The following is a 71,815-nucleotide window of genomic DNA, read 5'->3' as shown; positions in this document are numbered from 1 at the left end:
CTTCATACGTGACAGAGGTGGCAAGTAGGGACCCGGGAAACCCTTGCCCAATGACCCAGGTCAGACAAGCTGTGACATCCTCCAGAAAAAGTGAAGAGCTGCCTGGAAAAAGAGCTGAGGACAGGATACGAGGGCGATCTTCACGCCTCCTTCATGCTCCCAGATGCTACTAGTTCTTGCCTCCAATTCAGTGATTCTAAACCAGGGGTGGTTTTGGCCCCCAGGAAACATTTGGCAACGTCTGGGGACAATTTTGGACTGGAGGTGGGTCGATTCTAAACATCCCACAATGCACAGGGCTCCCACAACAGAGAATTATCTAACCTCAATAGTGCTGAGGCCGAGGAACCCTACTCTCAGTCCAAGCCTTACGCATTGTAAATGCTTATTCTGGGTCAGTGGTTGTAACGAGAGCTGAAGGGACATTTGGCAACATCTGTAGACATTTTTGGTTGTCACAGCTTGGGAGGGAGGTGACACTGGCATCTAGTGGGTAGATTCTAAATATCCTACAATGCATAGCTCAGTCCCCACAGCAGTAAATCTTCCAGTGCTGCAGTGGAGAAACCCAGGGCTGGACAAATTAATTGTAGAGGAGAACCTCACAGTTCCCCGTCTATCTCTGGACAAGACATCCCCCCAATCCTGGAACCACTAAGGGGAACACTGGACCCTAGAGCGGCTCTGTCTCACCTTCAGGCTTTCTATCCGAGTTGAAAGTCAAGGGTGCTGTGCTGAAGTAGCCCAGCCCTGAGTCTCTGCCCTACGCTTCCTCCTCATCCTAAGTATTTAATCATTATTGACACTGGCACTTGCAGTATTTACAATGAGTGTTTGTTTTCCGTCTTGGACAACTCTGGAGGTAAGACTGGACTTGTGTTTCATCATTGCTACATCTTTCATTACCTGGATCCCAGGGATGCTGGGTAAGGGCTTGTTGACTCAGTGACCAAGTTTTACAGGATTAACTTCCACAGAAGACAGGAATTGTAATGAGAAGACAAGACGCAAACAAAACACTGGAAATAGAGACTGGTCCAGTGAACATATCTTATGATTTTTGCCCACAAACTTTTAATGCTTGTTTCATTCAACCTTTTAAGGGATACCTAACATTTACTGTTTAGGTTCTAAATGCAAATAGAAGGATCCTTTATATCTTTTTTTCCATGCATGGAAAGCTTTTACATTTCTAGATCCTAATATCATCAGTTGTTATGTTATAATCTCATTATAAATGAATATGGGGCAATTTCTCACTTGGCAAATATTAACGTCACTGTAGACACCAAATCATAGGGATAATCTGTCAAGTATTATCATGCGTTTAGCGAGACAGAGTGCCTATCGAAAATGACCGTAGAATGAGATAATCTTTCAATAAAATAGTTTCACTATTTTTAGTGACATCATCTTTGATGACTATTTTTTTCATCACCCCTCTAATTCAATCTGCAAGGGTTAGCCCAGAGGATAAAAGTGATGCATACATGAAAAATGTTGATACCCGGAAAAGAAAGTAAGCAAGAACTGGACATTTTAATTAGGATCAGTCAATCATAGTATAACATGGAAGCTTGATCTGAAAGGGATTACACACATTTAGCATATCTCTTTGGGGAAAAAAAAAAAAGAATGGTTGCTGCATAATTGGTAGATTTTGTAAGGCATACATTGCAAAGGTGAAGTTGTCCTGGGTGCTTATTTCCTGTAATTGATATGAATTTTTAGAATAGAGTGGTGGATTTCTGAACCACATACTCATTCCTCCTTTAACCCAGGTCCTTTATAAAGACGGTCTCCTTGGCCAAACACAATCTCGAACACTGGAGTAATAAACACCACATCCTAACACAAAACCAACGCAGCCTATCAGGAAACATGCGACTCCGTGGTCCCGAGGGTAAATTTAGTGGTCTATGTGCGTGCCTCTCAATTAGGTAGGTAATTTTGTTCTTTTCCATTTTTCAGGACACAAATTCAAGGGGTTTATCACAGATTTTAAATCTGTATATTTAAAATGAAAAATATGTCAAAAATAAAAGCTTTAAAAAACAGTGGAACAGCCAGTAATTCCTTCTCAAACTTACTTTTCAGAAAAGCAACGAGTAGTAAGCTTAGAATAAAACCAATCTTTCACAGAATACATTTGACAAATGTATGTAAGATGGCAAATACATCTTATTTATATTCATTGTATCTAACTCAGAAGCAGTGGTTGTAATATTTTGATATATAAGGTTAATTAATTCCATTTCTCTTTTGAGTAAGCTATAGCGCAAAATATACCTCTTTATTTACTCATTTCCTCTTAGGTTTCTTGCCTCTAAGCTCCCCACGATTCTTTTCACCAAGCTTGTGTTTTCCAACTAGCACTTTGATCCACAAAGAGAGAAAGACTATTTGGCAGTTACTTTCTTCTCCCCAAAGACCTCCTTGTTTTAGGGCAAATGAACATGGAAACATATACAATAAATTGCTGTAGGCGGTTTTACAGACTGTTTTTTTATATAATTTTATTTATTTATTTTTCCCCAAAGCCTCAGTAGATAGTTGTATGTCATAGTTGCACATCCTTCTAGTTGCTGTATGTGGGACACGGCCTCAGCATGGCCGGAGAAGCAGTGCATGGGTGCGCGCCCTAGATCCGAACCCGGGCCGCCAGTAGCGGAGCGCACGCACTTAACTGCTAAGCCACGGGGCCGGCCCTACAGATTTTTTTAAAAATGTAACCCTACAGATAAAAAATGTACTAAACTTTCATTAGTCCCACAGAAGGTAGTTTAAAACTCTATCTCTCACAGCGGACTTAGCTCTTCAGTTTATTTAATTAACTCTTACCGTGCATGCTATTTAACCATTCCAGAAAGCAAAAGAAACAGAAACCTTGAGATTTCCTTTGAAGCAGTACCACTAAAGGAGCCATTCCCAGTAGCCGTTTTCTGTCATCATTTATCTCAATATCTTAGCGGGCAGAGAAGCAAAAAAAATTAAGCCAACTTACCGGTCGTTATAGGGCTTTCAGACAGGGACAGTCCCTGGGGGACTCAGACACCGCACCTTCCCTTCAAGGATCTCACACAGCTTTGCAAATAACCACACCGGACAGCATCCCAGCCAAAAGCTCCTGGGGTGTGAATAAATCATCTGACAGCCCGGGGAAGTTATATCAACCATCACCGGCTACAAAGTCATCTATCATAAAAAAGTTATTTAACAGCACGTGTTTCTCCATCAGGGCTTCTCTCACACCCGACGTGTTTCACATGTAAATCAGAGGGAAGCTGGACTTCCTGAACCGAGTAATCACACCTCAGGAGACACGTGTATCCATTCTAAATACTTAAGTGCAATCTTTATTTACTTCGCACCCTGAAGGGGAAAAAAAAAAAAAAAAAAGGAAGTTCATTCAGTCTTTTGTGCACCGGAGTTAACACTTCACCGTGCACCCCAAGGAAATAGGTTTGTGTTTGTGAGGAAGGGGGGACTGTGAAACGGTAGGGTGACTGGCCACGTGGGGATGTGCTTTACCAACAGTAAGAACTTAGGAAGCACGCAGGGGAGGGTGGTCATGGCGAGGGTTATGTTTTGAATGCTCTGTCCACAGGCTGATGCACAGAAGCCCTGCCAGCCTGTCTGTCACATGAGGTACGCCTACATGTCCATTGCACACAGAGCCCCAAGCAATTCCTTCTCTTCCTCAACACCAAGGTTAGGCAGCGAGTAAGGCCACCACTCAGCTTTGTGCAGGAAAGCAGGCAGGTGTCTTATCAACGCTGATGAAATGAGCAGGGCACCTTTCCTCCCACATCTTGGGGCAAATCATACCCTAGGAAAAATAACTACCAGCATTTGTCTTTTAATATTTTCCCTCATATCATTCATTTTGTTTTGTTTACAAGAAAAAAAAAAAAAGTAAAGCCTAACTGCATCTTTGTTTTCATTATTCTACTTCTATAAATAAAACATTGCTTATTTTCAATTATTTTGTGTGCCTCTGGCTCTCGGTAGGCACTCGAATAATTAATGCCTAAAGTAGCGGGTGCTAACGTATTTTCCACTCTTAGTGGTAACCCAGGATGAGAGTATACTGAAACCTGAAAAATATTTTATCATGAATAAGCACGACTCGGAAGGTGACATTTGGCCTCTGGGGATCTCTATAAAACTTTTGCGTTGGAGAGAGGTTTTATACCAGCTAGTGGGCAAAGTTCTAGCACGTCCCAGGATGCTTCTGGTCATCGAATGCTTTAAAGGTCAAACTTAAAAGTCTAGTGCAATACTAAAACTCGGGGGGTTTAATTCCAGGGTAAGTCACCCCCAGCTAAGGCAGGGGGTGTGGAAGGCAGCTTCTGGTTTTCTCCTTTATCACCATCCCACCCCCAGCCGCTGTTACGGTCCCTCCATGTGCATGGAGTGTGGACAGAAAGATAAGACCAAAGGGGAGAGAAAGGTTCCCTCTTGCTGGCACTATCTGGAGATGGCTTCAGGCCGACTGTAGGCTGACCTTTCCTCTGAAGCGCATTTTCACAGGTTCTTGGGAGCCATCCTGCTCAATTCCTCCCCATCTACAACTCCAGAGATGTGGGTGGTGGTGCTTTCTCTGTAGAGTCCCCTCCACCTCCTCCCAGCAGGTGTTGCTGAGCAGAGATCCAAATGACCACAAGCCTTCCTCCCTGTTGGTCCCTATCCAGTCCTTGAAGCCAGCAGGTCACGCATCTTTGTTGGAGAGATTCTGGGGGTGCAGCCCATACCAGCACATCCCCTAGCCTATGATTTCAGGTCTCCCCAGCTTTCACAGGCTGGAGTCAGGCGCCAGCCCCTTGTGCCCCCAGAGATGCAGAATCAGACCTTATCCTCTCTAAGGAGTCTCGCTGCATCCTTCTCACGGGGCTCAGCTGAAGAGAGAAGCCCATCATACCTTAGGGTGGGGGCAGGACGCCGATGCTGAAGAAACCTCTTCACAAACCCCTCCTCTCTCCTTGTATACCTTTGGGTGGGGCCACAGGTCCCACGGGGTTCCCTACATCGAAGATTCATCTAGCACTTCATTTCTTTGCACCTCAACTGATGCTTTCAACTTAGTGCCTTGTTACAATAAACATCCCCCCAGAATCTTTCTCTCAGTCAGTGGAAGGAGGACCTTGGAGTCAGAGAGACATGAATTCAGTCCTGACTCCGGCACCCGGCTAGCTGAGGGACCTCGGAAAAGTACTTAACCCCTTGGAACACCAGCTTTCTCTTCTGCAGGGCAGGCAGTGTAACACGTTTCAGGCAAGGTTATTGATCTAGGGCACAACGCCAAGCACATAAATGGACGCTCCTTTCTGGCGAATTTTAGAGTATGGAAGTGAAAAGATTTCACTTCACAGAACAACGTAAACCCCTGTGCTTTGAGGTCATGAAAAGCAGGGGCCTTGTTTTATTAACCCAGGTAGGTGCTTAATGAAATTGTCCAGAGCTGAACCTAGCTCATGTATACCATCCCTCTAAACGTGTTGACCGTCGGAGGCATCACGTAAGAATCTTCCAGCTAAAGATGGGCATGCCTTCTCATATTGGACTCCACAGAGGAAGAGCCAGTGGCGAGACTGTTGGTGGAAAATTCCAGAGTCCCATACATCTAGGACACGATGCAGTCATTCAGGGATTAGCAAGCAAAGACTCATTCTCCAAGACTGAACCTAAAGACAAAGGCTTGGTCATTAGGGCCCTGAATCAAGGGGATAAGCATCTCAATGCAAATCAGGCATCCGGGACAAAAGCATGGTGCTCGAAGAGGGGTTCTTAGCTGCCAGGTGACAAGAGAGCTTAGAGCTCCAAAATCCACCGTGCAGCCACCCAATGATTATCTACAATTATCTTCCCACTGTATTACCCACAGCGGCACGGCATCAACTGCGTTTATAGCTCTGTGTACCTTCAGGATGGGCTCAGCTCTTCTCAAGCAAGCTGTTCGCCACCTTCACAAAGCCCAGAAATGCTAAACATCTCAAGCACCCTCACATCTCTAGTCCTGAGACCCTCCCTGGCAATTACCATGAAGGTGATTGGGGAGCAAAGGGTGAAAACACACGTGAAACGCCCTCACAAAATTCTTCCTCTGTGAGCTAGACACAACATGGACAGGGGCCGAAACAAGAAGGAAGATGGAAAATTCTGAGCGGTTTCAGGGCAGGTGTTTTTGGTTATTTGTGGTTTTTAATTATCATCCACTTCGTGTTCTTCACTAGCTGGTATGATCACAGCCTTCTCCTTGATAGACTGCATTTGGGGATTTCAAGTTATAGCTTTATTATTAAACCCAAAACTAAGCCCTAGTCAATTACCTTCCTTAAATGGCATTCCGGTCTACTCCAGGAGCAAGGCGAAATGGGAATTGATTGCCTCTGAGGTTCTTTCAGAGTAGTTTAAATGGCCCTAGGAAATTGAGTTGAAATATACACTTTTTAAATGTTATTCTTTATACATTAATATATCGGCAGCCAACAAACATATTCAATTGAAATGCGCCCACAAAAGAACAAAGTACATTTATTCTATCTGTTTCATCCATCTACTTCCTTAATCTATTATACAACACTCAGACTTGTGCCATTATATATATATACACATACACACCACATATACATTATTCATAAAGATCGTTCATCTTAAGTTTCTTAGGCCACACATATATATATTTACATATACGAGGTATGTATAAATATCAATTAAATATGCTTAAATTATGTATAATGGCCTTTCCTCTTAGGTTTCTTAAAACCACACACATATTATTTAGATATATAACATATAAATGTGTGTGGATATATGTAAGCTAGATAATATTTAAATTTTATATAAAGACATTTCCTCAAGTTTCTTAAAATCACACACACAAATATGTTACATATATAACCTACACGTGTGTGTTTATAGGTATATACATATATGTGTGTGTATATATATATCCATCCCATTCCTCTTTTTGTTTTTCTTTTTTTTTTGCTGAGGAAGACTCGCCCTGAGCTGCCATCTGTGCCAATCGTCTTCTATTTTGTATGTGGGTCGCTGCCACAGCATGGCCGCTGATGAGTGGTATAGGTCTGTGCCTGGGAACCAAACCCGGGTCACTGAAGCAGAGCATGCTGAACTTAACCACAAGGCCATGGGACCGGCCTGCACTCCTCTTAAGAGTCTTAAAATTTTCACTATTCGAGGTACTTAACAAGATTCTCATTCTGTACAATTTACTGGGTAAATTTACTCTATTTCAAGGCATTAGGTGTCACAGTGGCTTGCTCAGATCCCAAATTCATACTAAATGATTGCTTCAGGATCATGGTGGTCAGACAGAATTTGAGAGTCCCAATGGCTCCTAATCAACACAATAGGCTGGCATTTCTAAAAGCCTGCTGGGAGGGTCCGAACCTAAGAGGAAGTTAATAGGAAGTCATACACACTACTTTCTTTTTGAAGAGTGCATGTGATGTGTTTGGGAAACGCTGTGTTTAAAAAAAAAAAAAGAAAAAAAGCATTGTTGACCACAGGAATGGAGCGTTTCAAGCGAACATGTGGCTTGTAGATTTAGGAGGACGGTCCGGTGCACCCCTTTCCCCAGGCTTATGCCATCTGGGGGAAGGAGGGGGCAGTAGGTGGCTTTCCGCTCCCACTGCTGTTGGCTGAACTTCGTTTTGCTGGGTGGGTCAGGCCACATGGGGTGGTGCAGGAGCTGCACCAGGGAGCAAATCTGCCTCTCTGGGACTGACGTGGGTGACAGCCGCTGGTGCAAATAAGGTCACAGTCGCACACTGTGGCTGCCTGCCGCCCTCACGGATTCACATCCACATTGCAGAAGGAAAAAAACAAAAAAAAAAACTTTCTTCTTGTTTATTTCCTGGAACTTTCTTTTCCCTTACAGTTGTTTGCTGGTGGTCTCCAAAATATTTTTTTCGTTTTTTGTACAATCACGAATGGATTTGCTTTTCACATTAGTTATCTATTAGGGTTTACGATTTTGCTTCCTAACCCACAACATAAGCAATCTTAAAGACACCGAGAAAAATATAAAAATAGATCCGATTGTTGGTTCTCTTAGAGGAAGCAAGATCTATTTAGGTTCGACTCCACCCCACTCCTTCTCAGGTGTATGACCTGAGGTGACACAGTTGACTTCTCTCAAACTCCATTTCCTTATTTATATTGGAAGAAGAATTACATCACCTCCCTTGCGAAGCCGTGGAGAGAATGAAAGAAGAGATGGTTTACAAAGTTTATAAAGATCGTTAAAGGGCGCATGTTCTAGTCACTTGAGGGCCGGTGGCTATCGCTGCATTTGTTACCAATCAAGGAGCCGGTTTTAACCACAAACAACTCATCATTCCTCCATGTGGACTCTCAACACCTGCTTTGAATAAATATTCTGAGAACTGACTAGAGCACCACGCACCTTGTACATGACGCCACATGGAATCAAAGCCTTTCCGGGGCAGCTGGCGGTTTCATCAGAGGCAGCAGTGATGCAAGGCACCCGTCAGATGGCACCCTGCGAGGCGAGGCCCGGCCAAGTGGTGACACTCTCTCGGAGGAGAGAAGACTCGCACGAAGGGCCCTGGACACGCCTCCTTGCGAATCTGGGGAAAGAGACAGAAGGGACCCAAGATGCGAACATCCCCAGGCACGTCCACCATGGGCACAACCACCCCTAACTGGTCCTGGAGGGAGCTAACGCCGGAGGATTTAGCCAAACCCAAAACATCAGGAGGGAAATAGGAAGAGGAAGGGAGGGAGGAAGAAAGCAAGCTCTTACCCTGCTTTCTTGCTTCACTAGGCTCCTGGAATCATATATACATATATGACGTACATGTCTGTGTGTGTGTGTGTGTGTATACATATATACAGAGTCAGTGTTTCACTCAAGGTATCAGTACTTTGATGCCTGCCCCCACCCCTCATCGTAATATCTCAAGCTGCTCCAATGTGAGTTCTCCAACCAAAGCAATGTTGAACAATGGGACCCTTGCAGTTGAAGAGGGCATCATGGAATCTCCAAACTCGCCACAGAGCCTGACCCGTCCTGGCCGCTGTAGCCCCAGACATTCCTCAGGGCGTGACTCAACACGTCCCTTTCAGACCCAGCCCTGGTGGCTGGCCGCTGCAGGGCTTTGCAGGAGCAGCCTGTAGGCACGGCATCATCCATCAACCTTAGGCTCCCTGGGACTAAGTCAGAGCTCCGGACAGAAATCAGGGCTGGTCAGGGTGAGCTGCAGGGCTGGGTGGGAGTGCTTCCAAAGATAACTTGGGCTTAAGAAGCTTTCCAAATACAACACATAAAGCAAACACAGAGACGGAAGAACCAAGACAGCAGCCTGACGAAGCTGAAATAAGCTAAGACTGTAGAAAGAGCGGCGTACATTGGAATATACCTATATATACATATATAAATATATAATTTTTTTCACAATAAATGGCACGTTTAAGTATATACATTGTATGAGAAAGGATCATCTTTTTATTTGTGCCATCAGCCCTTAATAAGCTTGTGACACCATTCTACTAGTTTCTGACCACTACAGGTGCATCTTCTACGTTGCAATTAAAGTGATCACGAAAAGTAAGCTACTGTTCCCTGAGGAAAGCACAATTCTGCAAAAATAAATTGTAATTTGTAGAAGGAAATCCATCCTCCCTCTTCACAGAAGCTGTTCATCTTTGTTAGCAGAATTATGATAAGCCACAGGGCATCTAGTTACTTGCCTAGAAACCAATTCAATAGAACATTTTCACTTTTTCCAACCTAGCTTGTGACAAAGAAGCACTAGAGTACTCGGTTTTGTTTTTTAAAGTGAAAGGGTGTCTTCTATCTTATGCACGAGATGTTTCTGAAGAGTGTGGAAAATAAAAGAAACGATTTGAACCACACGTTCACGTCCACCGGGAGCAGAAGTCCACCAGGTTCCCCAAAGCATCTCTTCTGCAATTGCCATGTGGTTTTGCCAGTTCAGCCGTGGTGAAGGGGGAACTCCCTGCCAGTACCTTGCTTCCTGTACGTGAACAAACTGGATTCTCTGCCAGGAGCCAGGCCCAGAGCTGCAGTAGCCGAAACAGGGCGAGGGAGACCTTCTCCACATATCTCTGCCCAAGGAAGTCTGACGCCTTCATCACCTCCATCTATGCGTTTGCTTATTTTTGCAGCAAATCTCTAGGAGGCTTCAAAACCCAAGCAACCCCCAGAGCTCTTTCAAGGAGCCAACTTTCTGTGACACAGAGATCAACTACACCTCCTAGGCTATCCCTGCCGTTTCAAATTCTTAGTCCTGGCACTGGAGCCTTTTCTCTTTTAAAAATACTCCTTTCAGGGGCCAGCCCGGTAGCGTAGTGGTTAAGTTCGTGTGCTCCACTTCGGCGCCCCGAGGTTCACACCCCAGGACCTGTGCACCGCTCATCAAGCCACGCTGTGGCGGCATCCCATATAGAAAATAGAGGAAGATGGGCACAGATGTTAGCTCAGGGCTAATCTTCCTCAGCAAAAAGAGGAGGACTGGCAATGGATGTTAGCTCAGAGCCAGTCTTCCTCACACACACAAAAAATAAAATAGCACTCCTTTTATCTAAAGAATCAACAGAATTGTGATGTCGTACAATGGGAAAGAAAAATAACTCTCTTGTTTGCGTATCCATTTGTTTCCAGAGAATGGAAAGAAAGTGGGAAGGAGAATTCTAATGACTCAAGCAGATAAGCACTGGCATACTGCAGGTGCCCCACCAATGTTTATGGAATCAATCTATCAACGGTTGAATTGTGTCCCCCCCTAAAAAGACGTGCTGGAGTCCTAACCCCTAGCACCTCAGAACGAGACCTTATTTGAAGACAGGGTCTTTACATAGGTAATCAAGTTAAAAGTCGGTGATTAGGGTGGGTAGCAATCCGATATGACTGGTGTCCTTATAGAAAGGGGAAATTTGGACACAGAAGTAGAGGCATAGAGAGAAGATGATAAAAACAGATAGAGGGATAAGATGGCCGTGTACAAGCCAAGGGGAAAGGCCTGGAACAGATTCTTTTCCTCACAGCCCTCAGAAGCCATTAACCCTGCTGATAGCTTGATCTTGAACTTTCCGCCTCCAGAACTGAAAGAGAATACATTTCTGTTGTGGAGGTCACTCAGTCTGTGGTCTTTTATTACAGCAGCCCAGCACATTGTGGGTCACAGTCCCCTCACTAACTGGTTGATGAATTGCCTTCTCTGAGGTCCAGTGTCCTCAAAAGGAAATCGTGACTGGAGTAAACAGAGGAAAGTCTCTTACAAGCAACAGCTCTAAAAAGACACCAATTAGCTGAACACATACTATTTGCTCATATTAAGAACATGACCTGCCTCCGCTCATTTGACACCTCCATTTTTCACACGAGGAAACTGAGGCACAGCGGTTCACTGCCTGTCATGGTGAATAAGCAGTCTTGCTGAATCCAGGCGTGTCCGCAGTATACAGTTTTCGCAATTCGCCAGAAAGACACCCTCACATTTTAAACTCTCTGGAACATTCTTATTTCTGCTTCTTGAAAGGTCCCATCCTTACGTTTAAACGTGCATATGCAACATCAACTAACATTAAATAGAAACAAGGGCAAAAGGTATTTCTGAGAGTGGAAAAAAAAAAAAAAGCTATTCTGGTTGCATTCAAAAAACTTGGAAGAGGAGTAAAACTCAGAGCAACCAAAGACAGATGAAACATAGGATGGAAAAAAACGGCAAGGCATTTAAAAAATCCTTACTATTTCAGCCCTCTCCTATCAGATTTCGGCCGGGAGGAGGTGGGGGGAGGGATGCTCCGGGAAATGCAGACGCCTAGGCTGCAGACCCGCGCGCCACTGCGCACGCGCCTGGTGGGGACCGCGGGGAGGCGGGCGGGCAAAACTGAAAGAGAAACTTGCTGAGGGTCCCGGGCCGCCAGTCCCCCCACCGGGGGACTCCGTGACTAAGGCCACCTGCCTGCACGTTTACCTGGTGGCTCGCAGAGATGCCACCCTGAGCATCTTTGCACCCCTCTCCCCAACAACCCCATGCACCGTCCTTGTAGGATGTCCCACTTTCCTCAGGCGCCTTTCCAGATTCAAGCCATGCATTTGCCGCGGCCCGGGAACTCGGCTCTGCGCGGCCCTTGAATGAGCATCCCGACCCGCTTACGGGTGTGCAGCGAGCCGGGGGGAATGTGGGCTAACTCGTCGCGCCCGCCCGCGCCGAACGCAGGCCCCGCGGCGGTGGGCGTCCCGGGCGCGCGTGCGCGGGGCCGGAGCGCGCGTGCGCAGCCGGCGGGCACCGGCGCGGCCCCAGGGCCCGCGGGCGCGCTTTTCTTCTCCGGCCGCACTCGGACCAGAACACAGCAGCATGGCAGCACGCGTGTCCCCGCTCCGGCCGGTCACCCACCTGCTCTTTGACATGGACGGCCTGCTTCTGGGTGGGTAGCGGCGGCCGCCTCCGCGGGGGCTTCCCGGGGAGGGCGCGCGCGGGGCGGGGGGCGCGGGCGCGCAGGGCCGTGTCCGGGACCCCCGGCGGGACAGCAGCGGGGACGGCGGGGCCCGGGTCCGGCCGGCCGCGCGCGGGACTGCGGCCTCCTCGCCGTCCGGGACGCCCACTTCCGGTGGCCGCGCCGCGCGTGGGGACGGAGAGCGTGGGGGCGGCGCGCGAGGGCGCGGCGTCGGGGACCCCCGCGCCGGCCGCGGGAGCGCAGCCCGGCCTCAGTTTCCCCGTGTGCGCGCGAGCCTCCAGGCTCCCTGCCGGCCTGCGCAGAGCTGCAAGCGCCTCGCCTGCAGCATCCTCCAGGGCGGCGGTCCTCAAGCCGTCCACCTGGGGACACGTGGCAACGTCTGGAGGCACCTGGGGTGTCCTCCCTGGGAGCGGGGGCAGTTATACTGGCATCTTGGAGGTAGAGGCCGGGAATGCTGCTGAACCCCCCGCAATGCACAGGGCGGCCCATACCACCGCACAGTATCCAGCGGCCACTGTCTGGAGTGCGCAGGTGGAAGAGCCCTGCTAAGGGGTCCGGCTGCCCAGAGGGACCCCGCAGCACGGGCATCTCCTGGGAGCTGCCTGGCCATGCAGAACCCCAGGCCCCATCCCACACCTGCTCAAATCAGAATCTGCCTTTTAACCTTAGTGCCTGAAAGTTTGAGAAGCGCGCGTGGTATGGGTTTGAAGGATTATCACTCTTTGTACATGCACTAAACAGTCTGATAGTCGATCGGGGTAGGCACGAGTTTCACCAGCAAAGACGGATTCAAAGAAGAAAACGCTCCATTTATGAACTCAGGAGGGAACTGTCCTGAGCGCTCCCCAAAGCCTGACCTCTTAGCCTCCAGAAGGCTGCATGCTTTATGTGGACTGCTGACCTGGTGGAGGTGTACATGCGTTATTGCTGCATCTCATAAAATCCTGCAAGGTAGGAGGAAATATTTGCATTGACTAATTAAAAACAAAAATACTGACACTCAGAGAGGTAGAGTTACTTGCCTCAGGTTGCACAGCTAATAAAGTGCAAAGCTGAGAAATGATTCTAGATCCATTTGATTCAAAATATAAGTGATGTTGTGCTCATAGTACGTGGTGAGTGTGACCTTTCCTCTGCTGATGGTGGCTCTGTGGTTCAGTAGTTACGAGACTGATTTTTTAAAAGGCACACAAAAAAGTGTCTTCATTTTAGGGACCCAAAGATAGAAACGCATGAATTCCTAAGGAAAAAAAAAATCCCTATAGAAATCACTAATTGGGGAGAACAGTGTATGCAGCTAATAAGTGTGAAATGACTCAATTTGGGAAAGCTTCTGGGGTTCCTCAGTATAGTTGGTAGACATGAATTTTCCTGCTCAGATGGCCAAGAAGTGAAATTGTCAAATAAATTCCTTACCCTCTAAGGAAAGGTCCAGAGAACCTGTTGTGGGAGTCTTAGTAATTTTAATGCAAACCGGGATGTCTCATTAAAATTAAATTTATTAAACTTCTCAATGAGCTTGACACTTACTCCTGACTCTAGATTCACACATAGCCGTTCCCTGAAGCGGTGAATGCTTGACTTATGTGATGGTACCTGCAGGGGAAGTTATCAGCCAGGATCTCCTCTTTACTAGTTAGGACAAATTTAATGGTTTAGCTCCTGGCAGTGTTACCCAACTCCCTGAAGCGTCACAGAACCAAGAATTAGTGGCATTTGGGGAGATAAGACTTAGCCCTCCCCCCTCCGCCATTTTCTCCTTTCTTCCCTAACTCTTCTTTGAGGGAGTAAGGCCTTGCAGAACTTTCTCAGAAATTCACCTTTGCTTATTCCATTCTTTTACAAAATGTCTTGTATAAAACACCGCTTTCCAAAATGTACGACTTGATCTCCCTTAATCTACCCAATTATGCCTACTCTAACTCCTCAGCACCTCGCTTCGAGACATCTGTTGTCTGCATCACAATATATCATCAATTTATAATGATTCTTTTGCAGTAGGCCTGCTTTTGGGAATTTCGAATGCGTTCCCCCAGGAAGTTCTGTTTGTCAATGTAGCCACAACGCTCCAGTTCTCGGGGAAGTGCAATTGGAAACAAATAGTTTCTTGGGGAATTCCTACGTTACAGGAGAAGCTTGTTTAATCAGAAGAGAATCAAGAAGTCAATGGAGATTTTTGCAGAAATGTTGACAAGAACACCCGGGCTCTTCCCAGTGCTTTTGAAATGTATGATGCTGTTACTTGTCCTTTCAAACAGAAAAGATGCCTTTGGGTTCTGTTTTTGTTGACACAAGGTAACAGTCAGCTCTGATCTAGGTAATAATTTTGGCTCGCAAAGGCCATTTAAGAGAAAAGGGGACTGAGGTTATTTATGGACTCGGACAAGATTTTGAGGGAAGAAGATGACAAGGATTAAACAGTATCCCCGCTCCTGGCTAGGGAAGATTATCTAGTTCGTAAATAACTGAAATTAGGAGCACAAGAGGTGGGCCCGTTCTCTCTAAAAGACAAGGAAGTTTGCTGTCCAGGGCAGTGCTGTCTAACAGAAGTAGGACCATATACAATTTTCTGGACGCGACACTAAAACAAAAAGATAAATTAACTTGACTGGTACATTTTTTTCTATCCTAACATATCCAAAATATTATTACTCAACACATAATCAGTATAAAAATCATCGAGGCAGTTTGCATTCGTTTTTGATACCCAGTCTTTGAAATCTGTGTGTATGTTATACTCACAGCAGCACAGCTCAGCTTAAAATAGCCACATTTCTAGTGTTCAGTAGCCACATTTGGGGAGTGCCCGCGTGTTGGACAACCCAGGCCCAGGGCTTTAGGAAGCAACCCATGATGCCTGCTGTTGATAACCAGGTGGAGGGTGGATGTTAAGAATATTCAGAATTAGGAATTTCAGTACATGTAAAACGTATTTTCTAGGAGTCTGATACAGTAATTACTTAAAATCCTTAAAAAGTCAGCAAAGAAAAGTAAGCTTATTTTCACATTCTTAAAACATCAGCAGGAAATAATACAATAGATCTGTGAGGAGAATATTCTTGGTGGTGATTATATTTTGTCATGTCTCCATAAATGCACACAGATTGCGGGATTTCAGTGGGTGACACGTGGCTTCTACTTTACCTTCACGTAGTGCAATAGATAACCTGTTCTGTACCTGGTCCCAGTCCCAGAGCTTCCGACTGGCCACGTAACAGCACTTGAGACTGTTTGGAGGTGCCTGTGTCTCTGTCTGGGGCCCAGGAGACCCCATAAGCTCTGGGACGGGCGGGAGCTCTGTGGTGCTCACTGAGCCCAGGACATCACTGGTCGCCTGAACAGGCATGCCCAGTCTGTGGTTGGAGTCCCGTCACACATGGTCATTCTCCCGTTCACTTCACCTGGGATAATTTCTTTAGACACTGGGACATCCGTGAAGCTGATGACAAAAATAGGATTTTCTTATATAACCTTAGCACGTGCCCTGGATTAATTTTCGGAAGAACCGACATACGTTGTCAGTTGACCCCACGTAACACATAAGAGGTTTACAAGTGGAGATAGGAGCCTTTCAGTGTCCATTGGTTCTGATCACCTAATGTTACAGTACCTGTGCATTCCCAAAGAGCCATGGCACCTTCTCAGGAAGCTAGAGCAGAGGAAGGATCGTTCAGGATGCCTCCATATGTGGTGGTTGTCTACCCTCAGAACTCAGAGATCCCAGTTGAGTGAGATAAACGTCGCATGCTCTTTGTTTGAGAGACCTCTCCGCACTTTGTTGCGTGCACTGGGGTCTCTTTCTGGATGTGGGGACAGCTATGCTGTGGTACGTTCACCTTCAGTCTGCCCTGGCCCCCCGCCGGGAGCTAACAGCACGTACTTGGGTTTTATGTCACTTTGTTGGGTGAAATTTAGGTTCCGCCCATGTTTGCAAACGAGTTGGCTGAAATTTGGAGGCCGCTCTGAGGCCTTGACACAGAGCAGAGCCCACACTTAACGGGGCCCTGGCTTCAGCTCTCATTGCAGTGTAATCGATGGGTGATCATCTCTTCTTGTGGAAACTGGAAAGGTGTCTGGAATGTGGCGAGCGTAGAACAGGGTCCAGAAAGATGTGGAGTAAGATGCTGGTGGGGGTCTGGGGAAGGTAAGGGTAGACTGTATTGTAGATTAGAGGAAATTCATCTGTAATAAAAAGCAATCCAGTTATAGACTGAAGTTGGTAAACTCCACTCTCATAGGTTCTGCTTCCTAGCAGACCTGAACCACATCAGCCTTGTTTGTTCTTGTCGTTCGAGGTTAGATGTCCACCACAGCTGCTCCTGTTTCTAGCATAATTGAGAAGGGAGTGAGATGTAAATTGCAAAATTCTGCTGATAAACCAGAGTTTTGTTCAGCTGGCAATAGGACTAAGTATTCAGCGGATTCCCGTCCGTGCGGGTGTGAGATGCCCTTTCCTTGTTTTCTCGCAGCTTCCTCACCCTCACTGCCTGGTTTTGTTCAGCATCTTAGCTGTGCAAACTGGTCATCATCGTGGGAGAGCAGTCATCCTCTTTTCCTATGACCCGGCCGTGCCTTGTTCTTCCTTCTCCTTCAAAAGCTGTGTGCTGGGGAGTCTTAGGTCCCTTTGTTCTTTCTGATTATTTGCTGTTTACTCTTGATTCTTTTTTTTTTTTTTTTCATTTTTAAACTACTATAATTTAAATACCAGTTCTGCTGTGTCATTTTTCAGGGGCAGATGGAGATTTACTGTAAAAGGGGAAATGATGCCCCCAAGAAAGCGCTCGTTATGTAGATAGCCAAGCGATGGTCAGACCTTTGGATGGGATGTTTGGAAAGTGATCGATACACAGCCCGTAGCTGGAAGGGACACTAGTGTGATACCAGAGTGGATTACATTTGAAAATAATTTCCTACTGTCAGGTGCCCGTGAATACCAATGACTAATCGTTACAGCATTGGATATATTTAAATCTTCACTTAATTTTTTTAAAATGGGGGCGGGCAGTCTTTGTTTTATGGTGCAGACATCTATAGTTTAAACTTGCCTTCAGGGCGTGTAATGAGGATTTTCTTGAAAACGTAATAACTAACACATACGTTTCTGCTTATGGAACTTTTCCCCTGTGGCTTTGCAGAGGAGGAGATCATTCTCACACTTGTTAACATACTCTTCTGAGCGTTTGGCAGATGCTTAACTCCCTTACATTTTTCTCTGACTCCCTCATGTCCTTTGCTGTAATGCCTACGGTTAGTAGGTAAGCGTGTACCAAGCGGCTGTGCGGAAAGGGCCCCAGCCTGGGATGAGGGTGGTCACCTCTGCATGCCCTTACCGCCAGTTCCGTCTGTGTGGCTCGTGGCACTGGGCTGGGCAGTTGACGGCCGTTGACTCTCCTCTCCTAGGCCTAGGAGCTAAGCCAACATATATGCCCTTTTGTGATCGACAATGCTCTATTTAAAAATCTCGCAGCTCACATGGCTAGTGAGGGACAGATCCGGGAGCAAACCAAAGTTTGTGCAGCTCTCAATAGATGTGTCCAGTCTGTACGTGAGATGAGAGCACACGGTCATAGTTTGCACATCTGAGCTTGTTTGAGGCCGTGGAGACAGAAGCTAGAATCAGCACCAGGCTTCCCTCCCTCTCCTGTGCCCTGCCCCATGCACGTGTCAGAGAAGTGGAGTGTCGTTCATGAGGACTGCGCACCTGTTTACTCTCTGGACCAGCACTGTCCATCCAGCAGAACCACCTGTCATGCTGGGAACGTTCTGTATCTGCGCTGTCCTGGACAGGAGCCACGGGTGGCACCTGGACATGTCCAGTGTGGTTAATGCACCTGAGGAACTGAACGTGTCACTTTATTTAGTTGTACTTTATTTACATTTAAGTAGCCACCATGGTGGACAGCACAGCTCTAGAGGTGTGAATTTACTAATTCCTTATCTGTTAGAAAAGATTGTCAGCGGCAGTAGGGGCTTCAAAATGAGTCTCTTCCCTTAGTCGTCTTAGTAGCCCAGCTGGGACACAAAACATGATGGGTGAAATGTGTGAGTAATCGTTGGTAATAAACATGGTGAGGACATGCTATGGACAGAGCAGTGTTTTGAGTTGAAATGAGGGGGGAAGCTGTGCTGTCAAGTATAGAGAGGAGCCAAGACGAGAAACGGATATTTCAGACCAGGAGAAGACATGGCTGAGCAATAAACATGTTTTCTGAAGCAGAGAAGAGATTATTTTTGTCAAGCAGAGAGTTTGTGTTAAAAAAAGATGACTTCTTATTAATGATCATTTTAATATGATCATTAATCGTTTTAATCATTAATCGTGGAGGCAAGGATGGCCTCTTTGTGGGGCTGAGCTCACCCTAGTGTTTTCCAAACTGGGGTCCAGATGGTAGTTATGTCCCGTTAGCCTGGTTTAAACTAGAAAACCTCGTCCCATCTTCCAACCACATAACCTGTGTTTTCCCCCATGATGGTGACTTTTGGAAGACTCCAGGCCAGTTATCTTAGAGAACGTCCTACATTCTGGATTTGTCGGGTTTCCACATGGTGCCATCTTACTTGTTCCTCCATCCCCTGTATTTCCTCTGATCTGGAAGTTACGCCTAGTGCCTCCGTTGGGCTCAGCCATTCGTTTGTGGCAAGAACATCCTGCACTACCTCATCGCCTATTTGGGGAGATGTTACAGATGGTCAGTGTGTGGTCGGTGCCCTCACTCCAGTCCCAGCCCCACTGAGAAGTCTTGTCATCAGGAAAGCTGTCAAGTTGACTCTTGTCTTCCGTGCTGGTGTTTGGGACATTTTGCTGAGAAGTCAGTCCGGAGCCTGAGAGACCAGGTATAGGTGGTAGCCGTAATGCCTGTGTGTCTCAAAGGCCTGAACCATTAGGCAGAAGAATGGGCAGGGTGTGGTTGCAGGGGAAGCCGCAGCGCCCACTCTGAAGAGAGGGTGCTCCCAGGAACCTGGGGGAGGTCTGTCTGGACGGGTTCCTCTGCAGCCCTGCAGATCACACTGCTTCTACCTCTGCCTAACGCAGACCACATACCCTGATCTCTCTGAGTGGTGTTTGATGGTGAGGTCCAAGGGTGTTCAGACCTTTGCCGTCAGACTCCTTAGAAAGCATAGGTGCATTAAAAGCAAGTACAGTTGCCTGCGCTGTATCCACTTTTAAAGGGTAAGCTTAATATTTGAGACAGAGGTGCATAGTTTTCAATGTAGTTTTACATTCCACACCCCACAGAGCAATGTTCATGGGTACTTAAAGTGATTAAGTTCTTGATTTCTAAATACCATACCCAAGGAAAGGAACCAAGGCCAAGGAGAAGTGGCAGATTCCAGTCTGTGGCCCATAAAATACAAGATGAGCCTAGGGCACCTTCTTATGCCAGAATGCAAGGAAGGGCCCCACTGCCAGAATGCAGGATGGTTTGAAATCAAAAGAATAGTGACTGTAGCAGATTATAGTATTCTAAATTAAAAAAAGAAGAAATCCGTGTGTCATGATCCTCAAAAGAGAGAGAGAGAGACAGGGGTGTGGTGGGAAGGAGGACAGCTGCTTTACAGAAGAATGCCAGTTAACAAATACAGAACGAATGGTAGAATTAGTCCATTCACCATTTTGCAATCCCCAGCATAGATGGTTCAGACAAGCGTCACAAGTGGAAGCCAAGACCGTTGGGTTCAATGTGGAGGGGGGTGAGGGTGTCCAGATAGTGCCCGAGTGCCACGCCACAGGGTGCTGACAAATAGCACAGGCAGACGTACCTTCGCAATGGACAGTTCCAGGGGCCACTGCTTAACCGATGGTTCCCACTTAACTGTGCCAATGGTGGAGCGCCTTGTCACTGTGTGCCTTCCGAAGGGATGCCACAATGGTTAAGCTGAATCAGTCGAGCCTCTGGGAGTAGTTTCCGGTTCAGAGGGATACAGGAACAAGTCAGGTGACACCATGTGGAAACTACCAGACAAATCCAGAGTGTAGGACATTCTACACGGTCACTGGGCTGGACTCTTGAAAATGTCAGAGAGGCGACAGGGACGTAAGTGCAAAGCTCACTGGATATTAGATTGAGGGAAAACCTCGATGAGATACATTTTTGTGACAGTTGGAGAACAGTGATATGCACTGGATATTTACTTGATGTTCTCCCATTATTGTTAATTTGCCAGGGTTTGGTGGTACCCCAATGGCACAGCATTTTGGCTGTGTAGAAGAGGGTCCTTATTTTTTAGAGAAGCATGCAGAGGCATACAGGAATGAAGTGTCATGTTGTCTGCAGATTTTGTTTGTTGCATAAGGTGTAGGTTGTGTGGGTCTCTCCTGTACTACTTTCGACTTTTCTGTCTACTTGAAAAGTAAAACAAAAAAGGAATGGGAGGATTAAGCCTTAAGCATGAACCACTGAAAAGCAAAAATAAAAACAAATTATTAGGTAGGAATCAGTAGAGTCTATTTAAAGAGACAAGAATGTGAAACATACATCTTTAGAAGATTCACATTAGAACCCTAAAATGAACAGTTCCAGAACCTTTACCTCTCTGGAAAATTCAGTTGGCTGCGCAGTCCGTGATGTGTATGTCACTAGAGGACGTTCAGAAAGGAAGAGACCCCCTCACTGTTCTCATTCTCCAGCTCCTCGTCTTTTCCTCACAGTGCGGTTGGAGCCAGCCCTCAGGATTTGTAAAGACCATTTTGCACCGCATTTCCTGTGGGTGGTGTCTTAAAAGGAAGCTGATATTTTGTCAGGAGGTCACACTCAGGAAAGAGAGAGTAGCAGCCTCCTAAATTTCTTCCAAAAGTCGCCACCGACCCATACCTGCGTTTCACATGGTGTGGTGTGCTGATTAGACCTGATGATAGCGTTTCCTATTAACCTGACAGCTGAGTCCCTGAGCTCTCGTGACCAATCTCAGTGCACCGCTCAGCTGACTTCTGCAGCTCTAGGCATGCGTTTATTTCATCGCTTACTACCCGTGGGCTACCAAGGTTTAAGGGGACTCTGTGGAGCTAGAACTTGAGTGCAATAATGGGATGGTTCTTTTTTTTTTTTTTTTTAAGATTTTATTTATTTTATTTTTCCCCCCAAAGCCCCAGTGGATAGTTGTGTATCGTAGCTGCACATCCTTCTAGTTGCTGTATGTGGGACTCGGCCTCAGGATGAACGGAGAAGTGGTGCCTCGATGCGCACCCGGGATCCGAACCCGGGTCACCAGCATCGCAGTGCGCGCACTTAACCACCAAGCCACAGGGCCGGCCCTGGGATGGTTCTTAAAGGGATGCCCACGTGAAGGTAATACCTGCATGTCGTTTTCGTTCCGTTGGGCCCAGTGTTGTCCCTGGAGTCAGGGTCCTGGGGGTTACCTGTGCGTACGCATTCAGAGTTCTCTTTGTCTTGTTTACCTCCATTTCAATAGCTTAGAAACCCTTTAGCTCTCTCTTGCTTTTTAAAAAAATCACTTGGTTATTAAAGAAATTTTTTGCAGCAAGGCATTACTCATTTTTCTTCTGGCTACAAATAATCATAGATTTCATTAAATACTCAACGTTTTGCTGATTTCAGTATAGTCCTCTAGTGTGTTCCTATTTTCTTTCTGCATCTTGCTTCCCTCATTTATCTTATAAAGCATTTCCTTTGATTAAATTGATAACATTTTTTTTGTATGATTATTTTGGTTAAATCGATAACATTTTTTTTGTATGATGATTACATGTAATCAAGGTAAACTTTACGTCCGCCTGAGTTACTAACTTTTGCCACCTGATATTTTGACCTTTGCACGGACATTTTGGTGACTACACATTAGTATTTAGGTGACTGGCATTATAAAGTGGAATTAGAATTGAATTTGAGATTTGGAATTGAAGCATCTCATCCTCTCTACAAAGAAACTGACACAGGACCACCTGGTTAGCTAGTGGAAGAGCCCAGTGCAAGTCTGGCCCCCTGACTCCTACTTGGGCACCTCATCATGTGTCTCTGTGGGCAGTCTTGGAGCCACACATTGGAACCCATGGACGTGTCTGTTGCTGTGCCAACCCTCACTGGTACAGACGCAGGTGGAGGTCCTTCCTCAAAGATCAGCAAACTGATGTCTAGCGTTTCAGTCTTATCTCATAAAGGATCTATCGAGACGGCCGCCCAAGACCACTCTTGCTTATGAAACACTAGCTGCAGTCTCAGATGAAGCCCTGCCCATCTCAACGCCTATTTACGTGCTCTATGGGTTTGGTAAAATTACCCATCCCGGTGTTCCCACAGACCCCTGCACACTCCTCATCTTCAGCCTTTGTGCATGTCACAGGCAGCACGTGACATCTCCTAGGCCTCCAGAGGCGTATCAGGATATGAAAACAATCAGATTGAAGACCATGTTAATATCTAACCCAGGGCCCTTACTGCACTGTTGAACCTGATTTTGCAGAAGAGATTTAATCATCTGAATATATTGTGCAGCCCTTCTTTATGGCCATAGCGTCTATTATTAGATCGAGTAAAATAATGTCCCCGCTTAGTGAGGGGATGGCACTTCTGTGAAGTAGCCTAAAGGACTTTACCATCTTTATCTAATCAACTCTATAAAAATAAACGCAATGTACCTGTCTCGATAGTTACAATTAATTGTTTCTACTATTGGGTTGGGAATAGAGTTGGGGTCCTGATTTTGAGGGTGTACTTTAAAAGTGTCTCTTCATCAGTGTCCTAGATTGGGGTACGTTGACAGGAATCTGCAGGCATCATTTCCTCTTTCCCTTTGGGATGAAATGGTCCTCCTCCTGTTGAAGCTGGTGCCTCTGCCTCAGCTGGGGTCCTGGCCCTTCCTTCCTCAAGGATCTTTCTCTAAAATGCAAGCTTCTTGCTCCTTTTTTTCTGAATGTTAAGCTGATGCTCTTTCTTCTTGTTTCATGCTTATATACCTCTCATAAAGTATGTTAAGTCTGTCATTTAAACAGACGCGGAAACACTGCTTCAGCCTGGTGGTCCCGCCGTAGCCACAGCATAACTCCCTGTTTGCATCCTCGGCCAAGCTTCATGAAAAGGCAGACCACGTTCTCTGCCCCTGCTCGCTCATCGACCCAGCTTCCTGCAAACTCCTTTCCTCCCCACTGGCCACAGAAGTTGTGCTGACAAAGGGAGCAGTGATTTCCGTGCAGCCAGATCCAGTAGGCACTCTTTTCTTAGATTTCCAGAACTTTCTGCTTCGTTTCCTGCTTCCCCACTCTGCCCCTGGGAGTCTGCCTCATTGGCATCACTGCCTGTCCCTCTTCTGTCTTCCTCGTGGCTCTCTCTCCCTCCTCTCTTCTGTTTGGGGCCCCTGTGACTTGCCCTTGGACCCCTTCTCTCTGTGGAGATCTCTTGTGCACGCCTGGCTTCAGCGAATGCTCTTGCTCTCAAGACTCGACCTCTGTCGACTGCCCTCACCTCTCTCTCGAGCTCCAGCGACACTTCACAGGAACCACCGGGTGTTCTGACCTGAGCTGCCCAGAGGCAGCGCCGAACCCCGTATTTCAAACGGAGCCTAGAATTCTCTGCCAGATCTGCTCCTCTCCTGCATTCCCGGGGAGCCGCACACGTCAGAGACCAGAGTAGCCTTCGAATCTTCCATTCCTCACCCTCCCCAGTCCCCAACGTTCCAAGTACCTACTTATTTCTAAATATTTCAGAGTTGTTATTGTGTCATTCCAGCTGCCACTGCCTTTCTTTAGGCTCTCTGTCTTTTTCCTCATCTAATAACAGCTAATATTCGTCAAGAGCCTTTCCCGTGTGTCCAGAGCCATTGCGAGCACTGTGCCTGTGTCACCTCTTTTAACTCTCAGGGGGCCGAGGGTGCACGGTTAATGCCGTCATTGCCCATGTTGCAAAGGAGGGAAGCGAGGCTTCATGAGATCAAGCGGCTTAACTTCAGAGGCAGTGACTGTGACGGTTACCACCTCGTGCCTCTTCTCACAGCTTGAGGAAAAGAGGCAACAATTCAACAGACTCAGGTGTTCTCAAGGGCGGTTCTGTCACTTCCAGAAAGATCACTGGTGGTGGTTGGATTTTGGTGCCCGTGTGGGTGAACCTACAAACAGAGTGCTGGGGCCCAGGCATATTCGGATGGAGAAGGCTTTGGTGAGAAGGTAGACCTCACCAGGGGTTTTTTGCTAAAATGTCCCAAATTCCTTTGTCAGAGGAATTTGGCCATAAACCGGTCCCTAAATTCTTTCCAAGAGAAAGATCGTGTCTGCGGGTAAAAATAACCCTCAGCTCTGCCTGCGGTGTATCGGATGCCCTCTCCCGTCCCGTGTGCTGGGTTTTTGTGCTTGGATGTGTGGTTATAACACAGTTAAGTCATCTCTGGGTTTGCCGGGTGTAGCCCGATGAACTTGCTCCTTTCTGAAAGCTCCAGCCGTAACTCAGCACCCATCTTGTTAAACCAGTTGTGCTCACCTTGGCCAGCTGAGAGCAGCCCAATAAAAGCATTTACAGTCGCCCACTGGGTCATTTGAGCAATACAGGTAGCCAGGCATCTGAGGCAGCTAAAGAGGCTTAAGGCTGCCAGCCTGTAGGTGGGTCCATCCGGATGGCTGAAGACAGATGGTGTTTTCTGCTGTTGAGAGTTTGTTTCGGGGGAGAGCTTTTAAGTCCAAAAGGAATTGAAGAAAAGCATGATAGAACAGGTCCACGAGGGCTCTTGAGGAGAGAGAGAAATGCTCGGGGTGTTCCTTCAATTCATGAATCCCACAGCGTTTTATAGCATGCCCCCCAAATGCGCGGTACTGACACTGGTGCAGGGAGTGGGTACAACGCCGTCCCTGCGCTTCCCGGGACTAGAGCTGTGGGAGTTGGTTAGGTGGAGAAGGAAGTGCCAGGACTATTCCAGGCCAGGAGGGCACTGTGCAAATGTAACAGAGCAGACAGAGGTTGAGAAAAGGCGGCTCTTGCGTGACCAGAAAAGAGGTTACTCCCGTCGATGATGGGAGCAGAGGCAGGAAGGTATGCCCAGGACAGGGTACGGCGAGCCCTTGTGCCATACTCAGGAATTCAGATTCTACCTCACAGCTGTGGGGCAACCTTGTAGGCAGAGGATGCTGCAGACAGGTCTCTTTGATGATGTGTACGACTAAAGCTTGGACACTGGGAGTCTGGCTAGGAGGCTATTGTGATCGTCAGGGTGACTGAGATAAGGACTGTGTTAGCTTCCTAGGGCTGCTGTAGCAAGTTACCACAAACTGGCTGGCTGAAAGCAACAGAAATTTATTTTCTCACAGTTCTGGAGGCCAGAAGTCCAAAATCAGTGACAGCAGGGCTGTGCTCCCTCTGGAGGCTCTAGGGGAGGGTCCTTCCTGCCTCTTCCAGCTTCTGAGGGCTCCAGGAGTCCCGGGGCTTGTGGCCGCCTGCCTCTAGTTTCTCCTTCCTTCTTCACGTGGCTTCTCGCTTCTCTCTTATGAGGACCCCTGTCATTGGATTCAGGACCCTCCAGGATAATGCAGGAGGATGTCATCTCAAGACCCTTAACTTAATCACACCTGCAAAGACCCTTCCTCCAAATCAGGTCACATTCACAGGTACCAGGGGGTTACAATGTGGATGCATCTTTTGGGGGGCCACCACTACAAGGGCACAAAGGGTTGCATGAAAGAGGAGATGCCTGATTCAGAGCCTGTTAAGTTGACCTCTGGGTTTCAGGGACTGAGGGAGAAGGAGCTGGCGAAGATTCCCCTCTGGCTTGGGTGAATAGTACTGGCTTGTTCTGAAGTAGAGACCAGAGAGGGCAACAAGTGTTTAGACAAGTGATGAGTTCTGTTCCGGGCATGTGGACATGTTGAGTCTGAGTCGCCTGCAAGTCTGGGCAACTTTGTAGGTTGACATCATGGATGAAAACTACCATCGTTTCCCATTGAAAGCAAACAAAACCCTGGGTGCTGTCACCCTACAAAGAAACCTGAAATAGATGGCTATCAACCTAGACCCATCTTTGGATGGTGGTGGTACCTATAAGACATTTTAAATTTACGTTTTGAAGTCCCTCTTCCCACATATAATGCACACACTCATAGAGGTGGAGAGTTAGTCAAGGAAGGAAGGATCTAGAAGTTTAGCTCCATTGGCTTACGTGCCCACTGTGTTTTGCTGTATGTTTTGTTTTGTTTTCCATGGAAATAGAGAAAAGAAAGGGATTTGGAAGCCAGGAGGAGAACGTGCTACTCTGGTACGGAGGGAGCAGGTCGGATCCTTCCTCATTCTCAGGCTGCCCTTTAGCCCTCTGATTCCTCCTTAACCCCTGTGTGAAAGCCTGCCCTTGGGGGTTCAGTCTGTGGGATGTGTCGACGTGGGGGAGTTTTCACGACGTTGAAGTCTTCTCGTTCCCTCCCTTCCTTCTTGCTGCAGCTTGGCTGCGAACATCAGAGAGATGCTCTATTTTGTCACTCATAGCTTTACACCCAAAGTAATTCTTCACACTAGTCGATGCTTGCTACATCAGAAGGGCACAGCCTATGCTCTGTGCTGTCCAAATAAGACGTTTCCACTGGTAAGGAGGTTAGGATGGCACCTTCCTTTGCCTTCACCAAAGCTGTCTTACCAGAGGTGGGGTCTTGAAAGAGTTGGAGCCCTTGAAAAAGGAAGGAGATCATATTCTGAACTAAAAGTCCAGGCTGTTCTATGATGCAGTAATAAATAAGTGGTACTTCCCAAAGAGGCAGTCATTGCTGGCGACAGTGTTTGCATCCAGCTCCTCTTTTGCGGTGGGGACTTGGGGTAGGGAGAATGCTTACAGCCCTCTGAAGGCACGGAAGAGCTCCGCCTGACTCTCTTGAGGCTGGGAGCAGATCCGTGAGCAAAACATTGGCTTCCATACTATGTTCTCCATGAAGGTTGGATCTGGGTCAGTTCTGTAGACTGCTCGAGTCTGAGCACTTAGAACAGTGCGCAGACATGGTGTGTTTATCGTTGGAGAAACCCCAATTGGTGAACACCTGTTTGTTCGCGTGGATGGGTAAATGTTATATGACACGGCAGGGACGAGCTGGCTCCAATATAGGAGACCACTCCCATCTCTCCACATTTCATTTTCGGTACAGCACAGGCAGTACAAGAACAGAAACTAGAAGAGAACCAGGGAGGTCATTTGGTGTGTGCCCTGTGATCTGTACGTGTTGTTAATGAAATATCGGGGTATAACTAATGACATCCTGTCTCCTCCTTTGCACGTCCTTGGTTTCCCCAATTACGTTCAAAGCAGTGGTTGCCAGATCTGCCAAAGGCTAAGGCCTCTGTCCTGTCTTCCCACGTAAGAACTGGGCTCATCTTCTCATTTCACCTGCAAGAGCTCCAAGTCCAGCTGCATTTAAGTGTAATTATACTTAATAAAGAGTTGCCAATTACAGAAAAGAGGTGGTGGGGGCTTGGGCTGGGAACTTAGGATCTAATTATACATATTCTTGATTATTCGTGAGTGATCACCTTGGGCCCTGCTCTTTCATCTGACGGCTGTCTGAATATTGTCCATGTCGTCATTCATTTGCATCGACATTAGCCTGTAAACAAAGGGCCTAAAATAATTCAAGCGTGAGGTACGTGGATAATAGGAACACGTTTCCCAAAGAGAAATGTTGGAAATAGAAACTAGATACCCAGACCCATGTTCAGAAAACCCTTCCCATACCCGTGGAGCTGTCTTATTTCCAGATGTGCCTGGCCACCTGTTATAGATTAGAGGAAACTCCATTCTGGGTACCAGCATGGAGTGCCAGGAGCATAGTTCTGCCCCAGGGCAGTGACGCTGTGCCTGTGGTGCCGTTGGGTTCCAGCCCTTTCTCCCTCTCTGCTCTTCTCCTGTAGCTGACACACACACACGGGTGGGGCATCATGGGTGCGTAACATTACTGATGGAATTCTGTGTTCTGAGTTGGCTGCTGTACGCTTTGGTTTAAAAAATTTATCAGCTATTAACGTTAGAGGTTCAAAAACGTACCTGTTCCTTACACATTTAATTTCTGCTTATTCTGTTTACAAATCGCGTAGATTTTAACCCTACCTGTTAAGAGGCCATAACAGTATTTGACTCTATTGACAAATTTTTGATAATGCTAAACACCTTTGTGCTCGTTAAGCCACATTTATAAAACTAATATATTTTATTTCCTTGTTGAGTACTTTCCTCATCTGAATTAACAACCGAAACCTTTTTGTATAGCCAGTGATCACTTTAAGCCTAATAAATGAAGTTTACAAAAATGATAAACATAAAGTTCACTTGACTGTCCCAATAGAGTTCCCTAATGTCGTCTTAAATTGTGAGTGAAAATTAGTAATATAAGTGTGCGTTTAAAAGTTTGTTTACAGCAAGGTTGCCCCAATTCGCTTGAAGAGTACAAGTAATAAAATAATAAATAGCACACAAAAATTTATTCAGTTGCCGTCCTTCTCTTAAACATCTCTGAATGTTTGAGGAGTTGAGAGGTGCCTGTCCATTAGGGAAAACCAGTGCCCTCCCACGTACCTTCCATTCCCTTCCAGCTGACTAGATTTTCCATTTCTTAACGTATGTAAATGTATTTCTACCTAAATCCAATACTCTTTGAACCTGACAAGAATTCTGCATTCTTTTATTGTACTTCCCAGGTCCATGCCAATCCTAGAGAGGGCTATTGAAATATCTGATGGAATGCTGGAGATCTTTCATGTACTCTGTCTGACTTACGGTAGCAACTCATGAGGTCATATACCAACACGACTTGGAAAACGGACACGGAGCCACCCTTAATTCTGTGTCTGAGGAGCCTCTACATGTTCACAGAGAAGGCAACCTCATTCCATAAGAATATAAATTACCGACATTCACTAAAGGGAGGTGTCATGGTGTGTCCATACGAAATGGAGGGAAAAAAACCCCAGTGATTAATAAGATTTATGCATGTGCAGTAGGACAAGCCGAGGCTATGGTGTCCTTTAACGGCTGGTGGGTGGCCTCTGGGAAGTTGTCACATGTAGTTCTGTGAGCTGTCTGTATGTAGCCTGGACCTTTGGTTGTCAAGGCACTTGTGAATGAAATGTTAAGAAAGGTTTATTCTTATGTTGTGTTTTTGATCTGTTTGAGAGTCATTGAGAGAAGCCCAGTTAGCCAAAGAAAAAGAGATGGCTGAGAAAGTTTCCTTTTTTTTTTTTTTTTTTTTTTGTGAGAAGGATCAACCCTGACCTAACATGGTTGCCAATCCTCCTCTTTTTGCTGAGGAAGACTGGCCCTGGGCTAACATCTGTGCCCATCTTCCTCTGCATTATAGGGGACACCTGCCACAGCACGGCTTGATGAGCGGTGTGTAGGTCCGCGCCCGGGATCTGAACCTGCAAACCCCAGGTGGCCAAAGTGGAGCGTGCAAACTTAACCACAACACCACCGGACTGGCCCGGAAAGTTTCTTATTGTCTTAGTTTCTGTTGCTGCAGCAAGTTACCACAAACTGAGTGGCTTAAGACAGCACAGATGTATAATGTGTATAATGTTGCAGTTCTGAAGGTCAGAAATCCCTCATCAGTCTCATGGAGTTAAAATCAAGGCATTGGCAGGGCTGCTTCCTTCTGGAGGCTCTAGGGGAGAATCTGTTTCCTTGTCTTTTCCAGCTCCTAGAGGCTGCCCCCATTGCTTGGCCCACGGCCCCTTCCTCGTCTTCATACACATCAATGTTTCCCCTCTCTGACCATTCTTTTTTAATAGAGGCATTTTTAGCCATCAACTTCCCTCTAAGCACTGCTTTTGTTGCATTCCTTAGGTTTTGGTGTGCTGTGTTTTCATTTTCATCCATCCCAAAATATCTTCTAATTTCCCTTGTAATTTCTTCTCTGACCATTGAATATTTAGGCGTGTGTTGCTTAATTTCCACATGTATATGAATTTCCCCCATTTTTTTTCTGCTACTGATTTCTGATTTCATTCCACTGTTGATTGGGGATATGTTTCGGATGGTTTCAAGCCTTTGTAAATTTACTGAGACTTGTTTTCTGGCCTAGCAGATCGTCTTTCCTGGAGAATGGTCCACGTGTACTTGAGAAGAATGTGTGTTTTATTATGGTTGGGTGGGGTGTTCCATAAATGTCTGTTAAGTCTAGTTGGTTTATGGTGTTTAAATAGTTAAGTGTTTTAAATCAAGTCTTGTATTTCCCTGTTAATTTTCAGTCTAGTTTTTCTATCCATTATTGAAAGTATGGTATCGAAGTCTCCAACTACTATTGTTGAATCATTTATTTCTCCCTTCAATTTTGCCAGTTTTTGTTCCCTGTAGTTTGGGGCTCTGTTATAAGGTTCATATATGTTTATAATTGTTGCATCTTCTTGAGGGAATGAACTCTCCTTATAAAATGTTTCTATTAAATTTCTTTGTTTTGTTTCTAGTAAAAATGTTTGTCTTAAGTCTGTCTTATGTGACATATCCCTCTTTTGGTTACTGTTTGCATGGGATATCTTTTCCATCCTTTTACTTACAACCTTTTCCCACTTTTCAATCTAAAGTGTGTGTTGTAGACAGCATATGGTTGGAGCATGTTGTTTTTCTTTTTTTAATCCATTCTGCTAGTCTTTACCTTTTAATTGGGGTTCTGACCATTTACATGTAACACCATTATTGATTAGATAGGGTTTCTATATGGCATTTTGTTATTTGTTTTCTGTATGTCTTATTTTGTTGTTGTTGTTCCTTATATTCCTCCATTATTGCCTTCTTTTACATTAACTAGATATTTTCTATTGTACTATTTTAATTCTCTTGTCGTTTCTTTTGTTATATATATTTCAGTTACATTCTTAATGTTGCTCTGAGGATTACAGTTAACATCTTAACTTATAACAATCTCGTTTGCATTAATAGCAACTTAGTTTAAATAGTATACAAAACTTTGCTTCTATATAGCTCCATTCCCACCCCCCTCCTTTGTGCTGTTTTTGTCATAAAGATTACATCTTTATACATTATGTGCACATCAACAGAGATTTATAATTATTGCTTTATGCAGTTATCTTTTAAATTACATAGGAGAAAAATGATTTACAAACCAAAACACATGTATCTTGTCTTTTATGTCTGCTAGTGGACAAAATCATCCCCCATTTGTGAACCACTGCTTTAAGTTATAAAAAAAAAGTGCCAGAGTATCACTATTCTTCATCTCATTTTAAAGCAATTTAGCATGATTTAGAAAGGTGGCCAAAGAAATTTTTGAATTGGTCCTTGGATAGTGAACCAAAAAACAAACATTCATGTATAAAGGGTATTGCATTTTTTAGTGTTTCCAAACCTTGCTTGATGAAATTTTCCAAAACAAAAAATAAAGTAACGATCTATAATAATTCTTGGATTCATGCCACCTTCAGTTAGAACATTTTTTGGTTTGGTGAGCCCCGTTCAAAGACTGAAGTCATGTTGATTGAGAAGGAAATACATACCCAGTCATAGGGTGACTCGGGTAATAGTCTCGAGTAAATTTGACCTAGGGAGAATTCTTTTTGGAGACAGGCATTGAGTATGCCTTTACCCTGACATATTATCGCTGTTCCATGTGGGTTCCACGGTAAGGGAGCATTACGTACTCTCTGAATACGCTCTCTTACATTATCCCTTCTAATATACTTTGGTTTGCAAGTGGGTGATCAGAATGTGAATCCAAACGTGCTGTGTTGGCACAGTCTTTATAAATCATCCCGAGTGGAAAAGAGGAGGAAGATCTCCCGGAGTCCTGTACCCGCACCCTCAGTGGTGCTCGGGTGGTATTGGCCCCAGACAGAATCTGCAGCAGCATGACTCCTGCTGATGGAGCCCAGATTCAAAAAAAGGGGGGAGATAAATATCCTATTCTATAAAACATCTGCTGCCTCCTTACAGGAAATAGGAAAGCAAGCTTCAGTCAGCATCTGTACCTTCTGAGGTTCCGCTTTGAAAAATCCATGTAGGAAAAGTGAGAAGGCAAAAGATATAAAAAAGGGAGAGGTCATCAATATCTGGGACTAGAAAAAACTGATTTAAAAAGCCTGTTTTGTGCATGCAGACTCCTGCTAAAAGTATGCTTTTAGAAAGAGGAGAACAACATGCGTGTATATAGCATATAGTGAGTCATAGGGTTCAGTATCCATCGGGGCTCTTTCCTCTTTATTATGTATATCAGCTTTTTGCACAAATGAATGTAAAAACATTATTTTGATTCCAATATTTGCAGGATATAAGACTCACTCTCCTTTGGACAACTCAGCTTAAGATCTTGTAGCTCTCTTGAATTTGTAAATCCAGACCAACAACTCTTGATCCTCCCACCACCACCATTAAGGCTGCAGAAGGGCCCATCACAGAGCCAACCGCAGAGAAAGCCCTCGGAGCACAACAAGTCCCATCGTTCTGTCACCAGCAGGGAACCTCCACTGGCCCCAGCTCCTTCCACACCCCAGTCTCCCCCATCCCAGGCCACCTACTTGTGTGTCCTTTCTGTCTGAGGAGCCTCACTGTTTCCGTGGTTGGGCCAGGCCGTCACCCGTGGGAGCCAGGGTACCTGCTCTTCTCTTAAATTATCCCTTCCAGCCTACCTCCCCCATAATTAAAAGTAACAGAGGAGCGGAACCTGCTTTTAGCCAGGACGATATGGGCGTGGAGGGATGACTCCTGCAGCTCCCCAGGGTAAGGGGCGCCGTCCTGTGTTCCTGCTCCTCTGCGCCCTGTGCCCATCTGGGGAAGGCTGGGACTGGGGACAGGAGCTCCACAGGAGCTCCACATGTCTGAGGGGGGCATGCCCTCCCTCAGACAAGGCCCAGCCGGGGTCCCCTTCTCCTGTCACTTGACGTGTGTTTTCATTAGTGAATCTTCTCCTCCGTAGATTTTTACATGCACCCTCTTGAGACCCTCTCAGGAGCAGCACTGTCTCACCGTGGGCTTTCTTTCCAACCTCACTTGGGATAATCACCGTGTATCGAGCACGTGGTCTGTCTGGACAGTTTACTCCCAATACCATACCTCCTCCATGGGCAGAGCTTCCCGAAGCTTCCCCAGCGCTCACCCTCAACCCTCCCGTGCTTGATAAGGCACCTCTCACACTGAAGGAGGTTCAGCCAATGAAACCATTCCCCTTCCACACCTGGCTCTCACCCCTGATTCCCCACCAAGACAGAATGCGCTAACGTAACAAGGCAAGCTTGCCATAGTCTCAGATGCGAGAGTGATTTTTAAGTAGCCTCCATGGGGGGCAGACACCATCACGAGCGGGCATAACCCACTGTCACCTAGACAGGTGATGGGCATGGGAAAATCAAAGGCCCCCCTCATTGATTTCCTGGTGTTGAACGATGTGTTCCTTGTGGTTTTCAGATTCTAAACCTTTGTCACCCGTTTCTTAAGCGACTCTACCATATAGGAGTGAACACATTAGCTCCTTTCACTTTGTCAGTCATGGGTCCCATTAGATTTTGCTCGGCGCTGTTGCTTGTATTTATTCCACTAGGTGGAGGGGCTGAGGGCCGTGCTTGTAGAATTTTTTGGTGTAGAGTGAGGTGGGGCGGATAAAAGGAAAATGAGCCTTTGGGGAGAGAGGTTCTCTGTAGGAAAGGAATAGATGACTGTCTGTGAGCCGCTGGTCCCTGTCGGACTCAGTGATTTCATGGAACCCTCTGTGCTCAAATGCTGTCGCTTCTGCTCCAGGTCTGAAGAGAAATCTTAGAGAGAACTTCCTCTTGGGGAGCCCTGGGCTCACAGCTCGCTGGTTGCAAGACCCTGGTAATCATTTCACTTAATTCAGTTGCATAAGTTATCTTCAAATTCAGGGACTACCATACCAAAGCGTGACTGCTATAAGCTTCTAGATTAGTCTTTTCCACTGAGATGGAATTAAACAGGGACGAATGTGAAACCCAGAGTCTAGGTTTGCAAACTGAGGAAGTATAGGGTTTTTTGTTGTCGTTAGTGCCGTGGAGTGGATTCCGACTTCTGGTGCCCCCGTGGACAGCAGAGCAGAACCCTGCCTGAGATTTTTCTGCCATCCTCTCTCCTTCTGGCACTCGATCATACAGTGCTCTGCTGCTATTCATAGGGTTTTCCTGGCCAGTTTTTTTGGAAATGGGTGGCCAGGTCCTTCTTCTTATTCTGTCTCAGTGTGGAAGCTCCGCTAACACCTGTCCACCATGGGTGACCTGCTGGAAATACTGGTGGCATAGCTTTCAGCATCCCAGCAACATGCAGCCGCCACGGTATGACAACTGACAGACAGGTGGTGTGGTTCCCTGACTGGGAAACAAACCCGGGCCGCGGCAGTGAGAGCCCCGAATCTTAACCACTAGACCACCAGGGCTGGCCAGTAGAGGATTAAGGAGGTGAAAATCTCCAACACACGTGAAAATCTAGGTGTTGGCTAACGTGAGATATTCTTAGGAGCTATAAACCTATGCAAAACAGGTGTGCATAGTGACAGAGTAGGAGTTAGGACGTCAGAAGAAAGTAGGTTGACCTTCTACCTTCTATATGATCTTAGTGTACCCTGAAACATTCTATATCATGTAATTGCCACGGATGCTAATGAAATTTTAGTCCCGTGGTTCTCACACGTGAGCAGGCATTGGAGTCTTCTGGAGGGCTTGCTAAGACACAGATTGCTGGGGCCCCATGCTCACTGGTTCAGTAGGTCTGGAGTGGATCTGAGAATTTGCATTTCCCATAAGCTCCCAGGGGACACCAATGCTGCTGGTCTTGGTACCACACCTGGAGAACCACTGCTGTAGTCCCAGTGTGTGGAATTGATGAGGGATAAGGGGTGTGTGCAGAGGCCATGCCTTAAAATGAGAGCTTGTGGGATTTGTGTATACAAGTCTCAGTTTCAATCCTGCATGGTCCATAGATGAGCTCGGTGACCTGGAGTAAATCATCAGAACTCACTAAGCCTTGTTTTCTTATTTTTAAACTGGCCTAATCGCATTTATGTATCAGTGATGTATTGTTCAACATCAGAAAGTAATTGATAAATTTTAAAGGTTCTTCATGGATGAGTTTGGGAGATTTTTAACTTGAAAAGCACTTAATCATCACTACCACATTCCATACTTATTTTCCTCCCATTTTAGAGAATATTTGTCTCCTAATGTTGCATTTTGTCAGGGCTCAGTAAACGTCACACTCTCTGCTATTTGCCCCTCCGCCTCTGATTTCCCACTCACAGCTCCCTTCTGTTTCTTGGGACCCGTCTGTCTTCCCTCCCCTGCCTCTGGCTGCAGAGCCAGCGGTTGCCAGTATCTGCCCTTTCCCCATCACTTTTAGTCTCTCTCTGACCACTGGAAGAAGAGCAGTGGGTCGTGGTAGGTGATCAGACAGCAGAAGACAGTGAGCAAGGGGAGGCTGAGATGCAGGGAACACATCACCAGTTTTTGTTGGAAAAAGAACCATTTTGGAAAAAGAGCCGCATGGTATTCCTCTGTTACCTTGCCGCAGTCTGCTAAGTCATAATCTTCTCTTAAAGAAAAGCATGAGTTGCTATTCTTTATCTTCATGGTCCATGTTTTACCCTTTCTTTAAAAAAAACAAGGGGGGTATCATTTAGTTGCACCCTCTGGCTACCTGGGGACACCTGTGCTCAACCTGGTGGGTGTCCAGGGGCATCTGGGATTTACCTGGGAAGACTGTGATCATCATACACAGCCTCGTGCGTCCAGGGCCCGGGAACTGTTAGATGCTCTAAGCTACTCCAAGAGATCTCATCCTTCTTGACTGCTCCCTGCATGAGAGAGTGCCCACCTGCCCTCCTCTAATGCTCTTGTGTGTGAGTGAGTCCTGGCATCGCCACTGTCACCAGCACATTTGGTGTCTGGTGAGGGCCCGCTTCCTGATCCCCCCAAGAGACGGCTGTCTTTTCACTGTGTCCTCGTGTGGTGGAAGAGGGTGAGGGAGCTCTCTGGGGTCTCTTTATAAAGGCACTAATCCCATTCATTTGGTCTCCACCTTCATGACCTAATCACCTCCCCAAGGCCCCACCTCCAAATCCCATTACACTGGACATTAGCAATTAACATGGACTTTGGGGGGACATAAACATTGCAACTTCCCTGCTCCCCCATCTGTGCCCCCCAGTAGAGGACATGATGAGCATCGTCTTGTCGGCTTTCTTGGGACTGTCTTCCTGGCCTGTATCACTTGAGTAGAAGGGGCCTACGGACCTCCCACTGTGGCCTGCGGCCTTCTCATTTGCTTCAGTACTGAGGACAGAAGTAGGAGTGTTTCTGGTCTTATTTTTAAGAGGCCATTATTCACATCCACCAAGATAGTGTCTCCCCAGGGAAAGCCCATTTTACTGCTTAAATCCTGAGAAAGTCTTTGTTTCTGCCTAGGCCAAAGATACAAGGCAACTAATCTTTGTCCTTGGGCACAAATGTCATGGTTTCCAAGACAACTTTGATTTTCGTTGACAGAGAACCATCTTCATGCAACCTGTCATTTGTCCCCCACATTCTCGTCCTGATAGCCGTGGGCTGGCCGCAGGGACATCTACAAACCCTAGTTGTCAGTGTCTGTTCTACACAAGGGAAATCTTAATTTGTTTGTCTAGTCATACCACAGCTGGGCTTTTAATGCAGCTCTGAAATCGATGGCAAGGGCCGTGTTTTACATGTGGGGTGATCTTCGAAGTGTGTGAAACATCCCTCTCGACAGTGCTTCAGATTGCCTCCAGTCCTGGAGGGGCAGTCAGCTTTGTGCAAGATTGCCTATGTTTTGAGGACATAAAGATACGATTTTGATAGAATCAGCAGACTTCCTCTGCAACAATATAGAAATGACATTTTATGAAGGGAATGTGAGAAATCCCAGGAAGCTTTCATTCCACACTCCAAATAATGTTTCCACAACTCCTCCAATTTTCCTTGTGCCCTTCTGCACTTCCTCTCTCCTTCCGCCCCATCCCAAGGTAACTCCCAGTCTGCTTCTGAAACTACAGGTCAGTTTCCACTTCATAGAATTTTATATGGAATCGGACAGTATGTACTCCTTTTTCATCTGACTTCTTTCACTGGGCATAATTTTTTTGAAACACATTCATGTGATTGTGTGTACCAATAGTTCTTTTCGTTTTTATTGCTAGTGGTTGCACGGTAGGCACATACTTAACTTTTTAAGAAACTGTTTTCCAAAGTGGTTTTTATGTTGGGTTCTGTATTAGTTTCTTATTGCGGCTGTAAAAAATTATGACAAATAGTGGCTTAAAACAGCAACGTTTATGATCTTATAGTTGGGGCGCCACAAGTCCAAAATCAGTCTTGATGGGCTCAAGTCAAGGTGTTGACAGGGCTGCTTTCCTTCTGGAGGCTTTAGAGGAAAATCTGTTCTCCTGCCTTTCCAGCTTCTAGAGGCCCCCCACGTTCCTTGGCTTGCGGCCTCACATCACCCAACCTCTGCTTCTGTCCTCACACCTCCTCTGATTCTGACCTTCTGCCTCCCTCTTAGAAAGACTGTTGTGATGACTTTGGGCCCACCCACATAATCCAGGATCGTCTCGCCATCTCAAGATCCTTAACTTAATCACACCTGCAAAGTTCATTTTGCCGTGTGGGGTAGATGGTCACAGGTTCTGGGGGTTGGGGTGCGGGCATCTTTGAGGGACTGTTATTCCATATACTACACCTTGTTCATCTCATCATTGAGTTGTCAAGTTTGGTTCTTTATTCTGGATACAAGTTGTGTGTGTTGCAAATACTTTCTCTCAATCAGTGGCTTGCCTTTTGTTTTCTTACCGGTGTCTTTAAATTTTGACGAAAGCCCCTTTATCCAGATGTTCTCCAAGGCTCTTGGTTTTTGTGGTCTGTGTATGAAAACTTCATATAACCCACCATTACCAAGATGTTCTCCTACATTTTCTTCTAGAAGTTTTACAATTATGGTTTTGATGTCCACAACATCTAGGTTTATGGTACTAAGGGTTGAAGTTCTTTTTTTTTGTCCAGTCTTTTACATTCCTAAACAAAGGAAGCACTGCCTTTTACATGCAGGCCTACTTGTAAAGGTTCAACAGCTGCAGTGAAGACAATGAAAGGCTCGCTCCCGTGTGCATGAAGCACGGGGAGTGTTAGTGGCTGTGGGGGAGAGCACTTGAGTGCTGTCAGCGGGTCAGATCCTGCAGCGTTTGCTACAGAACCCGTCACCGCCCTTCTCATCATCTCAGGTCCGCATCCTCTTGTTTTCTTTCTCCTCCCCATACTGCTAGGACCGAGTGCGGCTCTGACATCCCTCTGCCTGACTTCTGTTTTCATGTCTGGGGAGTTTCTTGGACACCAGGTGGTCCGGGTTAGCAGAGGATGACATTTCAGTAGGTCTTCAGCTGGGAAAAACATTCTGGTTTATGTACTGGCATTTTCTTTCTTTTCTTTTTTTTTTTTTTTTTGGTGAGGAAGATTGGCCCTGAGCTAACATCTGTTGCCAATCCTCCTCTTTTTGCTTGAGGAAGATGGGCCGTGAGCTAATGTCTGTGCCAGCCTTCCTCCATTTTGTATGTGGGACACCACCACAGCATGGCTTGATGAGTGCTGTAGGTCCGTGCCCGGGATTCGAACCCACGGACTCTGCGCTACCAAAGCAGAGACTGCAAACTCAACCACTATGCCACTGGGCTGGCCCCTATACCGACATTTTCTTAATCACTCTTTTTGTAAAGTGTCCCTCTGTAGGTATTTGACTGTAGGTAAAGTTTCCCTTACCTTTACAGGTATTTGACTGTTCCTTTGTGTATTTTTTCAGCAAATGTTAATGAGCTTTTCAGTTCTGATCACTGATTCATTTAACTCAGCAAAGCCTGTTTTGGTCTCATTCCTGATGCTGCTGATCCATGGACCACACTTTGAGAACCAGGGGGTTAAGGAAATCAGTGGTAGACTATCTTAGAAGAACAAAATCAGTGAATTAAAAAAAAAAATCTATTCACCAATTACCAGTTACCTACCGTGTACTATCAAGATGGCTTAGAAAAATGACACCAGCCCTTTCATCAAAATGTACTGTATGCTCGGTTTTTATTATTGAAGCCATTGCACATTTAAAATATGTGGTTTTCACTGCATTCAGAAACACTGCTATATTTCTGGGTGAGAGAAGGCATGCAGTCTATACTATGTCTTCACTTCTGCCAGGTTGTGATCATTTGATTTTAGCTCAAGATGGGCCTTTCCCTGTGAAAACGTATTCTGTATCTTTACGGAACTAACTTGTCTGTTAACAACAAAACACTGGCTTTACATCAGCCCCTCCCATTATTTTTTTATAAGTGGAAATAATAAAAGTAAGACTATTTTCAAGATATACTAAGTTTTGAAAAGCATTAAATTGCTTTATTCAAGATATGCAAGGTATGACTTGACTAGGAAGCCGTAACCAATGTGGGTTCAGATTCCCTTTTCTGAAACCTGTGGAGGCAGTTGTATTTAGATTTTTTTAATTGTTGTTTTAAAGAGGTATTAGAATGAATATGTTCTGTGATGTATACAGTCTCGGGGGGTGGGGTCTGGGGCAGCACCCGTAATCAAACCCATTGGTATTTCTGTAGAGAAGTCTGTGAAGATTCACACACGGTGTGGTAAATATTAAACATTAAAACCACCACGTGCTAGTCCAAGTCAGGTTTTGCTGCTACATGAAAACTTATGTTTCCAGAAGTTTATGGATTATGGAACTGGGGACAAGGAATTATGTTCCTGTACCAGGCCGGACAGTTAACCAGCATTTATGAAGCTAGTCCCATGTGCCTGGAAGGTGCGATTTTTTTTTTTTTTCTTTTTTTGGTGAGGAAGATCAGCCCTGAGCTAACATCCATGCCAACTCTCCTCTTTTTGCTGAGGAAGACTGGCCCTGGGCTAACATCTGTGCCCATCTTCCTCTACTTTACATGGGACGCTGCCACAGCATGGCTTGACAAGCGGTGCGTCAGTGCGCGCCCAGGATCCGAACCCGAGCATGTGCACTTAACCGCCGTGCCACCGGGCCGGCTCCTGGCAGGTGCAATACTTTTGTGAATGAATTCCAAATAGTTAATAGTTTGGGTGTTTTTTTTTTGTTGTTGTTAAGTAAAATATTTGGTACAGGCACTTTAATTTGCCAGATTAAAGCTGTCTTTGCCGTTATTGGAGCCTGGGGGTACACAGAGAAAGCAGATCTTCTAACTTTCTCTTAACTCACAAATGACAACTAAGAGCGTTCCGCGGAGCAGCTACCAGGCAGATGCCCCCTGATAATTTCACACGCTGGAGCTAGGGGTTCACTCTGGCCAGGCACGGTGCTCAGGTCTCTGCATAGATGATGCCACTTAATTGACACAACTGCCTAGAAGGTGTGTGAGGGTATTCGTATTCCCACTTTACGGATAGGTAAACCGAGGCCCAGCAAGGGGCTGAGCACGTTTCAGCAGATGTCAGCAGCTGGTCAGCTGCAGAGCAGGGCCTCAAACCCAGGCCACCTGGCTTCAGAGCACCTGCTGCCCCACTACACCTAGTCTTCTGACCCCCCTCTTCTGCAGCCCAGTGGCTGCCATAGTTCCCCCGACAGAAACTACAAGTCAGAGAGGTTAAGAAACTCGTCCCAGGACACACAGCTAAAAAGTGGCTGAGCTGGAACTTCACTGCTCATCCCTCAGATTCCCGACACCTTGCTTTCTCCCAGTACCTCATTCTAGGCCTTGTATGGAAACAAAAACGGGAGTCGCCTGGAAAATCAGGTGTCATAACAGATGCTCGCTAGTGACAGGTTGATTTAAGGTGTTTTCCTATTAAATAATGTAACGGTTTTTCAAATTGGAATTAGGTGCCTGTGTGCACGGTCAGGGAGTACAGTTTCCTGCAAGGGAGACGTGGGGAAATGCCCTCACCCCTTGCTCTTTATGGGGTGACACGCAAACTGATGCCGTCCTCCGAGAGCCAGGGATGGACTCAGCAAACATTTAAATACGTGCTCAATGATAAAAGATGGTACTAATTACATTACAATTACAGAACCTCAGCCTTAGACAAAACTTAGCGGCCCCAGGCGTAGCCTGCCTCCAGGTGCAATGATGCCTTCTCTAATAGTTCAGTGAATTTAAACTCGAAAGCCTTACATTTCCCACCTGGGCACCACGCGTGCTGCTCATGATGAAAATGTCAACGTTGCGGCGTCTGGGCCCGGGTGGCCGAGTTTCCGTCTCGCATCTGATGCCCTCCCATCACCACCCACCTGATGGCTTCACCTGCAGCAGCTGCCCAGACTTCTGCCTGGGTTCCGTCAAGGTGTGAGGTTTGCCTTTACGCGGAATATTATTCTAACACGCCTAAGGAAGGTAGTTCTTATGTGGCTGTCGCATGTTCAAAACCATGTTGAGTTTCCTGTGAAAAATAACACTGAGGCAAGCTGAAAAGCCTGAAGCTCGTGAGCAAGGGAGCATATGCATTTGATAGCTTGGCACGGCTATTTTATCCTCCTTCATTTTAGCTTCTGGAGACTTGTTTCCTTTTAAAATGCTGTCCCTTTAATTCCAAGTTTGCTGTCATCAGCTGGCATAGCCAGCCTCGGATCTGAGGACCTTAATTGCTTGTTTAGATCCTTGCTTATTCGCTGAGGATTTGGGATGATTTTATCTAAATTGTGAAGAAAAGTGGCCGTCTGTGCAGTCTCCCACAGATTTAGAATCCCTCCAGTCTGTGTCTTTTAAATTAAAAGCTCTGTGACTTTCTAAGCTTCAGATAAACACTGTTTAAATCATTTTAAAAGGATATAGTTATTTCTCTGCCTTTGGAATTAGTATTTTTTCATGCCCCTTTCTTCTTCCTCAGCCACTTGCTTTAGCAAGGGGCCCGGAATACTACGTGCGTCTTCCTGCCTGGCCTCTGCTCCTTTTCCTCGCCCTCTTGTCTTTCAGACCTGACACTAGTTTCTCACTCGCTTGGTGCCTACGGTTTCCTTTTGTCAGCATCTTCCTCTGTCACCTACTAGAAGAAAAAGCGTTCAAGGGAAGAAAGGGAAACATCCTGCCTCACCGCCAGTCTGTCCGTGTCCGTGCCCTGCGAGCCTCACTCCTTCCCCCTCCCAGGGAAGACGAACAGAGAAGGAGCGTGCATTACGGGCGACCCTCCACCCTAGATGGCTTTTTCACCAGTGAGGACAAGTGTGGGCTGGCCCTTCCCTCCAGTGTGTGACTAAGTGCAGGGTCCTTTCTAGAGAACCCTGAGCCACTCTGGTTATTATCCAAACACTGGCTTCTTCTACAGATGTCTCCAGGAAGGCTTTTCCTCAAGTCCTACCATCTTTTGTACCAAAAAACCAAACAGAACAAAGGGCAGGCACTTATCCTCCAATCCAGGGGTCATGCCGGAGCAGTTTCAAGTACCCATGAGGGTGGAGATTCTGAGATCTGTTTGTTTTGTGTGTTTTACTGTGTCCAGTAAAATCCAGCCTGTGGTCGAAAAACAAGGATCGAAATAGTTCAAGTGCTAACGATGAAGTTGTACCTGATACGCAGCTGTGGGTGGTTTTGCCTCGAAAAGCAGAGGGAAAAGAAAAGTTCTTTCTGTTTCTGGTCGCTGTCGAGGCCAAAGCATCCCACCATGGGGCTGAGGGTCCACGGGTGACATTCAGAGGGGCAGTGAAAGGAGAAGCAGAGTCAGCAGCTGGGAGAAGCAGGCAAGGGGCGCGGCCCGCCCTGAAAGTTGAGGGAAGAGCCAGGTTCACAGGGAGCATGGTCCCCAGAGTTCACAGGGGAGGGAGCGAGGGTGCCTGCTTCAGCCTGTGCAGCCAGCAAGAGCCAGATTCCCCAGTACCTGCGGTGAGCCAGGGACTAGGAGGGTCGCTAACGCTGGGCGACACCCACAGAGCTGGCGGCCAGAGCATCCTTGCTGAATTTATGAGCCTAGCTAGTCCTGTGAGCACAGAGCCATGGAAACTGCAGCAGACACCCCTGGTTAGAGATGCCACCTAAGGTAGAGGTGGTAGCCACCAATGTGGGAGACTTGCACTTGCAGAAGAACTGCCTTTCACCTGGGGTCATGGATTTGGCCAAAAGGTGGTGGGTGTGGTCTATTGCTCCGGGGCCCCTTCACCTTCCCTGAGAAGAATGCAAATGATACAGCCCAGGTGACACCAGAGTTGCAATGGCTCCGAAGAGACAGCCCTCTGCCTTCCGTTGTCCGCAGACTCGGGGTGCCGCCAGTGCTGCAGGTAGCCCTCAGACTGGGTGTCTGGGGAGGAGCAGATGCTCCAGGGTTAAACTACCATAGCTCTCTCATTCCTGAGCAGTTCATACCCTGACAACTTTCTAAATGGATTCGGGCAGTCGTAGATAAGTGTGTAAACTTGTGTGCACATAAATCTATGAACATGTGTATCACCGTAAATATATATAGACACATCTGTTGATTCATTGGTTCAGAACATAGGTTCATAGGTTCACACACACCCCACTCCCTTCTCTTTCTGTCTACCTTTTCTTCACCACATGCTGGGTTTCCCAAATATTATCTTAAAGGAAACAGAAGTAGTATTTAGGCACCAGGATTGTATGTTTCCATCTGCTTGTGGGAAAACCAGTTAAAAGCCATTGAAGTCACTCAGCTCTTTTCAGGAACCGTTATTGGGTGAAACTGCACAAATTCAGTACAGAATAGGTACCATTAATGTTGCTTCTTGACCCATATGTGACCTTAATGCTAAAGTTAGGGTGGTTGACCTCATAGCTAATTAGAACTGGAATTTCCATTCTGAGAACGTTACATCCAGCCTCTGAAGTGGTTAGTTCTCACAAGAGTACTACTGTACTTTCATAGTACTAGTATCAGTAATAGTATCAGTACCATTAATACTGTATATTAAATATAAATATATAAAAACATTAAATATAAATATAGATGGTACTATATATTATATTGTATATAATTTGCTCTATATTTATTGTGTATAATTAACTATACTGTATGTTAGTAGTATCAGTACTGTTATTACCAGTAGTCTTGTTCACCTCCTGTTAATGTGAGAGGGAGGCCCCTGGAGGTTAAGTAAGTTGCCTGAGGCTTTACCCCTAGAAAGTGCCACTCTGGGATCTAATTCGCAGGCCAAGTTTTCACCGTTACCTGGTAAGACCTTGTGAGATAATAGGAGATAGATATATTTTGGTCTCTGCCCCTGGTTGCTGGCACAGAGCTCCCCAAACCCCTGTAATTCCCTAAGTGGTAAGAGCACGAGGAGCATCTTTTGTTCTGATGTTTGGTCTTTGACCCTGGTTCCTGACATCCAGCTTCTAAATCCCTTGGAATTTCCTGGCTGATCAGAGTGTCTTTTGTGCTAATGAGGCAACTCTGGGTGGGCTTCTGGATGAGGCTGGTCACCAGAAAAACCAAGCTGTAATCGGTAGCTTGGACCTTTCAGCCCCATCTCCTATCCTCCCAGGAAGGGGAGAGGGGCTGGAAATGGAGTTTATGATCCATCATGCCTATGTGAGGGATCCTCCATAAAAATCTCCTAGAGTACGGGGGTTGGAGAACTTCCAGGAGGTGCCATGGGAATGGTGCGCTGGGAGAGGGCACAGAAGCTCCATGCCCCCTCCCACATACCTTGCCCTACGCATCTCTTCCCTCTGGATGTTCATCCATATCCTTTATCATATCCTTTTATAATAAACCAGTGATCTAGTAAGTAAAATATTTCTCTGAGTTCTGTGAGCAGCTCTAGCAAATTAATTGAACATCTGACTTAGAGCCAAGCGATCAGAAGCACAGGTGACAGCCTGGCCTTGCAATTGGCGTCTGAAGTGTGTGTTTTGGGGAGGAGGAGCAGTGTTGTGGGACTGCGCCCTTAACCTGTGGGATCTGATGCTAACTCCGGGTAGATGGTGTCAGAATTGAGTTGAATTATGGGACACCCAGCACAATTGCTTGGTCTGAGACAAACCCCCCCACATCTGGTGACAGGAGTGTTGTGAGTGTGGATTAGTGTGAGAGCAAAGGGGAAACACAGGAGGTGTGTTTTCCCTACTCAGGCCTATACAGAAGGGTCCGTTCTCAGGCGGGGCTTCACAGCAGCACACACCACCAGGCACTCCTGTTGGGAGGAGTCTCTCAGGGCCGTGAAAGTGTCCCTAACAGCAGAGGGCCACACACACAGGCCCTTGTGCATGTCTGTCTCTAGGCACGCTTGGAAATACCAGGTGACGAGCTCATGTAGCCTCGGATGGAGTTCATGATCCCAAGTGCATATTTAGACTCAGATACATACATGTTAAATAAAAGACAATTTAACCATCAGATAGACTTATTTCTCTCCCACTTTTTCACTTTCTGGATCGCAGCTCCGAAGATAGCCCAGCAGACTGAGGAGGCCGCCCAAGGCCTTATTTAGTCCTAATGACCTGCGAACGTTCCACCATTTCTACAGGTCTCTGCAGAAAGCTTTTTTCCTGCATGTGACCTACACGGTGTATATAGACGCTTTATCTGATAGAGACTTCATGTGAATATAGTGTGCACCCTGAAAATCTCAATGTCTTTGTCTTGTCTTTGTTTCTGCAGATACCGAACCGCTGTATTCAGTGGTGTTTCAAGAAGTGTGTGCTCGCTATGAGAAGGATTTCACCTGGGATGTGAAGGCCCTCGTTATGGGCAAGAAGGCATTCGAGGTGGCCCAGATCGTCATCGATGTCCTGCAGCTCCCCATATCCACGGAGGAGCTGGTGGAAGAGACCCAGGCGAAGTTAACTGCATTGTTCCCCACGGCCGGTCTGATGCCAGGTGCCGTCCCCTCGCTGTTTTCAGGATTATGTTTGTGACTATTAGCAATGTTGTTGTCAGTCTAGATTACTAAAGTCTAATGCGGGGCGTGCTTAGTCTGTTCTTTTGTCTTGATAACTTCTCAGAGAATTCTCTTCTTGTTTGAGGCTCAGAGGTACTCCAGAGAGAGTGTGGTTGACCCTGTTGTGGGCTGTGATTCAATCTTGTCTTTAAGGGCTCTTAAAATCGTATACATTCCTTTCACTGACTCTGAGGTCCAAAAATGTTTGAATTTTGTTTGTATCAATATTATGTAAAGATTGGATTCATGACAGAATTGCTTCCAAGTTTAACTTTAATAGATGGCTTTGCCTTTCTCTTTTCAAAATCTGATACAGGATTAATGTTTCAGCAACTATTCAAACTTTAACAAATTGACAATAGGCAAGCAGATAAATCTCCCTAAAGAAGCTTACATTTTTAAAAAAAGTCAAAGGCATAATTCATTTTCAGCATGTCTGTTTCTATGCCCTTTACCCTTTCTTTACTTGTTTTCCTTTAACGGTAAGATGACTTTTCTCCCTTGGGGCTTGTTAGCTGAAGATCGATCAGAACTGAATTGCCTGCTGTTTCTTGCTAAAAGGGAGAAGATCAAGAATGTTCTAGATTACGGGGCCAAAAAATGCTTAAAAATGGAGTACTATTTTAAGATTCTTTCAGGAAGAAAGTGAATACTCGGGCTTTAGAATTCCTGGTGCGAGGGGAGAAAAAATTTACAGTTATAGCAGTAATTTTAGATTGAAAATTGTGTTAATATGACTCACAGTCATTTTTGAAACTTGTGTTATTTATATTTATACATAAATCCAAAGGTGCAGGTTGAATGTTACCTGGAACTGGAGAATTTCCTGTAAAGGGCCCTGCTAATAAGTCACATAGAAACCATGTGGGCTGTTCTTAGATTACACACACATACACACGAACACACACGTGTGCACACATGTGGATGTGTGACCCTCAGATGTGGGTACAAGCACCATGATACACACTCGCTGCATCTGCTGCCTTTCTGCATTGTGTTACCCTGGCAAGCCTTAATGATGGAAACACATCCATACAGCTAAGTTTTTTTAATCAGGGTAAGAAACACATAGCTTAAAACTTACCATCTTATCTGTTTTTAAGTGTACAGTTCAGTAATGTTAACTGTGTTCACTTTGTTGTGTAACCATCACTACCATCCATCTCTAAAACGTTTTTATCTTGCAAAACTGAAACTGTCCCCGTGAAACACTCACACCCTGTTCCTCCCTCCCTCTGGCCCCTGGTAACACCATTCTACTTTCTGTCTCTGTGAATTTGACTCCTCTGGGGACCTCATATAAATGGACTCATATATTTGTCCTTTTGTGACTGACTTTTTGAACTTAGCATAACGTACTCAAGGTTCATACATGTTGTAGCACGTGTCAGCATTTTCTGCCTTTTTAAGACTGAATAATATTCCATTGTTTGGATAGACCACATTTTGTTTATCCATTCATTTGTCGATAGACACTTGACTTATTTCCTCTTCTTGGCTATTGTGAATAATGCTATGAACCTGGGAGTGCAGGTACCTCTTTGAGATCCTGTTCTCTTTTGGGTATATATCCAGAAGTGGTATTATTGGATTATCTGATAATTCTATTTTTAATCTTTTAAGAAACCACCGTAGTGTTTTCCATCATGGCTGCACCATTTTGTTTTCCCTCCACGAGTCCACAAGGGTTCCAGTTTCTCCACATTTTCACCAACACTTGTTATTTTCTGTGTTTTTGTGATAGTAGCCATCATAATGTGTGTGAAGTGGTATCGTTGTGGTTTTGATTTGTGTTTCTCTATTGGTTAGTCATGTGGAGCATCATTTCAGATGCTGTTGGCCATTTGTGTATCTTCTCTGGAGAAATGTCAATTCAAGTCCTTTGCTCATTTTTTAATAGCGTCATTTGGTTTTTTCTTGTTGAGTTCTAGGAATTCTTTGTATATTCTGCATATAAAATCTTTGTCAGATATATGATTTGCAAATATTTTCTCCCGTTCCATACGTTGCCTTTTCACTCTGGATTATGACCTTTGATGCGCAGAACTTTTTAGGTTTGATTCAGTCCCGTTGGCTGTTTTTGGTCTTTCCTGAGCTTTCAGTGTCATATCCAAGACGTCATTACAAAATCCAATGTCATAAAGCTTTCTCCCTCTGTTTTCCTTTGGGAATTGTATAGTTTTATGTCTTATGTCTAGCTCTTTAATGGATTTTGAGTTAATTTTTTGTATATGGTATAGGGTGAAGGTCCAGCTTCATTCTTTTGCATGTGGAGATTCATTTTTCCCAACACCATTTGTTCAGGAGACTGTCCTTTCCCCATTCAAAGGTGTTGGCACCCTTGTTGAAGATCTTCGACCCTATATGTGAGGGTTTATTTCTGCACTCACTATTCTATTCCACTGGTCTATAGGTCTTTCTGTATGCCAGCACCACATTGTTTTGATTAATTTAGTTTGTAATATGTTTTGAAATCAGAAAGTGTGAGACCTCCAACTTTGTTGTTCTTTTTCAATATTCTTTTGGCTATTCTGGGTCCCTTGAGAGTCCATATAAATTTTAGGATGGATTTCTATATTTCTGTAGCAAACGCATTGGAGTTTTGATAGAGATGCTTTGAATCTATATGCCTTTTTGGGTAGTATGGACATTTTAATAATATCAAATCTTCCAGTGCATGAACATGGGATGTGTTTTCATTTATTGGTGTCTTCTTCTTTAATTTCTTTCAGCAATGTCTTGTAGTTTCAGTGTACAAGTCTTTCACCTTTTTGATTAAGCTTGTTTCTTTTTGATGCTATTGTAAATGGAATTTTTATTTTCTTTTCAGATTGTTCATTGTTACCGTATAGAAACGCAACTGATTTTTGCATGTTGATTTTTGTATTCTGCAGTGTTGCTGAATTTGTTTACTAATTCTGACAGTTGTGTGTGTGTGTGTGGAATCTTTAGGGTTTTCTACATATAAGATTGTGTCATCTGTGAACAGAGACAACTTTACTTCTTCCTTTTCAATTTGAATACTTTTATTTCTTTTTTTTGCCTAAATGCTCTGGCTAGGACTTCCAGTACTCTGTTGAATAGAAGTGGCAAGAGAAAGCATTGTCATCTCATTCCTGATCACAGAGGAAAAGCTTTTAGCCTTTTTCTATTGAGTATGATGTCAGCTGTGGGCTTTTCATATATGGCCCTTTATTATGTTGAGGTAGTTTTCTTCTATTCCTAGTTTGAGTGTTTAGAAACGGTGTTGAGTTTTGTCAGATGCTTTTTCTGCATCACTTGGGATGATCTGTGGTTTTTGTCCATCATTTTGTTAATATAGTGTCTCACGTTGATTTTAATGTGTCAAACCATCCTTGCATTCCAGGAACAAATCCCACCTGATCGTGGTGTATAATCCTTTTAATGTGCTGTTGAAATCAGTTTGCTGGTATTTTGTTGAGTATTTTTACATCAATATTCATCAGAGATTACTGATCTGTACTTTTCTTATAGTGTCTTTGTCTGGCTTTGGTGTCAGGGTAACACTGGCCTCACAGAATGAGTTTTGGAGTGTACCCTCCTATTCAGTTTTTTGGAAAAGTTTGAGGGGTATTGGTGTTAATTCTTCTTTAAATGTTTGGTAAAGTTCTCCAGTGAGGCCATCTGGTCCTGGACTTTTCTGATTACTGAGCCAATCTCCTTACTAGTTATAGGTGTGACCAGGCTTTCTATTTTTTCCTGATTTAATCTTGGTAGTTTGTATGTTTCTATGAGTTTATCTATTTCTTCTTGGTTGGCCAATTTGTTGGCATATACATTTGCATATTATTCTCCTTCAATCTTTTTTTATTTCTGTGGCCTTGGTTTTAATGTCTCCTCTTTCATTTCTGATTTTACTTATTTGAGTCTTCTCTCTCTTTTTCTTAATCTAGCTAAGGATTTGTCCATACAGTTAATATTTGACCTGGAGTCTCTTTCATGGTTTAACCTACAAACCTACAAACCTACATGGTTTAACCTACAAGGTTAAACCTAGGGTTAAACCATGAAAGAGACTCCTGACACACAAGGCACCCATAATGTATCAGGCACACAAATATCCTTTTTCTTCCTTATCCACCCTAGCCTTTGAAGTGGTTTTCCTTCTAGAATTTTTGCCCTATATTCTAAGATATACTTGAGATATATTTTACTGTAATTCCAAAAAAATAATCCTCTTCATGGGGGCTCCACCCTCATGACCTCATCACCTCCCAAAGACCCTCCTAATACCATCACATTGGGGATAGGATTCAACATAGGAATTTGGGGGACACAAACATTCAGTCCATAGCACTAGTGACCTTAGAAGAGAAGAAGAGGAGGGACATAGACACAGAGGAGAAGCCATGTGAAGACAGAGGCAGAGATCAGAGTGATGGGGCCACAAGCCAAGGGATGCCTGGAGCCCCCAGAAGCTGGAAGAGGCAGGAAGGATGCTCCCCTAGACTGTCAGCTTAGGGCACAGGTGGGAGCCTTGAACAAGTGAAATCTATTACCCGGAGTTCACCTTTTCACTGGTGGGCCTAACGTTGGTATTTGAGTCTTTGTCATAAGGTAACTTACATCTCAGGAGAAGAGGCGCCAGTATCTTGCTGGTTATGCATAAAAAGGAGGTGAGGTGAGGTGAAGAGGCTCTCAGTGGGCAGATGTTCCCTTCGTCCCCAATTTTCTCTGCATCCTCCATGCACCTGATCATTCGAGATCTGAAGTCTCTCTGTTTCGTTTGTAAACGTTACATCCAGCAGAGTGCTAGATTTTGCTTTATTCTTCACAAAGTTTTAGCTTTGTCCTGGTGTGGAGTTGAGATCCACACCTTCCTCCCAGCATCTCCTAGGCCTGTTTCCCTAAAGCGTCAGGCACTCACAGTATCTGTTGCCTTCCTGAGTGGTTTCCGGTGTTTGAGAAAATGACCAGGTCAGTCTTTTCTGCAGCAATTGAGAAAGCAGGGACATTGTCTCACGTGATGATTAAAACAGTCATGATTATGTGATTATTTAAAATAGTATTTTTAGATAGCCATAGCACTGTGTGTGTATTTAGATGTTACTGTTTCCATACTCAGCCTTCCTGACTCACGTTTCTGATGACCAGCCCTCTCTTCATTGGCTCTATGGAGAACTGTTAACCTGTGTGTTCCCTGTACTTAACCCTCTTAGTTAATGAGAACGTGGGAAATGTTCCTTTCAGGGGTGGTTGTTGCTCAGCTGCCTCCAGTGAGGTTTATTGTACTCTCTGATTGCTTATTACTTAGCGCCACAGCTTTCCCTCAGCTGTGGCCTTCCCTCAGCCTCTGGTGGAAGCTGTTTCTTGATTCCGTCTCTCTAGCAGCCTGAGGAACCATTCATTGAATGGCTTTCTGTAGAATACAGGGTTGTCTCAGAAAACATGCAAAGCATAGTCCTTGCATATTCATTGCTTCAGAACACAAACCTGACCCGGGGCCGGCCTGGTGGCATAGTGGTTAAGTTCACGTGCTCTGCTTTGGCGGTCCGGGGTTCGCAAGTTCACATCCCAGGCTCAGACCGATGCACCTCTCATCAAGCCATGCTATGGCGGCGTCCCGTATAAAGCAGAGGAAGGTAGAGGGCTGGCCCCGTGGCTTAGCGGTTAAGTGTGCACGCTCCGCTACCGGCAACCCGGGTTCAGATCCCGGGCGTGCACCGACGCACCGCTTCTCCAGCCATGCTGAGGCTGCGTCCCACATACAGCAACTAGAAGGATGTGCAACTATGTCATACAACTATCTACTGGGGCTTTGGGGAAAAAAAAAAAGGAGGAGGATTGGCAATAGATGTTAGCTCAGGGCTGGTCTTCCTCAGCAAAAAGAGGACGATTAGCATGGATGTTAGCTCAGGGCTGGTCTTCCTCAGCAAAAAGAGGAGGATTGGCATGGATGTTAGCTCAGGGCTGATCTTCCTCACACAAAAAAAAAAAGCAGAGGAAGGTGGGCACAGATGTTAGCTCAGAGCCAATCTTCCTCAGCAAAAAGAAGAAGATTGGCAAGAGATGTTAGCTCAGGGCCAATCTTGCTCACCAAAAAAAAAAAAAGAACACACACCTGGCTCACTGAGGCCCCGCTGGGACCATGGCCTTCCCCTAGCCCCAGGTTTCCACATTTCAGCAAGAGAGGATCAGCAACAAAGCAACGTTTCTTTCCGGGAAAATCGCCCTCTGCATCTTTGGGAAATGCTATTGCGAAGCCTTGCCTTGCTTTTTTGACTTTTGTTTAGAGTAGGGGTGTTCTAGAGCTGGTAACCCCTCTTAAGACAAGATGTCTCAGCTCAGATAATTCCTGAGAAGAGGGAGCAAGAGTCAGGGCTTACAGAGCTAGGTGGGGAGTCCTTGTGGCCCGCTGTCTCCTCCACCTCACTGAATGCTGGTCCCTCCTCCTCTCTAGGGGCCGAGAAGCTGATCCACCACCTGCGGAAGCACAGCGTGCCCTTCGCACTCGCCACCAGCTCGGGGTCCGTGCCATTCGAGCTGAAGACCAGCAGGCACAAGGAGTTCTTTGGCCTGTTCGACCACGCCGTCTTGGGCGATGACCCCGACGTGAAGAAGGGGAAGCCAGAGCCAGACATATTTCTCACCTGTGCCAAGAGGTTTTCTCCTCCTCCTCCCTTAGAGAAGGTGAGTCCAGCGGTGATGAGAAACGGCAGCAGCAGGCCGCCTGCATTAACACAATTTGTCAAATGCTAGTGCTCTTGGTGGTCCCTGTGGACGGGGACCGCAGAGTGCTCCTTAGACCTGGAGACAAGGGCCGTGGGGCCCCTGGGTGGGAGGAGCACAGTGAGATCACTCCAGTCTGGTGGGGAGCGTAGCCACCCCAAGTCACCAGGACGGTGAGCCCTGGCCGAAATCTTCTGGGATGCACAATCGTATCTAACAAAGCTCACCTTTCACAGAATGCTGCCTGACGGACATTCACAGGGAAGGGGGGCCGGCGTTCGCTCACGTGGGGCTGCACCAGCCTTATATGTAATGAGCAGACGGGAAGGCACATGTCCATTGCAGTGCAGACAGAAATCATCAAACTCACTACCCCGCACCCCAAATGCTTCTCAGGTGTTATATTGTGACTGCAAAGCTTTTGCTCACAGTGATCTCTGCTTTCCAGCGCAAAGTTTCCAGGCTTCTATGTGTTTCTCCACTGGAAAGAGGCCGCTGGTGGGGCTTTGTGCTGAAGGACCCCCTCTGGCCTCCGTGGGCTGCTTCGTTATGTAGGGTCCGCAGTGGAGATGGGGCAAGTGGTTTCTGCAACTTAGAAGAGCATTTAGAGTGAGTCGACAGTGGCTGTTCACCATTGCTCCGCACTCTGCTCACGTGCTGTGACGGCCGAGATGGAGGGCTTAGCCTGGAGTCTCTGCAGAGGCAGATTCCAGAACAGCAGGAGACGTTCTTGAAAGGGAGGTTCCTGCTGGTGACATAAGTGTGTTAGCAGCAGGAGGGCATTCCTCGGGGTGACACTGTGTTCCCTGATGCTTCCTGTCTTTGAAGAATTCGTGCTATGCTGGGGCGTTAGTTCAGAGAAGAGCATTTCCACGAAAGGTTTTTTCAAGGTTTGCCTGTCATCGCCAACCAGTGGGCAACAGATGGGACGCTGCCATTTACTATACTCATCACAAGCGTAGGGATCGTTGCTCAAAAACATCCTTCCAAACGCAGCTGAATGACTGGGGCATTTTTGTATGATCTGCTTTGTTGGCCCAGGGTCCAACTTACTATATTGACTCTGTAACGGCCGAAATATGTCGACACACATACCTCAAGTGTTGTTCTGTTTCTCCGACCCCAGCTAGGCTTCCCACAGTTCAGTTTAATTCTGACATTAACTACCTGGGGTTAGCACAGAGCCCATGGGGTAAAGGATCAGTCCCACAAGTCTGCCCCCAACTCAGACACCAGCCGCACATGGGGTACCCAGGCCACCCACACTTCTGCCCAGGTGACTACAAATTTGGGAGTTCCTACAACCCCTTTCCCAGGTTCAGTAATTCACTAGAACAACTCACAGAACTCAGCATAACACTACTTGCATTTCCTGGTCTGTTATAAAGGATACAACTCAGGAAAGCCCAATGGAACAGGTGCATAAGGCAGGGGGTGGGGGTGGGAGGGGCGCAGAGCTTCCGTGCCCTCTCTGGGCGTGCCACCCTCCCTGCACCTCCGTATGTGCACAGCCCAGAAGCTCCAAGAACCCTGTTTTTTGTGGAGGCTCTATTACATGGGCATGATTGATGAAATCATTGGCCTTTGAGGATTGAACTCAATCTCCAGCCCCTCTCCCCTCCCTGGACGTGGGAGTAGGGCGCAAAGTACCAACCCCCTAATCATGCCTGGTCTTTGTTACCAGCCCCCATCCTGAAGCCATCTAGGGGCCCGCCAAGGGTACCCTCATTAGCAAAGACTTAAGCATGATTGAAAGAGGCTTATTACAAAGAACACAAGACACTCTAATCGCTTAGGAAATTCCCAGCATTTTAGGAACTGTGTGCCAGGAGCTGGGGACAAAGACCAAATATATGTTTTTTATTGTTTCACAGCCGTAAAGAATCATTGAGTGACAGTGGCAACGCATTCGTAGGGATACACATAGATGGGCTGATTGAAACCTCATTGTTGAATCCAACTCAACAGCAATTGTATGTCAAAGGACGAGCCTGAGGTGGCCCAGCCACTAAGCCATAGGGGCAAAGCTGAGCCCTCAGGGGCGGCCTAAACCTGTGTCTGCTTCTCATATCAGGACATCTGTGGTTGGCGCGCTTGGCATCTTACTCTAAATTCCGTAGAAATCTGTTCTTTTCTCCTAAGAACTTTTCCCTGTCTCCTAAAGAATTTTTCCATACCTTCGGGTTATAAAGCCTTCCTCGTAGAAATGCTCTTTTCTTTGTTTGGGGCAGCTTGCTGTTTATCTATTCACGAGTAAAGTAAAGGTACCCAGAGAAGTTTAGAGTAGGTAGGCGCCCGCTCTCAGTACCGTCTTTATAGCTGGTAAAGACTGGAAGTTTGCTGTGAGTGTCCTCTGTGTGTAGGGCTGAGACCATCAAAGGAAAAAGATACTCCATTTCTTTCAACTACAAGCGGTCCTTCTTTTGCAAGGCACCGTGTTTTAAAGTACGTATGGAAACAAAGTTTACATGGAAACCACATGTTCTCTTTGCAAGAGACCAGTTTCAATGAAACCCTGCAAAGCAGGACACAGCCCCACGGCGCCCATACACATAAGAGTTTCCCTTAACAAGGCACCCCGCAATAGAGGCCAGGTCAGTGGGGTTTTAACATCCCAGCATTATCCTCATTGACGATGTTCGTTTCAGACTTGTCAAAGAAAGATGAGTAATTGCACATCTTATGAATAATTTAGCTCTTCAAGGGTTGTAGACATGACCCTTGTTGCTAATCCACATTTATTTATGGGTGTATTTGTCTTGCAGAGAGGAAACCTTTCTTTGTCATATTTCTTAGGCAAATATAGTGAAGACTTTTCGGGTTTTTCCTCGTGTGATGTGCTTATTGTAATACTGAAGGAGGATTTTAACGTGCCCCTGCGGGGGGAGGCACTGCTAATTTCGTACTTGCTTATGTCTCCCTGATACATGAAGCAGTGGCACAGTGGCTCGTTGAAATGTGAGGTAGCTCAAAATTGTTGAAATATGATATGGCTCTCAGATGGTAACCTGCTGCTCTCTCTGTGATGCGGTGCAGGTGCGAGCATAGATGGGCGTAGTGCACCTCCAGAGTTCAGTGGCATTTCAGGCAATTATTAAGTCCCTAGAGAGACTCATGGGGCCGTCAGGAATTTATTATGCTGGGAGTGTCACCAAATTCATTAGGTACAGTAGTAATAGTAGGAGAGTAGTACACCAGTAGTGTTTGAGGGAGATGATATTAAAATATTAAGTACTATTGGGGCCGGCCTGGTGGCGTAACGGTTAAGTGCATGCGCTCCGCTGAGGCGGCCCGGGCTTCACAGGTTCGGATCCCGGGCATGCACCGACGCACCGCTTGTCAAGCCATGCTGTGGCAGCGTCCCGTATAGAGTAGAGGAAGATGGGCACAGATGTTAGCTCTGGGCCAGTCTCCCTCAGCAAAAGGAGGAGGATTGGCATGGGATGTTAGCTCAGGGCTGATCTTCCTCACAAAATAAATAAATATTAAGTACTATTTTACTAGGAGAAAATGCCCAATACAGTCGGCATTCAGTAATTAAGTTTTCATTGACAATATGTTCCTCTAAGTTACTTGTGCATCACTCTTTTGTGCTAAAAGTAACGCCACCTTGAAAAGTCTGCTTAACTCTTCCTGACGCTAATGAGCGCTCATTGAGTGCCTGCTGTATGCCAGGGAGGCATTCTGCAGGTGGCAGTGCCCACAGACTCACAGAGACCCTGTGGGGCAGAGGTGATCATTGCTCCAGCTTCTACAGCACAGGAGCTTCTGGAGACCTGCAGGGGTGAGCGAGGGGGCTCGACTCCTGTGGCAGGTGGGGGGACTAGCCGGGAGTCACTCCTGGGCCCTGTGGGCGTCTGAGTTCCTGAGTCTGCCACTTGCTCTCCTAGCCACAAAAACGCACGTCTCTGTTGTAAAATAAAAACGATGGCATCATTGACACATGATTTCTTGGGAACATTACAAGTAAAACCTGAAATCAGTTTTAAAAAGCATAGCTATCACTGCTTTTCATGCTTTAGTTTTCTTGTTAATGTGAAAAGCTGAGTTTCAGGGTTTTGTTTTTTAAATTACTTGTTTTCTTTTTAAGAAAGTTCTGCACATTAAGCTTTTGTACACCTAAAGAGTAAAAAAAGGAATGACAAATGCGTTTTAACTGGCGAGTTCCGATGAACTGGATGAGATCTTTATCGTAAAACTCAGAGCGTTCCCTCAGGTACAGAAGCAGTCACCTGAGTCAACTTCTCGATACGTGAAACAGCAATCAATGTGTCTTACATAATCTCCCGACAAGGAAATGTGTTAATGTAACGGTCCCTCTCTACGCCTCTTCTTAGCCTACCTTGTACACATCCCCAAGTCTGCAGACAGCCTACAGACGGCTGTGGGCTGTCAGCCTGTTGCTGCTGCTTAATCCTGTCTCTGAAGAACTTCTCCTGACCTCCCAGAACACTGGAAAACAAGTGGCTGCATTGCTTGTGACAGAGGGAAAGTTCACAGTTGCAGTCAGGGGAGCTGTGCTGGGCCTCTGTCTGGTGGGTGGTTGGATGAACGTTCCTTAGTCAGTCTAACCTGCCTCTACATCCCGTTGCGGGCACAGCCACACTGGAGCTCCTCCTGGGGTGAAGAGAGTTCCTGTACCATAGTTGGCCACCTCCAGGGGTCTCAGGGACCTGGCAGCCCCAGCCATCACTGCCGAAGCCTCAAGGCCACCTTCTCCTGTCACTCACAACCTCTGAGCAAAACACAGGGGCCTCTGGTCATCAGTCTTCAGTCTTATTTCATATTTCTATCTCTTGCAACCTGATTTACCAGGCCCTCCCTTATTTCGTAAAAAAACATCTCGGCCATCTCAACCGTTACCTTCGCAGACAGTCACCTTCTCTGTCAGTGAACCTGCCCGTGCTCGGTGTCCCCACTGAGTTTCTGTGGGTGAGATCGCTTGCTTTCCCAAATTCCACCATCCGGGAGAAAAAACATCTCCCACACTCTCTTAGGATTGGTGACTGGGGGCCTGTAAATTAAACTGACAAAAGACATACGAGCAAGAGAAAAGACGGATTTTTATTCACGTAGGTATGCGGCAGAAAAATGTGATTCGCAGAAAAATGTGATTCAAGGAGACAGTTAGAATCTGCGCTTATCTTAATAGGGGTTGTGGAGACTCAGAGGGGCACTTCTGGGAGAACAAATGACTTTTAGGAAAAATAAATGAGTTCTTAGGAGAACCGATGGGGGAGATGATAGTTTTATGACAGTGTCTGTTAGGCGATTTCTTATCCAGGTGCTCACCTGTGCTGACCTGTCTGCAGAGATACGAATCGGCTCCCCTGGTTGTGAAACTCCCTTCCCAGGAGGGGATTTAGGACAGTTGAATTCTTTACGGAGCCTTTGCTTTTAGGAAGATAAGGAGAGTTCAGAAAAAGCCTCTTCCTGCAGCTGTTGATTCTCAGATGTTTTCAGGTCCTAACTCTGAAGCCACTGTGCCACGTTCCGGGCCCCCTTCACCACCGCGGGGTCCCTGTTTTCCTTTCCCCAACACCCCCTTGTCACTTTCCCGCCCCCTCCTCTGAATGCTCGGCATCTGGCCGGCCAAACGCAAGGCGCTCTCGTCATTTCTGAATGACGCTGCCTCTGGTTCTCAAGCCCTGCCCTCACCCCTGGCCTCTGGTTCCCCATGGCCAGCCCCCAGGACCTCTGGACTGCTGTGTCAGGGGCCGTGATCCCCATCTCACGCTGCACCTTAGCCTTCTCTCCCTCTCAGCCCACCCACTCTCCAGCTCGTCCAGGCCTCTCATCCAGGACCTGCACTTTGCTCCCACGTCCTCAGCACCTGCGTGGCTCTGCTGTGCTGTGTATCCCGTCCAGACCTCCCGCCTGGTGAGGTCCTCAACGCTAAGGACCTCAGACATTTTCCTCCTCATCCTTCTCATCTTGCCAGACCTTCTGCTGCATCTCCCCCTCTGGCAGCGCCCTTGAATAAAGACCATAGTACGTGATCGTCTTGGTGACGCAAAGAGTTAGACAGCCATACATAGAATTTTCCAGTTGTCATTAAGAAATGAGATATGCAGTAATCCATAGGCCTAGAATACAGTCTAATAATACTACATTTGCATTTGATTGCCTGGTATTCCCTGTAGCTATTGGAATGAAGGGAGAGACTTAATCTCCCCGGACAGCAAATGCGGTATTCTTCCTACACACCCTTCTTCCCAGATTCATTGAATGGGTGTTCATCCTCATTTTAAAATCAAGTCTGGTTAGTAATTGCTGTTGCCGTTTTCCCAGCCCCTTCAGATCCAATGAATTGAGTAAACAAAAAGGACGGCAGCACCATCTTCCTTTGCAGTTACAAAGACAGGAGCTCTATGCTGTATCCATTTGTGATGTCTTTGTTTGGTCTTACTCAGCGTAATTCCTGGAAAATAGATCGCTAAGCAATTAATTTTTTCCCATTCTTCAGATTTGTATACACAGACACATGTCACACAGAACGTAAGTTGCTGAAACAATATGCTGGCAGCAACTTCTGTTACTGTGATTGGTGTCGTTACTCGAGGGGCTCCTTTAGATTTTCTTCTTACAATGTGGCTGGACCAGTACCGTTTTGTGTATATTTGTACACAAGGCTATGAAATCGTCACATATCAGCAATTTGGAAGAATGATGGTTCTCATTAGGCCGTTGTAATAGCATGTAGCATGTAACCTATCTTGTTAAGCCACCACCACAGAATGAAAAATTGGACACCACTCCACATATTTAAAAGGATGAATCGTATCTTGGATTTCCAAAAAAATTAACTACACGACCGTGCCCTCAAATAATCTTCTTAGACAATAACTAAACAATACTGCTAGAATAGGGAGCTGTGACATTTAACCAAGAGTGGGAAGGATTTCTTGGTAAATCATTGGTTTTGCCTTTTGAATGTTTCTGAAACAGTAATGTGATAGCCTTGTTGCTCCCTGAGTCCATCTCACCTTCCCAGCCATCACAGCTACCCCTGCTACCCCATAAGGTGTAAACCCCTTGGCCTGGCTACCTTCTCCCTTGCTGGTCACTCCAGGATTCTGTTTTAGCCTTCTCCTCTGTGTTATTAGCATATTGGGAGGGGGGCCTATTGGGGAAAAAAAAGGCTCCTTGGGGACAGGGGTGATAATGAATGAAATGGTTGAGAAACACTGGATTAGTCACATTCTAGGTTAAATAAATACTGATTTAATAGTCCCAAATAATTTCCAAGGATGGTATTTAACAAATTCAAGGGTGATTTTCTGGATTTTTTTTATTTTTTTTGGTGTGTAAGTTTGGCCCTGAGCTAACATCTGTTGCCAACCCTCCTCCTTTTGCTGAGGAATATCAGCCTTGGGCTGACATCCATGCCCATCTTCCTCTACTTTATATGGGACGCCGCCACAGCATGGCTTGATAAGTGGTGCATAGGTCCACGCCAGAGATCCGAACCTGCAAATCCTGGGCCACCGAAGCAGAGTGCACGAACCTAACCACCATGCCACCGGGCTGGCCCCTGATTTTCTGTTTTTTAAAGGATGTCCAGAATAGAATGTGCCCCCATCACTTTATCTGTTTAAACCAGGGTGACTAAGTCATCTGGATTGCCCGGGGACTGTCGTTTATGTTACCAGCAGGTAAAGTGACTGTGGCATCTGATCTGTCAGGCATGTGTTGGAGGAAGAGGAGGACCACCAGGAGCCCCCAGTCCTGGGCAGTTTCTGTGGTCCTCACTCCACCGTGCTGAGCGTCCGCCAGCCAGTCTCCGAGAAGCAGCAAACCCTGAGTGTGGTTCTGAGGTCATACAGGGATCCATGAGGGTGCAGAAGGTTTGGGTCCACCTGGAACCTGAGTGAACAGATAGTCCCACATTTGCAAACCCCAAGAAGAACCTTGGAACCTGTAGTGACTTTGTGTCAAATTTTGTGTGTCACTAAGCAAAAGGAGAAGCTTTATTCCCTAGAGACAATGTAGTTGCATTTGAAAAGTTCGCTAGTTCCAGAAAAGCATAGAACTTAAAATGGACACTTGTGATTGTTGAAAACATAGAATTAGTGACCAAGTGTCATCTGAGCTCCGTCTGGACAGTGTGCCCCTCCCTGTCGTTCCCCTTTCTCTCTTCCTAGTCACGCTCGACACCTGGCCACACCTCCAGCTCACACCCGTGACACCTGCAGGCCCCTCATCTCTCTGCTTGAAGCTCCCACAGTGGCCTCACACCCAGCTTGTCACAAATGCATGCTCTCCATCCCTCCAGCAGAACTTCGGCCCCCACGCCCTCCGCATCAGAAAGTTTGGGATCATCTTTTCCTTCATGTCCAGCACACCATCAAGCTCCCTTTTGCTTCTGAAGCATTTCCCTAATCCCATCCACTTCTGTCCATTCCCCCGCCACTAGCAGACAAAGGTTCTATTACATGGAACTTCTTAGCTATAAAGTGGAGCATCTTATTTATATGATACTTTAAAAAATTGAAGTGCAAAGGCATTTTAACTGCCCCAGAGGTGCTGATGAGCAGCCCGGGTGAAGAACGCGGACGTAGGCTGTCTGGGGTGTTGCTGAGCTCACACATCTTCAGAGAAGTAAGTTCAGCTCCCCCGGCTGATAAACCCCAGAAATGCTTCACCTCCCCGGTACTTGGAAATGTCACTCTTTCTAAATTAAACCCCTCAAGCTACGGTTTAATTAAGCTCATCTCCTCTCCTAGAGATGGAATTCAGATATGTTTTAGCCTTCAGCCCGCTAAAGTGGAAAGAACATTGGATTCCGGAGAGCCGGGCTCTCTCCCTAAATTCTGTCACCTGCGTGCCTGTGTGACCTTCACATTCCCTCTGAACTTCCCTTGGCCCAGATCCCTCCCCCAGGACAGGAGAGGGTTGCACCAGCCGCTGTGCTACAGCTCGGACACCCGGTGGCCCCTTTGTTGCTTTAAGTCCTGTACGAAGACGCTTCACCATCTCCCAGAATTTAGCAGGCGTTCAGCAGATGCTCACGGTTTGCCTGGTGCCCTGAGAAGGTCTGTTTAATCCAGCCCCACCTAGTTACAGCCAAGTGTATCAGTGTCGGCACCCGCTACTAGAAGAATGTTCTTCCTGCCCAGAAACTTCCTTGAATTCATGGAAGTGTGTCCTGAGTACACACTACGTGTGCCATGCTACAAAAACCACTAAATTAATCAAAGTTGTATGCAACATGCGTATCCACACACGTTGGCATGAATCTCATGGCAGGGGGCTGAAATGTGGGGCAGAGGAGGGGGTGGGGGTTTTGCTCCCCCAGCCTCTCCCACATGCTGGCAGTAGCTAAAGACCCTTTCCTTAGAGGGAAGAGCTTCTTTCCTCGGAGACAGAGTGCAATTACATAATTCTCATCTTACGAGTAGGTACCAATGAGTGTGAGGTCAAGTGTACTCAATCAATGCACAGTGGGAAGGGCTGGGCCCGTGCTAAGGAAGGAAGAAGTCCTTAGAAAGGAGGCAAAGTTCAACAGGGTGGAACTCTTTTTCACGGTAGCTGGGTGAGGCACATAGAAACTGCACCAAAATATTTGGCTGTTTGAATGAAAAAACAGACTTCCTCCTTTTATTTGTGCAAGACCTAAGCTATATTATTTTAACTTATATCTTCCAACGGTTTTATGACCCTTGAGTCTTGTGATTAATAGGCACAGTCTTTGCAGGTAACTTTTAAAGATTTATTGTCTGGTTTCGATAGAGGGACGAGCCGTGCTGTGAATATTCATCAGATGTCTAGGTTATTAGGTGCTCTTCTCCTGCGAGTGGTCCTCAGAAGCACGTTAGATCTTAGGAATCAAGACATGGAGAGTAATGAAGACGTAACACCTTTTGAGACATTTTTATAGTTGCTTCAAAATATAGTAGTTGTTCTGCTTTGTAATTCTACTGCTTCTAAGAAGAAGAAGGAAGAAACCTGCAATTCCAGATGCTGTCAGATCACTAAGAGTCCAGTCCTGTGCGCGGGTGGTTCTCGGCAGGATTCGTGTTTGGTGTCTGTTTTCTGCCCCGCATAAATGGCTGCTCTGTTTAATTTGTGCAACGACAATGCCCGGGCGTCAAGGTCCAGCATTTTTCTTTTCCTATAAGCTGCACATTCCCACACCACCCCCTGAGTTTCCCTGCCAGATTCTCATCAGACACCCCCTCCATCCAGTGGACTGGCTGATTAGCTTTTAAAAACCTCAAATACTGTTTTCACATCTCCACATTTCTCAGATTATTTTAGCTGATGTGAAATGTGCAAGTCAAGCTAACGTCCGTGAAAAGCGTGTTTTGATGGCTACTAAGTGAATGGAGGAAAAAGAAAGGAATTCTGGTTCCATTCACACAATGTGCACAATCAGGGTTTTCTTGTTTTTTTTTGTTTTTTTTTTTTTTTTGGCTAAAATACAATCACTTTTGACCTTTCAAGATAGTCAGCCTTACAAGTGGCTTAGTTGAAGAAACCCGCGCCAACTGGCCCGTCTCCCTGGCTTTTGCCTGATGCTCAGGAGGAAGGGAAGGGCTGTCTTCCTCTGTCGTGTTCATCTCATCCATTATGTCTCAGATCTCAGTGCTATATTTGGATTATTAATTCTCAAATGAGCTCAGGACACATTATGAATTGAAAACAGAAACCAATAAAATGTGTACACCTTGGGAACCAGTGAAAATTTCAGAGGGAGGATGTGTCAGTTCCTCTCCCTCTGTCGGTGCTATAAATACCTGTAAAACTTTTCCTCATCACTCTGACATCCCTCCTTTCATTTCCTGGAACATAAACACGTGGAAAGAGCTGTCAGGTGTGCACAGACTCCACAGTGTTCTCAGGTGAGGACAGATGTATCGGGGCCCCTTGTTTTGTGAGTGCCATAGTTTCTGAGCAACCAGTTTTCCCTGACACCCGCCCGCCATGCTCTTCGGAAGGAACCTCACACGGATACAGAATAAAACCTGCTTTTGTGACTTCAGCCAGGCACAGCTACCCCAAGGGATCCACAGAATCTCTTCCTCTGCCCCCACTGAAATTTCACAGGTGGACTGCACAGACCTTCCAGATCCCCACAGAACACGAGGGGTATTGCAAAAGCAAAATGTCACCTGACATTTAAGGGCGTCTCTATGGTCCCGGATAAAACAGTTGGGACGTTTAGAATACCATCGGGTCATAACTTTATAAAGTCAGGGACGGAAATATCACCACCAGGAGGTCTCCGAGTCAGATATCTAAGAAAACAAACCCTGATGGTCGAAGGAGTCATTTCTCCCCTCAGGTGGAAGCCAGCGTCTCACAGTAGAAGCAGAGCGCTTGAGAAAATCGGGGGCTTCAAAAGTCCTCGGAGGAGGGCAGTGGGCCTGTTTGCCCAGGACTGCCAGGTTTTAGCTCTCAAGTCCTGTCTCCTGGGCAGACCAGTTCAGTCTGTGACGGTGGCCTAGCACTGGCCTGTTACAATGTGTGGTGACTAGTTTAGTCCTTGGCTGGGCCCCGTGGGGGAGTCCGCTAATGAAGTGTCTCAGCCCCAGACTGAAGGAAAGAAGGGAGGAAGGGAGTGTGTGTGTGTGTCTGTGTGTGAGTGAGTGAGTGTGTGTGTGTGAGTGTCTGTGTGTCTGTCCCACTGACCTGAAGGCATCAGAGGATGCAGAACTTCTGGTGTCAGACCACACCTGCAGCCAGCATCCCTGAGCCCCTTCCAGGTCACCAGCACGTGGCCTGCTGCCACACGGGCTGATGAGTCAGGGAGAGAGTTATCGTGATAGAAGGCAGGAGGACACGGGCTGGGAGCAGAGGTGAGGGGAGACTGGAGGCGTACCATCAGCAATCCTGGGGGTTCTCAGGACTTTTGGAGAAGAGTGGGGACAGGAGGCCGTCCCACTTGACAGATATCTGGCCCCTACAGAATCTCAATCAAAAAGAATTAATGAAGCCACTTGCACATTCAGTGTGTGGGATTCCAGGAACTCAGGGGAACTTTCTAGGTGCATGTTTTCCTGGGATAGAGGGTGATAGCATGATAACGGGTGGGCTGGCCTGGTGGCATAGTGGTTAAGTTCATGCACTCTGCTTCGGTGGCCCACGGTTTGCAGGTTCGGATCCCAGCTGCAGACCTACATACCATTCATGAAGCCATGCTCTGGCAGGCATCCTATGTACAAAATAGAGGAAGACTGGCACAGATGTTAGCTCAGCGACAGTCTTCCTCAAGCAAAAAGAGGAAGATTGGCAACAGATGTTAGCTCAGGGCCAGTCTTCATCACCAAAAAAAAGAAAAAGCAAGATGACACGTTGACTTACCATTGGATAGACTTCGGGCCTCTCATTTTGAGCGAGTCCTGACGTGCAACTTGCCATAGCGTTGTTCCCACAATGGCACCTTTAGGAGTTCCCTGATAAATTCGGTGCATAGACTCCCCGTTTTACATGTGGGCATCTGAATGAGCATGGGCCATCCCAACAATAAGTGGGTTTACACGATAAACCCAAAGAGATTCCGCATGTAGCACTAGATCTTTGTGCTAATGAGTTTTTCGTTGTGTAACACTGGCACACACAGGGACTGAATTTTTCACCAAAACACCCTAACCATTTAATTTCCAAAGTGCAGCATGTAAAACATGACCAGCTCTGAAATTCCTTTACATTTTAAAAGCATGTTGGTTTGTTTTTCACAATTTCCTCTCATGGTCCAAATGTTCAGTTATTGATTGATCAGGTGTTTATGATCTGAATCAAATTCCCCCAGCTACACTACGTTTTGATAATGCTTTGGCAGCAGCGACGGGAACCCTTCCTCTCTAAGGTAGCGGTGGTGGGAAGGCCCCGGGACCCTAGAAGAGACGGCCCGCTCTCCTCACCGCAGGTCGTAAAGTGGGAAGGCTCCACTTCTGTCTCGCTTTGACGGTAGCACAGCTGACAGTGATGACAATAATGAAAGCCCAGTCTAGATGTCTGGTTACGGAGAAGGCCATCTCAACCTTCTTTTTCTCCCTCACCCTACAGTGCCTTGTCTTTGAAGATGCTCCCAACGGGGTGGAGGCCGCCCTCGCAGCCGGGATGCAGGTGGTCATGGTTCCGGATAGAAACTTGCACCGAGACCTGACGACCAAGGCCACCCTCGTGCTGGATTCCCTGCAGGACTTCCAGCCCGAGCTCTTTGGCTTGCCACCCTACGAATGAGGGGTCCTCGATGCCTCTCGGGGCACCACGCCCCCCCCCCGCGCTCACTGGGGTGACCCACCCTGCACAGAAATCACAACTCCCACATCTCCACGTAAACGGTCATTCCAGCCTGTGACGTCAGCCTTCTCATCCCCAGTGGGCCTGGCCCACTCTCTAAAGTGGGGAAAATCTGTACCTTGACAGTTGAGAAATCAACAGAGACAGCCCAGAACAGAGGTCAAAATTGTGATTTGAATAGTTATATAGTATTTGAATAATCATATATAATATTTGAAGAATCCTATGATTGTATTTGAATAATCATACAATAATCATATACAGTGAATCTACTTACATACATACATGTATGTGAGTACGCGTATGCGTGTACGTGTATGTATGTATACATACTTTTCTAAGACAAAATGAAATTATATTTGTGCTCAATTCTTTTTCTTTTTAGTTTTTCTAAACCCTGGCTGGAAAATGTAAAATATGTATACATATATGTATATACTTTTATGTATATATATGTATATACATATATATTATATTTATATACATTTTGTACTGCTTCACTCTTTCCAAAAAGTGTTGATCTTAATGTGCGATAGCACCTCATACACGTGAGATGGTAATTCTGTTTGGTTTGTAGTCTGAGTGGGAAAGCCATGTTACGGATGAGCCCTTGAGACATCATGCTCCTTATTGGAAAACACTGATATTCTTTTTTGTGTCCTCAAAATATCTCTGTGGACCTCTGCTCAGAAACTACCTCTGAACCATGTGTCATCAATAGTTTCTTTTTAGTGTGAACAAGATGGTAGCCTGTATCTTGCATCTAGGTGCATATACACCTCTGAGAATGTTTTCTACCTCAAAGAAATGATTTCTGTCTTGTCAGAACAGTTATTTTTCTAACACAGTCTCTGATGCAAATATAATTTTATTTCGGAATGCATACTTGCTACGACTAGACCCATAGCACATTTTCGGAGTAATTTACCAGACATTACACTTTAGTGATTAACGCTTTTTAATAGAGTTACTCAGCCTTTTGTAATGGGAAAATTGTGAAAGTCGTCAAAATGGGAAAAATGCAATCACGGGGTATTCCTGCTTGGGGGACCCTTTCTCTGTCATTGTCATTGAAGTAATCGTCAACTCTGTGAGTTATAGAAAAACCACAGTAATGTAAGAGATTATCTGGTGGGATGATTGTTTGTCGATGATTGCCTCTGGCTATTGACCAGTTTTTCATCAGTTCAGCGTTCTTGATTGCCTGTATACGTGTCTGTTCTTTGAATTGCCCTTCAAACCGATTGTAACATCTTACTGGTTCCCTCACCAATTAATTTAATTGAATAAAATTTTTGGCACTTGTTTACATTATATTTGTATGGGAGTGTGATTTTATCTTTTTTTGAAAAACATTATCCTCTAACAAATGTAAAACACAAATGTGACTAATTGGCTTGTTTTTTTTTTTAGCCTAAACAGTACTCATACTGTTTATGTGTGAGTGGCATTTATGTATTTTAAGTGAACCAGAGTGCCTTTGCATCCAGGAAATAAGGGCTCTTGATGAAATGGTCGCCTGTTGGATTTATCTGCTTCTTCCAAAATATGTATGTTGATTTTTTTTTAATCCTTAAGCCAGTTTGCACAAATAAGACAAAGAGGTTTAATACCTCTCTCAGGGATACAGATCTAGATCAGGGTAAGTTTCTCTCCAGGATAAATTTGATCTCAAGTATGATGGTGTTTTTGTTGTTTAAACAAGTCTGCAGCCAAACTCGTATATTTTGGTACAAAGGACAAATACTGATCCTTGGTCAAAGCACACATTTTTTCTTATTCTTCTACGTCAGCCCAATTGCTTCAGTACATTTCAGTAATATTCCGCTGAATAACTCATCGATTTTGCAGAGGTATGATAATGAAAATTTACACCAGAATGAATCCTGCCAAGAAACTTTAAAGAGTAGTTGTACTTTCTTGGCTCATTTTAAGTGCGTTCTGTTAGGGACATGCAGATTTTAATAGAAGTCATGCAGTTTTGTGGCCTAACCAGCAGCTAATGTTTGCCCCTAAGTTCAGAAGGATTTGTGGTACCAGTGACAGCCCCCAAGAAATGGCACTAACAGTCTGTCCTTAATTCCACTTAAAGGAAACATATGCAACACTTTTAAGAACTTGCTCATTACTGCTTACTAGAGTTTTTTCCACCTAATAAGTCGGAATTCAATGATTTATATGAAAGAAAAAGGGTCTGGAAGACATCTGCTTCACACGTGAGAGAATAGACTTGATAAGGAATCGAAACTGTTTCTGCTGTGCAATAGTCAGTGTTTAGATACTGCGGTCCACATTTTTTGGAATATATCCGACGGTCTGATGCTAAATTTGGCCTCCTTTGAATGGCATGTCCAAATTTTAAAAACAAATTTGCACAGGGTAACGAGTTTTATAACCAAACATAATGAGTGTTAGCCTATCTGTATTAACTCCTCTGCTTAACATTGTCTACACTCGACTACTTCACAGGATCAAGTCCAAACCTCATTGGCCTTATATGATGGCTTTCTGACCAAAGTCCGTCACCAGCAGTCTTTAGGATTATTATCTTCTGTACAGAGAAAATAAAGTGTTAAAACGCAAAGGATTTCAAATTAGACTTCAATTCAGAGCCCAGCTCTGCTACTAAATAGTTGTATCGCCTTATTTTGCCCCTTTGCACCTCAGACTCCTTCCCTGTGAAATGGGGGTAATCAATAGTTTATAGTGTTGCTGTGAAGATTTGATTGAAGTCACACATGGGGTGAAAAAACATAACACGTGAATGGTTTATAAAATGGCAGCTACAATTACTATTTCAGAGGCTGTATAGCATTCCCCAGTCATTTTTGTTGGCTGAAGATACCTGGTTTACAAAGGGTGTTTGTAAGGATATTTGTTGATTGAAGAGCAGGTCTTCAGAATTATCTCTGAAAGCAGATCTTCAAGATGCCTCAAACTATGCTGGTTTCTCTTGAGTCTCTTTAACAGATAGTATCTTGTACACATAAGCGCTTGATTTTTATCTCCTTCGTTAGTCACAGGATGTTTTCCTCGACTGTAATTCTTTTCATCAGAAAAACGGTCCTCCAGATTGAATTAATTGAAGAAAAGTTGTTTACCTGTTATAGACCAGGCACTCTAGACATACAAAACCAAATAAGGACACATCTTAGGGTATTTATCTTGTTAAACTTGAGTCATATAACTATGGTGAGTTGGTTTCTAGATTTTTTTCAGGACCAGGGTTAGCATCAGGTCAGCATGACAAGGGGCTGGTAGAAATGTGAGACTTTCAGCCCCCAGATCATCGTGTAGCCTGGTCTGATTTAATTGCTCCTCAAATCAACTAAACTTTTCTGGGTGTCTTCTGACCCAAGTGGCTTTTGAAGGATTAGGTAGTTACCTCTCTTTTCCTGGTTCTCCACTGAATGGCTGGTACCTGATGAACACAAAGTTGTTTTGAAAACTGTGAAACAGTCCCCTTAGAATTAAAATATTGTAATTAAAGCATTCCTTTTTGTTGACTGCAAACACCTATGATTCCCAAGTTCTACATGGGTTATCGCCAACACTGCATATGAAATGAGTATTTTTACATTAAAATATTTCCAGTGATTTACCATCACATTGATAATATATTTCTTTTGGGCATGAAAATTATAAAGAACTATTTAAGAATCCTAATATTCTGCAATCTCTTAACAAGCATGAGGCCTTGGGAAACGTGTCATATACATTTACTTATTAAAAACCTTTCAAAGTCATGGTGAGTTCATATATTATGCAAAGTCACTTCAAATGGTATGTTTTAAAATCCACTTTAGGAAACAATTGACATATATTTTATATTAAAACTCTTAATAAATTAAGGATGTTTAATATCAAGAAGACCAATTTATCTGTAAATCAAGTCAGTACTGTCCTTGGTGGTAAAATAGACATTCCATTTAAAAGTCAGAAGCAAACAAAAAAGGGGTCTATCGGTAAACTTTTATCATTGTCCTAGGAATTTCAGTCAATGAATAACTCCATTTAATGTTTACATACATAGGTCTGATGAGGACAGATTCTCTCACTGTTGTGTGTCTAAACATGTCTTTATGTCACCACTCTTTAATGATGTTTTCACGGGATATTAAATTCTGGTTTGAGATTAATTTTTTTTCACCTTTTAAAGATAGTCTTCTTGTTATTCACCTTTCATAGTTTTTATTAAACAACCAGCTATTTTTCTGCCTTTTGAAGCCAATCTGTCTCTTTTCTCAAGCTGCTGTTAAGATTTTGTTCTTCATCTTTGGTCTTCCGAAGAATGGCTTGCTTTGTTTTGATCTTGCTTGGACTCAGTAGTTCTCCCTGAGGCTGTGGTTTGCTTTATGTATCCCTACACTTCTTGGCCATTATCTCTTCCAGTATTCCCAGGCTCACCTCTTGGGGTCACATTCATATAAGCAAATAGATAACGGTGAACTCTTAGCAGTCTGTCTAATCAGTGGCTCATGTCCAGGTGTGGGTTGTGCCACCAAAGGAGGGGGCTCAGGGAGTGAGAAGGTTGAGCGAGCTGTCAGGACAGATGAGAAGTCAGTGCCAGCCGGGCCATAGGAATGACTTGGAGTCAGAGCACACACACCTAAAAAGGATTAGATTTCTTTTTTTTTTTTCCTGTGAGGAAGATAGCCCTGAGCTGACATGCATGCTAATCCTCCTCTTTTGTTTTTTGCTGAGGAAGACCGGTTCTGAGCTAACATCTATTGCCAATCCTCCTCCTTTTTTTTCCCAAAGCTCCAGTAGATAGTTGTATGTCATAGTTGCACATCCTTCTAGTTGCTGTATGTGGGATGTGGCCTCAGCATGGTGGGAGAACCGGTACGTCAGTGTGCGCCCAGGATCCAAACCCGGGTCGCCAGTAGCGGAGCATGCGCACTTAACTGCTAAGCCACAGGGCCGGCCCAGGATTAGATTTCTTAATTAGCTCAGAAGCCGGGCGTACTGATACCAACCAGGAGGAGACCAACCCCCTAGAATCAAGTGTACCAGTAGTCAGAAATCCAGAGAACCAAGACAGCCAAGATCCAGGGGATGTGCAGAAGGCCCAGGACAGAACACCGGCAGAACCCGTGTCCCTGGAGCGAAGCTTTGCTTCACCTCTGCCCAGGGTGCAGGCTCTGTGTCCTCTGGGAAGGCGAAACCAAGAACTGCTCATACAGACGGACCGTCCCTGAAATATGAAAAACTCAGAGAAAACACTTTTAATTAGTATAAAGTATTCACATATGCTGATCACTTGAAAATTGCAAAGTACTCTCAATTTCTGCATAAGTCGTCATCTAACAGAGGGGCAATTGGGTTAGTTAACTTGTCAGGCCCCTCCTTTAGGAAGTGGTGGAGCTGTGGGTTAGGCACGCTCCAGAAAACTTAATCATTCCCAACATTATTGCCTTTAACCATAGGGAAAGAAGTACATCTTCTTGGTAATCAGAGTAAAAGGTTGTTTGGTGTCCCATTGTCACTTTCCTGACATAGACCGGACCCATGTGGGTCCTGCCTGGGAGCCTGCTGCAAATCCTGCATTTGAACATCTCCCCATGCTGCATAAGGCAGCACGCAGAGCACATTCCTGCCTTAGCTGCGTCATCAGCTTTTGTCAAAAAGAATA

General features: G+C 45.6%; 1 protein-coding gene across 2 annotated transcripts; it reads left to right on the top strand.

Annotated features, from left to right (window-relative positions):
• Window positions 1-11,990: 11,990 nt before the first annotated feature.
• On the top strand, window positions 11,991-67,494 carry LOC147911622 (pseudouridine-5'-phosphatase-like). 2 transcript variants are annotated; one of them, XM_087427915.1, is made up of 4 exons: window positions 11,991-12,441; window positions 45,963-46,181; window positions 52,664-52,893; window positions 65,944-67,494. In XM_087427915.1, the coding sequence occupies exons 1-4, from the start codon at window positions 12,372-12,374 to the stop codon at window positions 66,118-66,120; spliced, it is 696 nt and encodes a 231-aa protein (XP_087284041.1). In that variant the 5' UTR covers window positions 11,991-12,371; the 3' UTR covers window positions 66,121-67,494. The 2 variants fall into 2 exon arrangements, with proteins under 2 accessions (XP_087284041.1, XP_087284040.1); XM_087427914.1 differs by lacking the exon at window positions 11,991-12,441 and adding an exon at window positions 13,057-13,422.
• The last annotated feature ends 4,321 nt before the right edge of the window (window positions 67,495-71,815 follow it).

The sequence above is a fragment of the Ceratotherium simum genome, chromosome Y (genome assembly GCF_057802395.1).
Source record: "Ceratotherium simum simum isolate JZ-2026a chromosome Y, ASM5780239v1, whole genome shotgun sequence".
Taxonomy (NCBI): Eukaryota; Metazoa; Chordata; class Mammalia; order Perissodactyla; family Rhinocerotidae; genus Ceratotherium; species Ceratotherium simum.
This window is presented reverse-complemented; position numbering and strand designations above follow the sequence as displayed.

Excerpts from the sequence above, each read along its gene's own strand:
- LOC147911622 (XM_087427914.1), top strand. The coding sequence starts at position 13,284 with ATGAACTCAGGAGGGAACTGTCCTGAGCGCTCCCCAAAGCCTGACCTC. Across the intron at positions 13,423-45,962 it reads ATCTCATAAAATCCTGCAAG|ATACCGAACCGCTGTATTCA; the intron begins GTAGGAGGAAAT and ends TTGTTTCTGCAG. Across the intron at positions 46,182-52,663 it reads CACGGCCGGTCTGATGCCAG|GGGCCGAGAAGCTGATCCAC; the intron begins GTGCCGTCCCCT and ends CCTCCTCTCTAG.